At 52.6% G+C, this 70,441-nt stretch overlaps 1 protein-coding gene across 1 annotated transcript; it reads left to right on the top strand.

The window, feature by feature from the left end:
- Positions 1–10,472: 10,472 nt before the first annotated feature.
- HS1BP3 (HCLS1 binding protein 3) lies at positions 10,473–46,376 on the top strand. The gene is made up of 7 exons (XM_068974064.1): positions 10,473–10,504; positions 17,099–17,264; positions 21,918–22,125; positions 23,657–23,867; positions 37,599–37,759; positions 39,052–39,187; positions 45,350–46,376. The coding sequence occupies exons 1-7, from the start codon at positions 10,473–10,475 to the stop codon at positions 45,615–45,617; spliced, it is 1,182 nt and encodes a 393-aa protein (XP_068830165.1). The 3' UTR covers positions 45,618–46,376.
- The last annotated feature ends 24,065 nt before the right edge of the window (positions 46,377–70,441 follow it).

Below are 70,441 nucleotides of genomic sequence, written 5' to 3'. Positions count from 1 at the left end.
CCTGAATATATGGTGCACTGTTAGGTGGTTCAAAGTAAAGTGATGGGGGACTTCCCTGGCGGTCCAGTGGCTAAGTATTTGCCTTGCAGTGCAGAGGACACCAGTCTGATCCCTGGTTGGGGAACTAGGGTCTTACATGCAGCAGAGCAGCTAACCCAAGTGCCACAACTAAGCCCTGATGCTGGCAAAAATAAAAAAAGTAAACTGATGGGAAGCGGGACCTGGGGGTCTTTTTGACCAGCAGTGGCCACATTGAAGCAGAGCCCAGAAAGGAGAGAGGCAGAAGGAAGCTTGGGTCATGCCTGGCTCCCTCTCCTTCCTCTCAAATAATGATGGTAACCAACGGTTACCGTTAACTAAATGATAATTATGGTTCTCCAAGTACCAGCTGCTACTGCTAAGTCACTTCAGTCCTGTCCGACTCTTTGTGACCCCATGAACTGTAGCCCACCAGGCTTCTCTGTCCATGGGATTCTCCAGGCAAGAATACTGGAGTGGGTTGCCATTTCCTTCTCCGCCAAGTACCAGGCATGTTGCTAACTGCTTAAATGACCTCATGGCACTTACCTCTCACCAGTGCTCTGTCCTGTGAGGTGCGTGCGTGCATGCTCAATTGCTACAGTGTATCCAACTCTTTGCAACCCCATGGACTGTAGCCCACCAGGCTCTTCTGTCTACGGGATTTCCCAAGCAAGAATACTGGAGTGGGTTCCCATTTCCTTCTGCAGGGGATCTTCTCGACCCAGGGGTCAAACCTGCATCCCCTGTGTCTCCCGCATTACAGGCGGATTCTTTACCCACTGAGCCACCTGGAAAGCCCGTCAGACATTAAGGTACCCATTTTACCAACAGAGAAAGTTGAGTCACAGAGAAATGTAACACCTTCCGCAGGTAACCTGGTGAATGGCAGAGCCTGGAGTCATCCTGTCTGTACCCAACCCTTGGCTGCTCACAGCGGCGATGGGATTGTAGGGGTGTGACCTGCAATACTCTGCTCAGCTCTAGTGGAGAGGCAGAGGGTCCTGCCTTGCCCTGCAAGCTCTTTGGAAAATTCTTGGCAGAAAAAAACTCTCAGGTCCAGGTGAGGCTTATGAAAGCATCGTCTTGAGGACTCCCTCCTGCCTCTGGCATCAGCTGGGAGCTCGCCAACCGAACATAGTCTGTCATCGGCAGCAGCAGGGCCTGCCCGTGGCTGGAGAAGCCACAGAGCTCAGAGCAGGACGAGCCGGTAGGAGCATGTGGTCTGACAGCTAAGTTTACATGAAGTGACCTGTCAGCCAGCCAGGCCCACAGCGAGGGCTTGACTTGGACCAGGTCTCCCATGCCCTGTTCAGGGCTTCCCTGGGAGCCATGACTGAGCATCCATCTGGAGTGAAGACGGCTCCCTCCCTGAGGACAGGGGAACGTGACACCAGGAGTTCCTGGCCCCCCACCAGGCCTTCTGCTGAGTGGGTGGCTGGCCTCCTGGGGCCCACAGGGACAGGCCAATCCCGGGCTCACTTGGGGCTTCCTCCAGGGTCACAGGGGCCTTTGGTAGGTGGGCCAGGCAGGTGGGAGTGCTCTCTCCTGGCCTGGAGGCGTTGTGCCCTACCTGCTGCGCGGCACACTTTGAAGGTGGCCTCCTAGTCCTCCATGGTATCCAGCAGTCAGAGGGCAGCTGGTTCAGGAAACTTAGAGACAGCTGGGAGAAAACCAGGGGCTGCAAGTTCCAACTTCTGTTCTTTATTAGTCTGAAGGCCACCCGCCAGTGTCCCAAGAACTCCAGACTTCAGCTGTTACCTCCTCAGAGAGCGGAGGTGAGACTGGCTCCAACAGGGGGAGGACAGAGAGGCAGCCTGGTTGGGGGCTGGGTGTTTCTTAGCTGGGGTGGGGAGAAGCGGTCCCCACACACTCACCCCCAGATCCTTGCCTTGGCGAGCACCTGGCCACCCACCTGTCCTCTGCAGAAGCTATTTGCTTCCTCTGGCCACCACGTTTCTGACTCAGGTCCTAGAATTCAAGGATTTGAAAGAATTTGCTGTTGTTGATCAGTAGCTAAGTTGTATCTGACTCTTTATGACCCCATGACTGAAGCACGCCAGGCTTCCCTGTCCTTCATTATCTCCCAGAGTTTGCTCAGATTCATGTTCCTTGAGTTGGTGATGCCATCCAACCATCTCATCCTCTGTCGTCCCTTTCTCCTCCTGCCGTCAGTCTTTCCCAGCATCAGGATGTTTCCCAACGAATCAGTTCTTTGCATCAGGTGGCCAAAGTATTGGAGCTTCAGCTTCAGTATCAGTCCTTCCAATGAATATTCAGGACTGATTTCCTTTAGGATTGACTGGTTGGATCTCCTTGCTGTCCAAGGGACTCTCAAGAGTCTTCTCTAGCACCACAATTCATGTTGATGTATGGCAAAACCAATACAATATTGTAAAGTAGTTAGCCTCCAATTAAAATAAATAAATTTAAATTTTTTTAAAAAAAGCATCAGTTCTTTGGTGCTCAGGCTTCTTTATGGTTCAACTCTCACATTCATACATGACTGCTGGAAAAAAACCCATAGCTTTGACTATATGAACCTTTATCAGCAAAGTAATGTCTCTAGTTTTTAATATGCTGTCTAGGTTTGTCATAGCCTTCCTTCCAAGAGCAAGCGTCTTAATTTTGTGCATGCAATCATCATCTGCAGTGATTTTGGAGCCCAAGAAAATAAAATCCGCCACTGTTTCCACTTTTTCCCCTTCAATTTACCATGAAGTGATGGGTCCGGATGCCATAATTTTAATTTGTTTGAATGTTGAATTTTAAGCCAAGTTTTTCATTCTCCTCTTTCACTTTCATCAAGAGGCTCTTTAGTTCCTCTTCCTGGGTGGTGTGATCTGCATATCTGAGGTTGTTGATATTTCTCTCAGCAATCTTGATTCCAGCTTGTGATTCATTCAGCCTGGCATTTCACATGATGTACTCTGCATATAAATTAAATAAGCAGAGTGACAATATACAACCTTTACATAGTTCTTTCCTAGTTTTGAACCAGTCAGTTGTTCCATGTCCAGTTCTAACTGTTGCTTCTTGACCTGCATACTGGTTTCTCAGGAGACAGGTAAGGTGATTTGGTATTCCCATCTCTAAGAAATTTCCACAGTTTGTCATGATCCACACAGTCAAAGACTTTAGCATAGTCAAATAAGCAGTAGTAGATGTTTTTCTGAAATTTCCATGCTTTCTCTATGATCCAACAAAAGTTGGCAATTTGATCTCTGGTTACTGTGCCTTTTCTAAACCTAGCTTGTACATTTGGAAGTTCTCAGTTCATGTACTGTTGAAGGCTAACTTGAAAGATCTTGAGCATTGCCTTGCTAGCATGTGAAATGAGTACAATTGTGCGGTAGTTTGAACATTCTTTGGCACTGCCCTTCTTTGGGATTGAAATAAAAACTGACCTTTTCCAGTCCTGTGGCCTCTGCTGAGTTTTCCAAATTTGCTGACATATTGAGTGCAGCACTTTCACAGCATCATCTTTTAGGATTTGAAGTAGCTCAGAGGGGATTCCATCACCTCCACTAGCTTTTTTCATAGTAATGGTTCCTAAGGCCCACTTGACTTTACACTCCAGGATGTCTAAAAGAATATTTGGGATTCTTTGGGCCAACTTTTCATATGATGCCTGACTCTTCACAAACTGCTACCAAGGCTCTGTTTGCGTACCTGCAGAACGGGAGCTCCCTCCTGGTCCCAGGTAGTCTCCTGACAGCTCTGAAGGTGAGGCAGTCTGTACCTGGTGCCTGTGAGAGCCACTACACCTCTCCAAGGCACCTCTGCTGACAGAAGTTCATGAGTCACCTGGGAACGTGAACTGGCACACTAGGGTTGATGCCACTTGGGAAGTCAGTCTTGGATTCTACCAGCTGGAGCCACTGGAAATTGGACCCGCTCTGCTGCAGCCTGGAGCCCCTGATGACAAGACAAGAGAAGGTTCCTTGCCCTGCGCCTTGCATTGTCCATGCAGGGCAGCCAAGTCCCCAAGGAGGGAAAAGGATCAGCACCCTGGCATTTGGCATCACAGCTGCCAGGGAAGGGGGGGCCCCTCTGTGAGCCTGTGTCTTTGCTCTCTGTGTGTCTTGGAAGGTCCCAGCCCAGCTCTGCCCTGGGTACCCTGGAGGAGAGGAAGAGGATGGTTGAGGGCTCAGCCCCTGCCCTGCCCATCGTTAGGGGTTGTGGGCCCTTGCAGCCCTGCAGTATATTGGAAGTAAAACAGATGCCCCCCTGGGCTATAACGTTGATGGTTCCCGAGAGTCAAGAGACCAGAATTCAAATCTGGCCTCTAACCTCGGACCCCAAGTCCCTTGGCTCTTCCTGGCTTTTGATCCCAACTCTGATAACGATCCCCAGTGAGGCTAATAATCAAACGTCCACCAAGGGTCCACCTGTGAGAGGTGGGAAGCTGGTGAGGATGGGGGCCAGTGCTAAGGACCAAGGCAGGGGCCAGCCCCCCGGTTTGGAATGTATTCAGAGCTGGAGAGGGTTAGCTTTGAGGAGGCAGCATCAGCCTGGGGCTGTGTCCCCAAAGAAGGTGTCCCTGGGAGGGCTGGGGATGGTGACAACCCCAACCACCGCATCCGAGCTGTTGCTTCCTGTTCAGCCAGAGATGTGCTGTAGCCACCTCCCCCCGGAAAGACCAGGGGTGGGGCTGTGCATGTGGGACGATCCCCACAGGCCTCTAGCTCAGCCCCGTCTGATGCCCAGGTCTGGGCTTCCTCCGGCTGCAATTCATTTCCCATGCTCCATGCAAGTCTTGTCTGCCCCCAGGTTACCCCAGGCAACAGCTCTGGCATCCACACCGGGGTGGGCTGCAGCCCGTCGCCAGCCACTGGCGTGGCCCCACCCTTGAGTGAGGGGAGGAGTTGGGCTGAGAAGAAGGGAGTGGAATAGTTTCTTTTCTAGAAGTTTCACAAGGGTTTCTCAGGGCCCTTCCTTTGGGGTTGGGACAAATGGCAGCGGGCTGGTGGATACTGCCACCTGCTGGTCACTGGTTATAACAGCACCACAGTGTGGCTGAACCCCATCCTGCTCAGATTTACAAAGGCCAGTCTGGGAGAAGACTCGGGAAGCTCTGCACGGGGACCCTGAGGTTGAACCAGCTTACCTGGAGCTCTAAGGTATCCTGGGAGTTGAGGGGACAAGGACCACACGTCTCCACTGAGGTCACGAGAGAAACCAGAGGGTGGAGTCATGATAAACACTGGCTTCCAAACCACCTTTATAGTGCCCTAGTTTTGTGACCTTAAGTTAATTAACTTGTTATCCTCCACCTTTCAATGGAGACAGAGATTCCTGCCTGTCAGGTGTACCTAAGGATAAAGGAAACAAAGTAGGTAAGAGCTTTACCTTAGCGCCTGGCTCAGTAAATGCTGGCTTTTACAGCTTTTACTGGTTAAGCTGTAAAGTCAACTGGATAAGTCAGTCCTGGTTTAACCCGTCCAAAGACTGATCAAACCTGTCCATCCAGTCTCTTCTATGTGGTCTTCCAGGCATTTCCCCTCTGTCGACTTGCCCATCTTGTGAACATTAATAGTCTGAAGCTATGCCTCCATTAGATTTTCTTGGAGACCTTTGTCGACACATGAGATTGAAACAAAACAAACTCCTTTTACAATAAAAACTGGTGACACTTAGAATGTGCAGTGATTCGGAATGCCGGGTCCTCCAATTTGACAGGTAGGAGCCCCGGGTTTTCTAGTCTAGTCACATAATGAACAGAACCAACCTGTCTTCTTTGCCTGGGAAAATAGGGGTTAACAGAAGTCAAGAACAGGCTTGGAGGACCCAGAAGATGTGTCCCAAAGTCTAGAATGTGAGATCTTGCAGACACTCCAGAGGATGAGGACCCTGGGACCAGAATGTTTCATGTTCCAATAGCAGAGTGTCGAACACCACACAGCTGGCCTGGGGACCTGGTATCCTCACCTTGGACGGCCTGTCTCAGGTTCTCTGGTCCATGTGGCAAACACATCTGTGAGATCTTCAGGAGGCTGGGCTCGAAGGCTGCAAAGTGTTGAGGCTGCCTACAAAACTGGGGAGTTGGCCTTAGGCCACGGCAGCCCCTTTGTTTCCCACTTTCCTAGATAGCTGATCCACTTCTGAATAATACCTTAATCTAGGGCAGAGCCCCAGCTGTCCTGTCCTCCCAGTCATTTTTTTCTGGCTTGGATAAAGAGTTGGAGAGCTCTAGTCAAAGTGCTTCGGGGAAGGCAATGGCACCCCACTCCAGTACTGTTGCCTGGAAAATCCCATGGACGGAGGAGCCTGGTGGGCTGCAGTCCATGGGGTCCCGAAGAGTTGGACACGGCTGAGCGACTTCACTTTCACTTTTCACTTTCATCCATTGGAGAAGGAAATGGCAGCCCACTCCAGTCTTCTTGCCTGGAGAATCCCAGGGACAAGGGAGCCTGGTAGGCTGCCCTCTATGGGGTCACACACAGTCGGACACGACTGAAGCAACTTAGCAACAGCAGCAGCAGTCAAAGTGCTAATCCTGATCGCTGAGGACACAAAGAGTTAGAAAAATACAGGGTGACAACATCAAAATCCCCAAAGTCACCAGCAAATCATTGCAAATTAAAACAATACCATTTTTATTTACTTCTCAGGTTAGTAAAACTGAAGAACGTAAAATGCATTCTTGGTGAAAGGAGATACAAGTAGGCATTCTAATATATACCCTTGGTGGGAATGCAAGTTCAGGGAAATTTCCCAAGAGCACTGTGACAGCAGCAACACTTTTTAAAATTTTATATATTTATTTATTTTATTTGGCTGCACCAGGTCTTACTTGAGGTATGCAAGATCTAGATCCCTGATCAGGGATGGAACCCCGGGTCCCTTGCATTGGGAGCATGGAATCTTGGCTACTAGACCATCAGGGAAGTTCCAGACAGACGCAACACTTTAAGGCAGGAAATTCTTTACCTCAGTACAGGAAAGGTACAAAGAGCTTTCTCGGAGCAAGGTAAACCCTCTCCATAGAAGAGACTGGATGGACAGGTTTGATCAGTCTTTGGATGGGTTAAACCAGGACTGACTTAATCAGAAAGCTGTAAAAGCCAGCATTTACTGAGCCAGGCGCTATGGTAAAGCTCTTACCTACTTTGTTTCCTTTGTTTTCCTTTACCCATATACATACAGAGTTTGCATGTATATGGGCAGAATTATGTCACAAAGCATCTTCTGACTGCGGTTCCTTAGCAGCATGCATGCTGTACCTGTCTAGCCTTTACGGTTGTTGTTCGGTCACTCAGTCGTGTCCGACTGTTTGTGACCCCATGGACTGCAGCCTCTATGGTAGTAAAAGGCAAACAGGAATGACTGGCTTTCGGCTAGCTCACCTACAGGGTCTGCCATACATCTCCTCTCATTTCAGTCACAGGTGAGCTCATTTAAGTAACAGCAGTGCTATGGATTAAAGATTTCCATCATGCCCATTTCACCAATGAGAAAACCAAGGCTCAAAGAGACAAAACCAACTTTTTCATGTCCTGAGTCTGGCACCGCCTCCTCTTGGAAGAGCTCCTGTATGCTCCAACCCCTGGATGAGTTGGCTATGTGCCCTTCTCTACGCTTTGTGGGCCTGCACTTGCATTGGCATCTCCAAGGGTCCCTGACTGGTGTGTGAGCCCTGCCTGGGAGGCCTGTGTCTTCTGCATCCTCTGGGCCTGGTGTAAAGTCCCAGCCCCAGAGCGGTGCCCAGGAGCATTTGCTGAGGGGCAGATGAGGTGGTGGCCTTGCTCGACTTGGGGTCCCCAGCTCCCTGCTGGAGTGCTAAAGCATCACTATAGAGAACAGAGACAAATCAGCAGGTCCTCAGAAGTCCCACCCCACCAGAAACCAGGGCAAGGTTGACCAGAGCTCAGATAAGACTCCTTGTGGGCTGTGGTGCCTCTGACTTATCCCACTGGCCCTGAGGTGCAGCGACTTCCCTGGGGCAGGGTGTGACTGAGGCCTGGAGCGTTCCTCCCCGGGCAGTGGGAAGGGGGACTGTCAGATTCCCTGCAATGTGGTTTGCGTTACTGCGGCTTCAGCCATGGAAAGGGCTCCTTGAGTCAGGCAGGAAACAGAAAATATCAGATTTAGATTCCACATTCCATGCATTGTATGCAATTATCCGCTGGAGCCACAGAGGGGCGTGTGGGACCCACAGAGGCAGAAAATGGGATTGCTCTCCGGATGGCCTCACTCTTTCATGGGGAACCAGTGGTTCTCGGCAGGCGCCAGGTGTGCCAAGTCCCCCCTCAGTGCACACTAGGGAAGCCTGGAGCCAGGGATGAGGTTCATTTGCCTGCAAGGCACAGGTGACCGACATGCCACCAGCTCCGCTGGGGGTGCAGGGTCCCATTCTTTGTAGCTCCCACCTGTGCTTGCCCTGGGACGTGTGTGCTTCAAGTCTGCACCCTCCGCAGGCTCAGCATGACTCTCAGCTCCAACAGTTTTGTGACCTCGCCTGTTAGGATCTCCAGCTGTGGACCCAAAGGCGGCCATGGGAGCCAGGACAGGGACACCCATCACCCACCAAGCTGTGGCTCCCCGAAGACCCTCAGTGGACAAAGGGGAGTAAGCAGACAGTAGGAAGGAGCTAGAACCTTGAAGAGAGGACAGGAAAGGGGAAGCTGGAGGCAGCAAGTCCACAGACGGAGCCCTGGGCCATGGTGTCCTTGCCATCAATAGCTCAGGAGCCTCCACAGGCCCCCAAACAGAGGCCCAGTCCAGTAGATAGCTGTTGAATGAATGAATGAAAAGGTCATGAGGGAGAGAGGAGAGTGGCTTTGTGAGGAACTCTGACTAGTAGCAAAAGCAGAGAGACCTGTCATTTTAGTTGCTCAACGTTAGAGCAACAGAGGCTTCCCAGGTGGCACTAGTGGTAAGGAACCCACCTACCGATGCAGGAGGCAAAAGAGACATGGGTTCCATCCCTGTGTCGCGAAGATCCCCTGGAGTAGAAAAAGGCAACCCATTCCAGTATTCTTGCCTGGAAAATCCCACGGACAGAGGAGCCTGGTGGGTTACAGCCCATGGGGTCACAAAGAGTCGGACCCGACTGAAGTAACTTAGCACTTAGCAACACAAACACTCACACGGCTCTAATGTCACTGTGAGCCAGGCCCTGAGCCAAGTGTTTTACAGGTAGTTGCAAAGAGCTGGGACACTGGTGATTAGAGTTCCAGGGTGGTGCAGGAGGGGTGGGAGGCTGGCATTTTGGGAGAATGCAGTCCAGCAGAAGCATTCTTAGAGCTGGGGTCAGGGAGCAGTATGGGGAAAGGCGTATCATTAGGAAAGGAGGAAAGGAGGGGATCGTGCCTGGAGAGCAGGGAGTGGGGGTAATTTTAGCAGCTCTCTGAGACGGAAACTTTGGGAGACAGAGACCCTCTTCTTGACCAAACTGTAGGCTCCTCTGAGCCCTCTTCTCAACTGGGCCTTTGACCTTGGTGCCTGCCCTGTCTCTGGCCTGCCCAGCCCAGTCTCAGCAAGAATCCTGCTAAGTCAGTTGAGAAAGGCTCTCTCCCTTTGATATCTGATCACCCTTGGTATCTGATCAAGTTCCTCCCCTCCCACCCGTTTGTGTCTTCTAAGCCGCTAGCCTGTCTTCAGGCTAGGATTCGGCAAGGATCCTCACCGTTGGCTACCTGTACCTCCATCACTGACCTCCCCCTGCCCCTGGCTCCAGTCCCACTGTCCTTGCTTTATTCGGGGCTGAGCCTGAACTCTCCCCATTGGGAAAGTCTTGACTCCTGTTGCAACAGCCTTGAATAAAGTCTTCCTTACAGTTTTAACAAGGTTCAGAACATTTCTTTAGTGAGGAAGGAGAAACCCAGTTCTCAGAAGCTTTTGCTGGGAAGGGCCTGTTGGCCTCTTTAAGGAAAGCCCCTGGAAGTCCTCCGGGGTGGGGGGGTGGGGTGTCAGACTGCTGTTTCTTTAGATCACCCCGCACAGAGTGTTTCGTTTTGTTTGATGGGTTCTCTGACCTCGTTTGACGCTGGAAACATCTCTCAGAGCATCCTTGGGACCCTGTGCACGGTTGGGTTGTTTCCCCAAAACTCTCCCCAAGGAAGCAGAACCGAATGATTTATCATCCGGAAGCGGGACGCTTGGGGCACTCCTAAAAGTGAACGGGGCGCTGTCTCTAACAACGCCGGGCCATCAGACCCAAATCAGGACGCGCGCGCCTCGGGATGGCTCGGGACGGGAGCGCGCTCGGCGCGGCCGGGGCCTCCAGCAGCGCCGACCCGCGCACGGTCCTCAGCCCTGAATCTCCGCCCAGAATTCCAGAAAGGCCTGGAAAATCACGGCCGCGTCCGGCCGAGCGCCGCGGCCACTAGGCGGCGGGCCAGGCAGGAGCCCGAGCCCGAGCCCGAGCCCGGGCGGGCGGGGCAGGGACGCGGCGACGCCGGCGCCCGCGGTCGCGTGATCGCACGCCCCGCCCGGAGCCCCTCGCCGTCATGCAGTCCCCGGCGGTGCTCGTCACCTCCAGGTGAGCCAGACCCCGCGCCCCGGCCGCATCTCGGGCTGCGTAGAGTCCGGAGGGCCCGGAGCCGCGGCCCTAGGTGTCCCGGGCGGAGGAGGCGGCGGGTCCTGAGGATCCCGCCCGGCGCCCAGCGTCCCCAGCGCCGCTGGCCGTGGACCTGGGCTCAGCCGCTCCCCGGCCCTGCGGGAGAGGCCGCCCGCCTCCCTTCCCGGTTTTACAGATGGGGAAACTGTGGTCCCTAGAGGGTAACGAACTCATCCAAGACTAGTGGAAGGCCTGGATTGGCCGATCCTGCACGGTGGTCAAAGAGGGGGTTCTCCTCACCCCTTTCCCGCTGACCTGCCTTCCTTTCTTTTCCAAGATCTAGTTATGCATCCTGGCAGCGCTGACTGTGTGCCAGGTCCGGGGCACGGCACTGGGGACGGGGTGAATCAGACCAGTTTCGGCCGGTCAGGAGAAACGGGCGGAGGACAGCTGTTGAGCCGGGGTGGGGGCGGGTGGGGCGCGGCTTTAGGTTGCCATGGGAACATGGTGATTTCACCTTCCTAAACCTGCTCCATCCATAGTCTCCTGGGCTGGTCCACTGCAATACCCCTCTTTCAGGAACTCAAGAGAAGTCTTGTAGTCAGTCTTGACTCCTCTTTCTTGCTCTAATGGCCTACATCTAATCATCAGCAACCCCTGAAAGCTCAATCTTCAAAACAGACCTAGAACCCAAACATTTCCAAGCTCTTCTGCCAGCATCAGCTCTCACGTGGATGACTGCCAGAGTCTCCTGAATAATCTCCTCACTGCACCCTGCTCCCCTCCCTTCTGCTCAGCACAGCGGCCAAAGGACCTTTAGGCTTTAGGTTGCCATGGGAACACAGGCTTCTGCGAGGTGGGGGTGCGTGAAGCCGGGTCCTCCAGGGGAAGGGAAGGGGACAGGTGGCAGCTGCCTAACAGGTAGCCCAGGAAAAGTGCAGTTACCGAAGAGGCCTCCAGAGGGTCCCTGACCCAGGCCTGGGGGATTCAGTACGAGAGGGATGCTGAAGGCTGCGATGGGCGTGGTTTTACCGTCTCCCCCTTAGTCACATCTGTCAAGTGACTCACTGCAAGTGTTTCCACACACTCTACCCTTGTTCCCCCTACACAAAGTCTTAGGCTAAGACATCAGTCTCTTACATAAATGAATGTAAAATTTTTCCGGCTGTAATTTGAACATCCTTGTGGCTTCAGGTCTGGAAAAGTATGATTCTTTAAGGTTCTGATGTCAGAACCTGCTTGGTCTCCTCTCCGTGGTGGCTGGTCGTGTCCTTGCTGGCAGAAGAGGTTTCCCTCGTGCCACGTGAATCACCTCCTCTCGCTGAGCCTGTTCCCTTTTGTGCGGATAGGAGGTTTGAGGTTGGCAGGTGTGAGCAGGGCCAGCGGCAGACCAGTGGGGGTGTGAGCTTGGTGCTGGGAGCCTGGGAAGGGAGTGAGGGGGCTTCCCTCTCTGCCCCACCTGAACAGGGCTTCTTAACAAATGCAGGTGCTAGTGGTGAAGGCCAGGCGAGCAGTTCTAGGATAGTGAACCGCACACAGTCCCTCCTGTGAGCTTTCGTGGGGCAGATGGGTAAATGTATAGTGCGCCAGGGATGATAAATGGTATAAAGGAAAATAAAGTGGTAGGGAAATGGGGTGCTAGGAGGAGTGAATGCTGTTTTATATGGTGTGGTCCAGGAGTGTCTTTCTGATAGAGAGTAGCAGCTGGGTAGATCCCTGACAAGTGAAAGAGAAATCTTAAGAAACAGGGTACCAGGCAGGGGGGACAGCAGGAACCAATATCCTGGGGCAGAGAGATGTTTGTGCATCAGCCAGGAGGCCAGTGTGACTGCAGTGCAGTGAGCCAGCAGAGAGGTGGGTGATGTGGTGCAGAGTTTTACCACATCTGGGGGCTTGGAGGCAGGGGACAGTCAGGACAGGCTCCCCAGGCTGGAGTGAGGCTCTGGGCATGGTGGGACCTGCTTTGGAGTCCAGAAAGGTCCTTTGGCCGCTGTGCTGAGCAGAAGGGAGGGGAGCAGGGTGCAGTGAGGAGACTATTCAGGAGACTCTGGCAGTCATCCACGTGAGAGCTGATGCTGGCAGAAGAGCTTGGAAATGTTTGGGTTCTAGGTCTGTTTTGAAGATTGAGCTTTCAGGGGTTGCTGATGATTAGATGTAGGCCATTAGAGCAAGAAAGAGGAGTCAAGACTGACTACAAGACTTCTCTTGAGTTCCTGAAAGAGGGGTATTGCAGTGGACCAGCCCAGGAGACTATGGATGGAGCAGGTTTAGGAAGGTGAAATCACCATTGGTCTGGACATGTTCGTTAAGAAGCTTTCTGACAGCCAAGTGAAGACGTCGGGCAGGCAGCTGGGAGGAGTGTGGTGGCTTTGAGGGGAGAGTCCGGATCAGAGAGGAATGAGGAACCACTGGCCCATAGGTGGGATTTAAAACCTTGAACATATTTGAGCTCTTTGGGGAAGGTGAGTGAGAGAAGAGGTCTAAGGTGGGCACTTGGGGCAGAATTGCGGACCATCCAGGGAAGCTGAGTAGGAGTGGCCAGGGAGGTTGGAGAACTGAGAGAGAGAGAGAGCAGGGGTCCCAGAGCCTCGAGGAGCAGAGAGGGGCCATCAGATACCTTGGGAGTAAGAGGAGAGGGAGAGTTAGCCTTTGGACATCATCAAAGAGATCCAACCAGTCCATCCTAAAGCAGATCAGTCCTGAATATTCGTTGGAAGGACTGATGCTGAAGCTGAAACTCCAAAACTTTGGCCACCTGATGTGAAGAACTGACTCATTGGAAAAGACCCTGATGCTGGGAAAGATTGAAGGCTGGAGGAGAAGGGGACGACAGAGGATGAGATGGTTAGATGGCATCACTGACTCAATGGACATGAGTTTGAGTAAGCTTCAGGAGTTGGTGATAGACAAGGAAGCCTGTGGTGCTGCAGTCCATGGGATCACAAAGAGTTGGACACGACTGGGAAGGCACATCACAGTTCAGGAAGTTTGGTCTGGGGTATAGGTGGGCAGACTACACCCATGGGCCAAAGCCTGCCCCCCACTCACTTTTTAAATCAAGTTTATGCACCAACCTAGACAGCAAAGCAGAGATATTACTTTGCCAACAAATGTCCGTCTAGTCAAGGCTATGGTTTTTCCAGTGGTCATGTATGGATGTGAGAGTTGGACTATAAAGAAGGCTGAGCACCAAAGAATTGATGCTTTTGAACTGTGGTGTTGGTGAAGAGAGTCCCTTGGAGAAGAGAGTCCCTTGAGAGTCCCTTGGACTGCAAGGAGATCCAACCAGTCCATCCTAAAGGAGATCAGTCTTAGGTGTTCATTGGAGGGACTGATGTTGAAGCTGAAACTGCAGTGCTTTGACCACCTGATGCGGTGGTCTAAGTATTTGAAAAGACCTTGATGCTGGGAAAGATTGAGGGCAGGAGGAGAAGGGGATGACAGAGGATGAGATGGTTGGATGGCATCACCGACTCAATGGACATGGATTTGGGTGGACTCCGGGAGTTAGTGATGGACAGGGAGGCCTGGTGTGCTGCAGTTCATGGGGTCGCAAAGAGTCGGACACGACTGAATGACTGAACTGAACTGAACTGAACTGAATGTACTGTCTGTGGCCGCTTGGGTATGGTGGTAATGGAGACCCTGTGGCCTGCAAAACCTAAAATATTTGCTATCTGGCCCTTCACAAAAAAGTGTCCCTGGGGCCCTGAGGAGAATGGGACACAGAGTGGATTAGGCTCAGGGGCATGAGAGTCCCCTGGGGGGCTTGTTAACGTGAGGATTAATTCAGCAGAGCCTGGATCTGCCTTTTGTCACAAGCTCCCATGTAGGGCTCATGCGGCGAGGACCACACTTGGAGAACCCCCTAAACTGAGCTCAAGCTGGGCTTGCCCGGCCGAGCACCGCAGGTTGCCGGTTGTGGCCATGAATTTCCAGTGGGACCAGTCAACACGTCTAACCACAGTGCAGGAGACTTGGGGTTCGTTCCTGGGGTCAGGAAGATCCCCTGGAGAAGGGAGTGGCAACCCCCTCCAGTATTCCTGCCCGGAGAATCCCATGGACAGAGGAGCCTAGCGGGCTACAGTCCATGGGGGTCACAAGGAGTCGGACACAACTGAGCCACTAACGCTTTAGTCAGCGTGTCTGTGCGTTTATCCCAGTGGCCTGCCACTGCCGGACTCTGGTGCCCAGGACCTGGAGAACTGGCGGGTTTAGGGAAACAGGCTGAGTCTGTGATCCCAGCCGTGGGGCAGGACCTCTCAACTGGGGTGGCATGACAAGACGAGCGGTACAATGGAAATGGAGGGGGGTGTCCACAGATAGAAGCCCTGGAGAACCTGTCGGGTGTGGTGTTCCGAAACGGAGCAGTAAGCGGGACTGTTAGGAGGTGCGGGTCAGCGGGAAGGCGGCGGGCAGCCTGCAGTGAACCCTGGCTCTGCCTCTGACCCACTGAGCCCAAGTACAGGTGACTCCCTTTTTGTGTCTGCTTCCCTGTAGCTCAAACGGTAAAGAATCTGCCTGCAATGCAGGAGACCAGGGTTCAATCCCTGGGTTGGGAAGATCCTCTGGAGAAGGAAATGGCAATCTACTCCAGTATTCTTGCCTGGAGAATCCCATGGACAGAGGAGCCTGGCAGGCTGCAGCCCATGGGGTTGCAAAAAGTCAGACACGACTGAGCAACTAACACACTCCCTGACTTTGGGCTTCCCTGATAGCTCAGCTGGTGAAGAATCTGCCTGCAGTGTGGGAGACCCGGGTTCGATCCCTGGGTTGGGAAGATCCCCCAGAGAAGGGAAAGGCTACCCACTCCAGTATTCTGGCCTGGAGAATTCCATGGACTGTATGGTCCATGGGGTCACAAAGAGTCGGACATGACTGAGTGATCAGAACACTCCATGACTTGAAGCGGGTCTCAGCAGTGGTGTCCCTCTGTAGGGCTGCGCGAGCACCTTGGACAGGCGAGGTCCCCACAGCAGAGCCTGCGGGGGTGCCTCTTGCCTTTCGTCCCCTCTGCCGTCCTGTGCCCGTCACACTGTCTCGCAGGGACACCACACACAGCGCCAGGAGTGGAGGGTCTTAGCGCCCGGTGGGAAGGCCAGGACACTCATCTGGACATTGGCGAAAGGAAAGGAGGGCTGATCATTTGTTTTTCCAAGTGGCACATGAATGCTGAACTTACTTAACACTCACCCGAAGGGAGGTTCGCCCGGGCCTTTCTCAGTGATTCGTGCTTTCACTTTCTTTCACTGTACCAGCAGTCCCCAGCCTTTTTGGCACCAGGCACCAGGTTTTGTGGAAGACAGTTTTCCCGGGGATGCGGGGTGGGGGTGGGTGGGGATCGTTTGGGGGTGATTCGGTCTCATTACATTTATTACATTTGTTATGCTGCCCCCGATCCAACAGGAGGCAGAGCTCAGGCAGTAATGTGTGAACACAGCTGTAAACACAGTTGAAGCTTTCCTTGATTGCAGGCTGCTCACCTCCTGTTGTGCGGGCAGGTCTCTAACCTGGACCAGTAACCATCTGTGGTCCAGGGTTGGGGACCCCTGCCTTCCACCCTGTGAAAATGTTCGTGGGTGTAGAGGTTGCTACATTTGGTAGTAAGTGGCTGTGTGGTGGGTTGTCCTCCCAGCTGGTGACAAATGGCATCGTGGTATGGTGTCACTTGCCCAGTGTGGAAAGGGGGGGACCTGTGTGGAAGGAGTGCAGGGGGCAGGGTGTCACGTGTTGGATTGGGGCAGAGTTCGGGGCAGGGAAGGGCCGTGTCCCAGCTGTCACCCTGGCAGCCCAACCCTTTGGGCCCTCCCCTTTCTTGTCTTCTGAAAGCCCTGCCCTGCAGAGGGTGGGTCTGAACCCTGATAACGGTGTGCCCAGCGCATCCTGTCTTAGGTGTTTGTGTGGGTTATGTTTATGTGCTCAGGTCTCCATGATACCCTCACCCAGAAAGAGGAATACATTTAGCCTTTTTTCTTACCTCAGGGGAAACATTTCATCACTTCTTTGCTCACTGGGCAATTCATTGCATTTGTGTAGCATTTAAAAATTCTCGAAGAGCTGTAACGTTTTGCCAAGTATCCACTCGAAGCCTGTGTTAGTCATTCAGTCGTGTCTGAATCTTTGCAACCCCATGGACGAATGCCTGCCAGACCCCTCTGTCCATGGGATTTCAAAGGCAAGAATACTGGAGTGGGTCGCCATTTCCTTCTCCAGGGCATCTTCCCGATCCAGGGATCAAACTCAGGTCTCCCGCATTGCAGGCAGATTCTTTACCATCAGAGCAAAGAATTTGCTCTTTCCACAGCCCCATCTTCTCTACTGTCACCTGTTTTCTTGCTGAGAACAGGCCTTCGTTCTTGAGGGACCCACCGGCGGGCCCCTGGCCTGGGGAGCCAGGCTTCAGGAGGGGCTGGCATGTAGTGGGGTGGGTAGCCTGGAGTTGGACCCCTGAGGACTTGCCCAGTGGAGCAGCCTTGCACCCATGCCTGCGGGACCCCCTGAGGACTTACCAGCATCTCCCTCGAGAAGCCTGCTGACTTGAACCTGACCTTTCTCTGCCTTCTCTGCTTCTGGCAGGCGAGTTCAGAATGTCCACACGGGCCTGGACCTGAGCGTGCCGCAGCACCAGGAGGTGCGGGGCAAGATGATGTCAGGGCACGTGGAGTACCAGATCCTGGTGGTCACCCGGCTGGCTGCGTTCAAGTCGGCCAAGCACAGGCCCGAGGACATCGTCCAGTTCTTGGTGAGCTAGGGGCTCTGGCAGGGTGCTCCCCAGGGTCCAGAGGTCCAAGGAGACACACACGCCTCCCACTAGGGTTCAGGTAGCAGCAGGGTACAAGCAATGCTCTAGCCAGCCCTCAATTGGAGGATGCCAGAGTGCGTTGGCAGTAAGGACACCAGTGAATCAGATGCTGACCATCTGTGGGGAGACAGATCTGTGAAGAGACGGGAGCCCAGGGGACGGGGGCAGGGGCTGTGGGGGTGTTGAGGGGGGCACCTAAGCCATCCTAGGGGAAGGGTTCAGAGAGAGGTCAGAGCTGACCTGTGGTGTGAAGAGCGGGTGGAGCCATCAGCGTTAGGGCGGATGCGACACTCCCTTGGTCTCTCTCCATCAATGTAGAGCCAGTAAACACCCGCAGCAGTCCCGCACATCTGTCCGTCTAGAGGTGGGCCGCTTGGAACACACGGAGGAGGTGGAGCTGGGGGCGTAGTAGACGCGGTGCGTGTCGTCATGGGTCCCCAGCCCTGGGGGCCAAGCCCACAGCCCCCAGAACCCAGTGGCATCAGGGAGGCGGCACACACACCTCCAGCCTCCTGGCCTCATCAGCCGCCTGCAGCCCCATCCCTCCAGGTACAGGGCTGGCCCACAGCTCCAGCCTCCCTACCCCCCAACCACAGTGGGGGCATCCCTAAACCTGCCAACCCCAGACACGGCGTAAGTGCAGGCGACCTCAGCCCAACCCGCTCCCATGGGAGGCCGAGCCTGTGACACAGTGGAAGGGCCCATCACCTCCGTGTCCTAGGCAGTGATGGCAGCAAGGCACCAGCCACCGTGGAGGCACAAGCGGTGGCAACGGGCACCAGGCCCGCCTCCACCAGGGGCACTGGAGGCTGGAAAGTGCCAGTCTTCTAGTGTGACTAGAGGCAGTGCAGTGCAGTCGCTCAGTCGTGTCCGACTCTCTGTGACCCCATGGACCGCAGCACGCCAGGCCTCCCTGTCCCTCACCAACTCCCGGAGCTCACTCAGACTCACGCCCATCGAGTCCGTGATGCCATCCAGCCATCTCATCCTCGGTCGTCCCCTTCTCCTGCCCCCAATCCCTCCCAGCATCAGAGTCTTTTCCAGTGAGTCAGTTCTTCGCATCAGGTGGCCAAAGTATTGGAGCTTCAGCTTCAGCATCATTCCTTCCAATGAGCACCCAGGACTGATCTCCTTTAGGATGGACTGGTTGGATCTCCTTGCAGTCCAAGGGACTCTCAAGGGTCTTCTCCAACACCACAGTTCAAAAGCATCAGTTCTTCGGCGCTCAGCTTTCTTCACAGTCCAATTCTCACATCCATACGTGACTATTGGAAAAACCATAGCTTTGACCAGATGGACCTTTGTCAGAAAAGTAATGTCTCTGCTTTTTAATATGCTGTCTATGTTTCTCATAGCTTTTCTTTCAAGGAGCAAGAGTCTGAATTTCATGCCCCTAGTAACCATCTGCAGTGCTTTGGGAGCCCAGAAAACCAAAAACTTGTGCTGTGGCGCCACCTGCTGGAAAAAAGAGAAAAGCCTCTCACCTGTTGACTTGTTAGAAATCAAATTTTAAAAAATGAAAAAGCTTTGTCTAAAGAAGAAAGGTGTTTCATGCTTCAAATGTCCCAGCAAAGGAAGAACTCATCAAGCACCGTGAAGAATCACAGTAACACTGGCCCAAAAGAAAATGATGATTCTCTAGAAACCAAATTTAAAGACCCAGAACAGTGCAGCCTAATAGAGAATTCAAAACGACTGTCATGAAGGAGCTCAACAAGCAATAAGAAAACTCAGGGATGAAGTTAATGAGCAGAAGATATACTTTCCCAAAGAGACTGAAACTCTAAAAAGGAACCAAACAGAAATTCTGGATCTGCAGGACCCCAGAAGTGAGATGAAGAATACGTACTTTAGAAAAGGATTAGAAGTAGAGAAGACCATATGGAAGCGAGAATTAGCAAGTTTAAAGATAAAAATCTAGAAATGATACAGTTAGAAGAGGAAAGGGAATTAAGATTCAAAATAACAGAGAGAAAATTCTACAAGAACTATCCAAATCTCTTAGGAAAGGCAACCTTAGGATATTGGGTGTCCCAGAAGCAGGAGAGAGAGAGAAGTGAGCAGAGAGTTTATTTAAAGAAATGATAGTGGAGAACATCTCTCAAACCGGGGAAAGGAATTACGTGTACAAGTCCATGAAGCCAAGAGACTACCCGATTGCCTCAGCGCAAAAAGGTGTTGCTAGTGGTAAAGAATCTGCCTGCTAATGCAGGAGATGCAAGAGATGCAGATTCGATCCCTGGGTCTGGAAGATCCCCTGGAGGAGGAAATGACACCCTACTCCAGTATTCTTGCCTGGAAAATGCCAAGGGCAGAGGAGCCTGGAAGGCTATATAGTCCGTGGGGCTGTAAAGAGTTAGGCATGACTGGGCGACTAACGCTTCACGTGCGAGATTCTAAGAGATAAGTTATAGCACAGTTTTTTTGATTAAGAGACATTCAGCACATCCTGGAAGAGTGTGATTTTTTTCATTTGCTTCTTAAAGAGGCTCTTGGTGAGAACCAAGGTGCAACATGATAGCAGGTAGGAACTGCTTTGTTCCACGGGGTGGTTTGCAGCTTTGTTCCACTGGGTGGGGTCAAATCAGATTTGACCAGTGGAGCTTAGTGCACCCGTGTTTTTCAGAGATGGGAGCAAAGAAGAGATATCTGAGGCCCAAGTCCCTGGGCAAGATGGAGAGGCAGCACTCGGGGGCCCGTGAAAGGCCCAGCCGACACGCTGGGTCCTGGCTGGCCTTCCCAGCCAGGGTGTGTGGGGACACCTCTGACACCTCCATGGTCACACCTGTGCCACTTTCTCCTGACCAGTGATACCTTTGCCCTGTGGGTAGCTGTGTGCAAGGGTGCCCGTGCGGGGAGTTGCCTCTCAAACATTTTGAACCACCTGTGGGAGCCAAGCATGCATTTACACCCTGTGAGATCTGGGGCTGTAACCCAAAACCTGAACTTTCTTTGAAGTTTCATGATTTAGCTTTAAAAAAGAATGAGCATTTTGCTTTCTGTTCCTCAAAAGGAGTGGCAGCCCTTGCTTTGGAGCACTTATGAGTGTGGGCCCGAGATGGGGTGGTACCCTAGGCTGTCCATACTACCAGCGCCCTGGAGACCCACAGCTGACTCCCAGAACCTGGGTCCTGGTGGGCCTGGTAGCCTGGCCTGCATGGAGCAGTCAGGCCTGCAGAGGGCACTCTTCCCCCCAACCTGGTAGAGTCAGGTTTTGGGAACCACCAGGAGTTGGAGCCTGTGTCACTTTTGTGAAAGTATGCTCTTACCTTTCCTTGAAAGCCTTCCTTGAAAGCTGTTCTCAGCAAAGCTCCCGAGTCAAGCTCTGTGGTGACAACTGCAGGCCACAGTCCCCTGTCTCAGATAACTCCCCGCTGGGGTGCCTGAAGTCTCCCAGTGCTCCAGCCACATGCCAGCATCTGGAACTCTCCCAGCCTGAGGGCTCTGATGCCCATGCTCGACAGCCAGGGCTGTGTGCTCCAACAGAGCTGAGCGACCGGAATGCTGGGTGTCCCTTGTCTGAATGCATCCAGACTCCCCACAGCCCATCAGCCACGGCAGCGTTTCAGTGTGTGCTGGGCGCACAGCCCTGGTCTGGGAGCAGAAGTGGGAATATCTGTGTTCATCCCTAATGCTCCCAAGGAATTGAGGGGACAGGCCCAATGTGTGGGGAGAGCACAGAGGAGTCCAGGACAAGGGAGGACACTGGGCTGTTGTGGGGTGTGGCGTGGAGAGGATGACTTCTCTGAGTGCCTGCATTGGCTTCCACAGACCACAGTGATGGCGCCGACCCCCAGTCCTACAGCTGCTCCCTTAACTGGAAACCTGGAGCCTCAGGGACAGAGACCACCCTGGATGTCCCCGTACAGAGTAAACACACAGCAAGAGCTTGATGAGTGGAGAAGCCCTTAGCTGTAGCGGGAGTTCCGGGGAGAGGCCGAGAGGCGGTAGCAGTCACCCCCCAGCTCTGCAGAAAGCCGAGTGACCCGGGGTGACTGTGACAGCTGAGGACCACCTTCTAACAACCAGGAGGAGCCCCGGCCTGCCTCCCTGAGGTTCCGGTGTGCAGAGGGGTCCTGGCTGACCCCAGGACCAGAAACCAGCCTTGCCATATCTATTCTCCACCATCTAAGCACTGTAAGGACCGGCTTTGTCGAAGGCTCTTGCTAGTTCACAGGAGAATGACCCAGAGAAAAGGTGACTCGTTGCTGGAAGAGGACCTAACAGCTGGCCAGACCGTGAGGTCACCCTGCTAATGCACAGAAGCCCAGAATGGAGGTGTAGGTCATAGTCACCTGCGGACCAAGTCCCTGTATCAAGTGTCTCTACCCAGACCAGTGACAGGGCCCTGAATCCACCACGATTGCATCCTTCCTTTGGGCCACTGGGACTTCAGGGCTTGTGCCCAGTGTTGATCAGGAGGCTTAGGGCTTGGGGCAGAGGGTCGGGTGGGAGGCACCTGCATCTGGTCCCGGAGGAGGTCCACCGAGGAGCCCGGCCCTCGTGGGGATCTCTGTTGCGGTTGAGGGGCAGGGTGCAGCCCTCTCTGTTTTCCCTCTTCCCTCAGGAAACCACCTGCTCCTCTCATTCCAGGTCTCCAAAAAGTACAGCGACATTGAGGAGTTTTACCAGAAACTTTGCAGTCGTTACCCGACAGCCAGCCTGCCCCCACTCCCCAGGAAGGTCCTGTTTGTTGGGGAGGGTGACATCCGGGAGCGGAGGGCCCTGTTCGACGAGATTCTGCGCTGCATCTCCAAGGATGCCGAGCTGGCAGGCAGCCCAGAGCTGCTGGAATTCTTAGGTACCTGAGGCCCTGTCCCAAATCCCTCCAGGCCCCTGGCCCAGAACTAGGCCTCGCTGCCCTGGCTGGGGGGGGGGGCGGGGGAGGGGGGGTCCACAGCACCCTGTGCAGCCCAGAGACCTCGGCCAGGCTGTTGAGGCATGTGGACCTCATTCACTGCCATGCTTGGGCCGGGGTCGTGGTGGTGGGTGGAAGGGGCCTGGGACCCAGCCCTGGAGGACGGACTGCTTGGGTGCTGGACAGGGCTCACCCAGGGGCCTTCCCCATAGTCTGACCCCTCCCGTTCCCCTCCTGGCCAGCCCCCTCCAGAGCTCCCCTTCACACGTACACACACAGACGCACGTGCACATGCACACACACACACACACTTATGGAGAAGCAGGATCAGGTGGTCTGAGAGAGGCATAGCCTCTCTGTGCCTCGGTTTCCTTATCTCTAAAATGAAGCTACAATTAGGATCTCTCACATGAGATTTTTGCAATATTTAAATGATTTATACCTATCAAACGGCAACCCACTCCAGTATTCTTGCCGTAAAATTCCATGAACAGAGGAGCTTGGTGGGCTACAGTCCACAGGGTCGCAAAGAGTTGGATGCAACTCAGTAACTGAGCATATCTGTAAAAATGTTCTTCGTGTGATGCTTACCCCATGAAACGGAAGGGTCGTGAGATTTTGCAAGGGATTTTACATTTGTCTTAATAAAATAACAAAGCATAACGTAATATGACATAATCAATACCACTTAGTTCCACATGTCATATCAGTGTACATGTTATATCCTGTGTGCCAGGCACTCTGTGGCATGCTGATGGGTTCTTTACCCACAGGGTGATATATCTTAGAAGTTCACTGCTTTCAAAAATACGCTGTTCAGTAACTGGATCGAGTTAAACAAGCATTCTAAACCCATGCTTCTCAAACCATCGGTGGGGGAAGGGCTAACTATTTTTATTCCCAATCTGTCGCAGACAAGCATTCCAAGGTGCTATGGAAGTTTCTGGATCTTGTTCCCCGTTTCTGTAGTTGCCTCATTGTGGACACCCGCCGGTGGACCACGCTTTGAGAAGTGCTTACGTAAGCCAGTTTGTGGTGACGCCATCCCAGTTTGTTCTGGAATCTTCTACCTGCTCACTGTGCCTCATGGAGTTCATAGTCCAGACCCTCGGAGCAGGTCTCATCAGTGGTTGGCTAGGCAGAGCTCCCCGACGTGCCCCACCACATGGACGTCGTTTCCGGAGCTATTCTGTGAGGACCCCAGACACTGTCTGGTCTCCCATTAGCCTGTGGACTGTAGTCTGTAGTCCTGACAGGCCCCGGGCTACAGAGGTTGAGGAACTGCTGTCTCTCTTCTGAGGCTCCCGCTTGTAACTTCAGCACCCCACGCTTTGCTGATCTCCCCCTCTACACTCACCCACACAGACCTGCCATCCTAGTCCCAGGACGCATCAGGAGGCCTCCAGCCCTGGGTGCTGGTGCAGGAGCTTGAGTGCCAGGAGTTGCCAGGCACCATCTCTGTCTCCCTCCACAGGCACCAGGTCCCCCGGGGCCGCGGATGTCGGCAGCAGGGATGTCTCAGTACTGGACACAGATAGCCACGCAGGGGACGAGGATGCTTTGGACTTCTTCCAGCAGCAGGATCAAGTGGAAGATGAGGGACTCCCCACGCTGGGCCATCAGGACGGGGATGCAGAGAAATCCTCAGAGGAGGAGGAGGCCCTGGACCCTCTGGGCATCATGCGGTACGTCTCCCCTTCTGGGTGGGGCGCCCACCATCTGGCTTGCTCCGGGCTCCTCCCTCCCTCCTGGGGGTCAGAGAAAACCCATCTCCCTAGATCATCGCTGAGTACTCAGGGAGACTGGCTCTCTGTTCATCCTCAACATCTCCTGGGTCTTTGGGGCTGGGCCCAGGTATTGCCTGCCCCTCCCTGGTCACAGGGTGGGCCCCCAGCATTCTACAGAGGCCTGGGAGGCTGCCACCCCAACCCTGACACTTCAGCAGCCCAGGCATCCTGAACCCAGCCCAGGAGGCCTGGGTTCTCTGTCCAGTTCATCATGGAGCCTGTGACTTGCTTCGTGTGGCCGGGGCTCCACTGCCCTGAAGGTGGGGCTGTTTACCTTGACCCTGCCTCCAGGTAAGGCTGGAGGGGACTGATGACCCCTAAGGTGCTGAGAGTGATGGAAGGAGGTAGAGTAAGCCCTGTGTAGACTATGGTTCCCTCTGTGTGCACATGCGTGAACACAGGTGCACACGCACGTGCACTGGGGAAGAAGAGACAGCTAGCTGCGGTCTTGAAGGCCCCTTGGTGTCCTGATTTTGGCACCCTCCTGTTCCATCTCCTTTCCTGGCCCTCTGACTGCCTTCAGCTAATCAGTGAGCTGCCCGTGAGTCCCCATGGTGAGCCCCCTGAGGTGGGGGAGGGGCTGCAGGCTAGATGAGACTAGAGAGCAAGACTTCAGCTTCCCAGGCCCCTCCAGCAGGCACCGGCTGAGGCGGTGGGCAGGACCTCCCAACCAGAAGGAGACAGGGGAGCCAGACAGACTCAGCACCATCACCGCCTCCCCCAGCACCCTCACTTCTTGGCTGAAATGAGCAAGAAGCAAGGTGGGAACTGTTGGTTTTGAGCACCTACTATGCACCAGGTGGTGTACCGTGCCCTTTGTCTCCCGGATCTCACTGACAGCTCGCCCCGCAAGCAGGCGTTGTCACGTCGCTTGACACATTAAAGAGACTGGTGTCTGCAGGGGCCGGATGCCTTGCCCGTGGTCAGGGGACTGGGGAACAGTGGTGCTGGGATGCAAATGGAGCTCGGAATCCTGTCCGAGACCTCGGAGCCAACTGCCTGGGCTGGAGTCCTGGCAGTTTATCCCTCTCCGCCAGTTTTCTGCAGCGGAAGCACAGGGTAGTGATGGCAACCAGTCTCTTGGGGCTCTCACGTAGTATAAGTGGCTTAGATGTCACGGCCCCGTCTTTCTGCCTCTCCGCCTCCGCAGAGTTGGACTGCAGACCCAGGGTGACGTTGTCTCTACCCGTCTGGCAAGTCCTGTTCCAGAAAGAAATTAGAGCCGAAAAGAGATGAGGCAGAGGCAAGTTCAACTTGAACAGCATGAAAAGTGTGGTCCGGAGAGCTCTGCCCACTGCCGGCAGGGCTTCCTCTCCTGTGTGATGGTGAGGGTGGGTGCATGGGGACATGTGGTCACAGGGTCACTGTGAGGCCAGCCTAGCGGGGCCAAGGAGCCAGACTTGAGAAAGATCCCAGGTGCTCAGGGAGATGGGAGACAAGAGCCAGAGGCCCTGCAGCTCCTTGGTGCCCAGGAGTCAGGCTCCTCCCAGCCCCTCATGCTGGCCTTGACCTGGGAGGAGGTCAGTGTCCCTGAGGGAACGACAGTGAGATCATGTTGGGAGAAGTTCATTATCAGCCTTGGGCAGCCCGAGGGCCGTGTTGGGCTGTATTTGTTTGAACTCATCCTGTCTGTTGTTCTGAGTAACTGCATATTACTCGCCCTCAGACTGAGATCGGCTTGCGTGGTTTGTGCCAGCCTTTGGCTGAAGGATGTGCTTAGCAAAGCTGCTCCGTTTTTGGGTAGGAAAATGCTCTTTGGGGTTGGCAAGGGCTGCCTTTAATTTCCTGCTTTTACTTCAGTAGCAGATTGTCGGGCAAGGTACTGACTGTCACCCCCACTTCGGCCCCCCAGTGCCATCCCCAGCTCTGCACTCAGGGGCCTCCTTCCTGAATCCGAGGAGAGCTGAGCACCTGAAAGAAATCCCGGAGTCTTTTGACCTTCTGTCAGTCTTTTCTTAAGCAATGTGATAATAGTCAGTGCTATTGCCTCCATTGGGAATAATAACAACTAGCTTTTTTTTGGAGAATGTATTAAATGCCAGGAATTGATTAGCCTTTACATGGATAGATATTTTCTATTTTTTTTTAAAGGTCATGACTCACCACATTGCTTTCTGGATCCGTTGTGGATCTGGCTTGGGAAATGGTGCCCTAGGAAGCTGGCCCTGGCATCAGGCCCATTCTGTGTATGAAGAGCCTGATATTTGGGGTCTGGTGATTCATTCACATTCATTCAGCCCCAAATGGCAGAGTTAGGACTTGATGCCACCTCCCTGCCTTGGCCCTCGATCCAGTCTTCCAGCAGAGCCCTAGGATTATACCCCCCTTTCGCAGATGGGAACATAGAGGACAGAGCTGAGAGGGCGCTTGGCCAGAGCCTTAGGTGTGGCAGAGCCCTGCCTTGAAGTCAGGCCTCTCCTGGGCCCCCCAGGTGGGCCTGTTAACCCTCTTGGTGCAGTGCGGCCCACCCCACCCTGCGGTGAGGAACACTCTGATCTTTGCAGGAGTGATATGCTCTGCGTGCTCATTTCTCCATCCTGTGCTCTCAGTTCCTCTGTGGATGCAGCATCTCTGCTTTCCCAGCCACCGACCCTGAGCGCCCATCTGGGCCAGGCTCTGGCGCTCCGTTTCCAGGTGTCGGCCCTTCCTGCCATGGCCACTGTGGGGCGCTGTTGCTCCACTGCAGGGCTGCTGGGAGGGTGCGCGCCATGGCACAAAGCCTGGTTTTCCTTTGTCTGTTAAACCTGGTTTTGATTAGGGAAAGAGGCATTACTAGACCATTAGAAAGTGCCTCAAGATAGAAAAAAAACCTCACCACCCAGCCACTCTCCTGTTTGCAGATTTTTTTTTTGCATCCCTGTCCCAGGCTGATCCACATAACTGCAAACATAGCACACATGCCTTTTATACTCTGCTTTTTCACTTAATGTCATCACCATCACTTTCCATGTGGAACACAGTTTTCATATTTAACTTTCTGTTTTAGGGATTTCACAGTTCTAAGAAAGGTGGAGTTCTCCCATAATAGTTCTCCCTTTGGCTGGAAATACTCTGCTAGGAACATTTTTAACTGTAACTCAAATAATATGCAATTAGCGTAGAAAAATTAAAAGCACATTTAAAAGCCCTTTTGTCATGAAGGTATATGCTCCTGGTTCAGTTCAGTTCAGTCTCTCAGTCATGTCCGACTCCTTGCAACCCCATGAACCGCAGCATGCCAGGCCTCCCTGTCCGTCACCAACTCCCGGAGTTTACCCAAACTCATGTCCATCGAGTTGGTGATGCCATCCAGCCATCTCATCCTCTGTCATCCCCTTCTCTTCCGGCCCTCAATCTTTCCCAGCATCAGGGTCTTTTCAAATGAATCAGCTCTCCGTATCAGGTGGCCGAAGTATTGGAGTTTCAGCTTCAGCATCAGTCCCTCTAATGAACACCCAGGACTGATCTCCTTTAGGATGGACTGATTGGACCTCCTTGCAGTCCAAGGGACTCTCAAGAGTCTTCTCCAACATCACAGTTCAAAAGCATCAATTCTTTGGTGCTCAGCTTTCTTTATAGTCCAACTCTCACATCCATACATGACTACTGGGAAAAAACATAGCCTTGACTAGACAGACCTTTGTTGGCAAAGTAATCTCTCTGCTTTTTAATATGCTGTCTAGGTGGGTCATAACTTTCCTTCCAAGGAGCAAGCATCTTTTAATTTCATGGCTACAATCACCATCCGCAGTGATTTTGGACCCCCAAAAAATAAAGTCAGCCACTGTTTCCACTGTTTCCCCATCTATTTGCCATGAAGTGTTTGTTTCTCTGCCACTCTTGCCTTTCCACACAAACATTTTTAGTTGGCACATTCCTACTAACATATAAAAGGTTTTCAGAATTTTCTATGAAAAGAATTCATTTTCAGTTCAGTACAGTTCAGTCACTCAGTCGTGTCCGACTCTTTGCGACCCCATGAATTGCAGCTTGTCAGGTCTCTTTGTCATGGGTGGGATCGGCCCAGGGAGTCCCTCAAGTCCTACATGACCTTGTCATGGGTGGGATCTCCCGTGCTGGCTCCTGGCAATCTCTGGTTCCTCTGCCTTTTCTAAACCCAGCTTGAACATCTGAAAGTTCACGCTTCACATATTGCTGAACCCTGGCTTGGAGAATTTTGAGCATTACTTTACTAGTGTGTGAGATGAGTGTAATTGTGCAGCAGTTTGAGCATTCTTTGGCATTGCATTTCTTTGGGATTGGAATGAAAACTGACCTTTTCCAGTCCTGTGGCCACTGCTGAGTTTTCCAAATTTGCTGGCGTATTGAGTGCAACACTTGCACAGCATCATCTTTCAGGATTTGAAATAGCTCAACTGGAATTCCATCACCTCCACTAGCTTTGTTCATAGTGATGCTTAAGGCCCACCTGACCTCACATTCCAGGATGTCTGGCTCTAGGTGAGTGATCACACCTTCGTGATTATCTTGGTCGTGAAGATCTTTTTTGTACAGTTCTTCTGTGTATTCTTGCCACCTCTTCTTAATATCTTGTGCTTCTGTTAGGTCCATACCATTTCTGTCCTTTATTGAGCCCATTCTTGCATGAAATGTTCCCTTGGCATCTCTAATTTTCTTGAAGAGATCTCTAGTCTTTCCTATTCTCTTGTTTTCCTCTGTTTCTTTGCAATGATCACTGAAGAAGGCTTTCCTATCTCTCCTTGCTATTCTTTGGAACTCTCCATTCAAATGGGTATATCTTTCCTTTTCTCCTTTGCTTTTTGCTTCTCTTCTTTTCACAGCTATTTGTAAGGCCTCCTCAGACAGCCATTTTGCCTTTTTGCCTTTCTTTTTCTTAGGGATGCTCTTGCACCCTGCCTCCTATACAATGTCACGAACCTCATATTGTATTAACAAAATGGGATTGTGTTAATGTGCACCATTCCATAATTTGCTTTTTTTTTCCAGCTAGGTCTTTCCGTATCAATAAATAGACTTCTACCTTCCTAACTTGATGCTAGTGCATCAGACTAATGTGCTATAAATGGCATTGGGGACATTGTGGTGTTTTCTGTAGGTTTTTACAGTTACGGGCAATGATGAACTTGTTCGTGTATGGAGTGTTTATTCTGTTCAGCTTTTCCCCCAGCTGCCTGCCCCAGAGCAAGGTCCCAAGCTCTGTGAGGGGTCTTGGTTGTGCCTCTCCAGTGAAGGGGTCTTTAGGGATTTAATTTCCCCTGTGTTGGGATATCCTCTCTGCTTTTCCAAAGCCTGCTCATCTGCAAGACCCGCTGCCCCCTGCTCTTCCCCCAGTGCTCAGGGAACTCCCCTCCCTGCCCCAGGTCCCTGAGAACCCTCAGCTTCCCGAGAGACAGGCTGGTTCCTGCATGAACATGCTGTCCTGTGAGACTGGGCTTCCCGCTGTCCGGGCTTGTCTGCTCAGAGGATGGGGAGCAAGCACCCAGGCCCTGGGCCACGGCCTCGAGTGGTGAGGCTGGACATTTCTTTGGGATGTGAATCATGTGTTTTGTCCTAATTATTTATCCAAATGTTGTTTTATCTTTCGTAAAATGACCATATGCGTTTTAGCATAAAAATGTCTTGCTTCCTATATTTGGATGAAGTTTCTGCTCTGGGATGATTGTGTGGTTTTTGAACGCTTCTGGCACATTGCCAGGTACCTCCAGATCTGCTAACCAAGGTGTATTCATCCAACCACCCTCCCCACCCCCCAGTTTTATTAGGGGCTTCCCTGGTGGCTCAGATGGTAAAGAATCTGCCTGCAGTGCAGGAGACCTGGGTTCAATCCCTGGGTCAGGAAGATCCCCTCGAAAAGAGAAATGGTAACCCATTCTAGTATTCTTGCCTGGAGATTTCCGTGGACAGGGGAGCCTGATGGGCTGCAGTCCATGGGGTTGCAAGAGTCAGACACAACTGAATGACCAACAGCACCAGCTTTATTGAGATGAAGTTGCCCTGTGGCTTTGTGTAAGGTTAAGGGGTACAATGCTGATACACCTACAATGCGAAATGATCACCATGCTAAGGTCAGCTGACACCTATCGCCTCACCTAACTATTAATACTTTTTCCAAGATTTAGAAGTGAGGCAGCCCCTAAGGACAGGAGCGTGGCCACTTCTCCTTGGAGGCCTCTTTCTAAATAGTGCATCTTTCACCCTTGGGCTTAGGGCCCTGTAGTATTCCAGCCCCGCCTAGGATAGCAGAGCCCAGCTGGGAATTCTCCACCACCCTGGAGCTGGTTAGAAATGCAGGTTCACAGGCCCCCCCTGGAACCTGGGTGGAGCCCTAGAACTTGTGTTTTCACAAGCTCCTGACGTGCTCTGCAGGCAAATTCACGTCTGAGGGGCCCCCAAAACTGAGCCTAACAAAAGTCTTGGAGAAGCAGGAGGGCACACAGCAGAGAGCAGCCCCGCCAGCCGCCAGGCTCTGCTGCCTTCGGAGGCTTCCAGGAGGCAGGCTCAGGGAGGCCTTCCTGTTACTCTCAGCCCCCGGGTTTCCCTCTATGGTCACCTGCTAGAGGTCCATTCTTCCTGATCACTGCTGGGGCTGTGGCCCAGGGCTGGTAGCATCTCACTGTACCTCCACAGACAGCACTTACCCTTGATCTGTCCTGGGACCAAACAGTGAGGGTGCAGGGGGCACAGCGGGCACCCTCGGCTCACCCTAGAGCCATCACGGTGATTGCAGTAACAGCTGCCTTTGGGGTGACCACAGCACCCCCCACCCCCACCCAGGCATGCTGCACCAGCTGTGTTTCTCCATCCGCAGCAGTGCAGAGTCGCCGGAATGAATACTGTCAGGGGCAACACAGGAAACAGCACCTTCCACTTCTTTCATTGAGTAGGAGATGCTTTGGGGCAACAGAAATTGCATACAGAATCCTGATGGATAAAATACATGGAGTCGAATTGGCCCAGGTTGGGACAGGAGTAGCAGGCTCTGGATCTCTGTCCCCTCAGCCTCGGCCCACCTCTCTGGTGGCCGTGGGCACTTCTGCAGGAGGTCAGGGCCCCTGAGTGTGGTTTGAAAGCCACTTCAGAAGCTGGAAAACCTAGAGTGTACGGTCACTCTAGAGCAGGGTTGGAGGCTGACCGTCCTAGGTTCAAGTTCCAGCTCTGTCAGTTAGCAGCCGGTGGACACTGGGCAGGTTGCTGGACTTCCCAGAGCCTCCAGTTTCTTTCTTTGTGAATTAGAGGTAAAGTCCAGGCCCAGTGGCTGTAAAGATAAAACGGGATGAAATACAGGAAATTTCCTTTGTATGATATTATCACTACTTCCAGTTTCCTTTCCTCTGAAGAAGCCAGAAGCCTTTGGGTATTTAAACAATTAAAATGAAAAAGGCAGCTTTTCCACTTCCCGTTGTTATGTAAATATCAGCCCTGGGAGTTGTGCTCACAAAGGCCTTCTCCTCCGTATCTTTGTTGTTGTTGAGTCGCTAAGTCCTGTCCCACTCTTTGTGACCCCATGGACTGCAGCACGCCAGGCCTCCCTGTCCCTCACCATCTCCCAGAGTTTCCCCAAGTTCATATCCATTGAATCAGTGATGCCATCCAACCATCTCATCCTCTGTCTCCCTCTTCTCCTTCTGCCTTCAATCTTTCCCAGCACCAGGGTCTTCTTTTCCAATGAGTTGGCTCTTCACATCAGGTAGCCACAGTATTGGAGCTTCAGCTTCAGCATCAGTCCTTCCAGTGTATATACAGGATTGATTTCCAGCATCTTTGTGGTTGCAACAGAGGAACCTTTCCAAAATTACGCAGTCTGGGGCACCATCCAGGCAGGAGCCTCGGCCTCCTGCCTACTGGCCAGGACTCACCCTGCCACTGCCTACTGAGCCCTAACCTGTGCTGGGAGCCAACTTTCCCCGGTCCATTTTATCTCCATGGTGGGTGATGTGGGGGTGGGTATTCTCCACTTCAGGGACTGCCAGCATCCACTGGTCATACCAGCATCTGGAGTGTTGTGGGGGGTGTTTGAATAAACAGAGACCATCCATATGAGAATCAGCAGAGGCCGCTTATTCATGGTGGGCTGTAGCAAGGGAGGAGTTCAGCCACCCTTTTACAGAGACTCATAGACAGGTGGGGAGTGGGAGAGATGGCTGGTGGCAAACGGGAAGACTCTAGTCTGCCCTATTGGAGGCTGTTGACATGGGGAAACCAGAGGCCTAACTGGAAGTGGGGTGTCCTGTACGATTGGTCAGTTGAGCATATTCGGCTTTGTCGTGGGCCTAGAAAGTGATCAGCAGGGTAAAGACTAGGAAAAGAAGGAAAGAAAGTGAAGTCTCTCAGCCGTGTCCCACTCTTTGTGACCCCCATGGACTGTAGCCTGCCAGGCTCCTCAGTCCATGGAATTTTCCAGGCAAGAGTACTGGAGAGGGTTGCCATCTTCCTGATCGAGGGATCGAACCCATGTCTCCTGCACTGCAGGGAGAAGCTTTATTGTCTGAGCCACCAGGGAAGCCCTGGGAAAGACTGGAGAAGACGGCAGCTGTTAATCACCCGGCCACTGGGGTCACTCGCTGCAGAGGTTGGAGTGAGACTTCCTGGGCCAGTTGCTGCAGGCTGGGGGCTGAGTTCTGTCTTGTATCTGGATTCAGTCTCTTAGGGCCGTTGTGGGGGTGACCAGCGAAGGGTGCTTTGCTTTCGAGCAATGGGGTGGCAGAGCCAGGCTGCCCTAGTTTCTTGGTGGTGCTGCTGCTGGGCCAGGTGAGGGGCAGCGTTTGAGCCCTGTGCAGAGAGAGAGAAATGGCATCCCCCATGAGTGAGAAGAGAGAGAGGTCTCTGAGGTCCTGAGCCCTCTGAGGGCTGCTGAGAGGGTGACTCTGGGAAAACAGCAAATGATGGGCGTCCAGAGTAGCCACATGATCCAGCCAGCTTACTTCTTCAGGCCCAGGGTGAAGTCTGCTGGGTTGAAACACAGTGTGAGCTAGACGTCCTCCTGTGATCATAGGCCTCTGCTTTGCCCAGCAAGATGGCATCCGGGCTCCACTTTGCAGTTTCTGGAGCATTCCTTATTCCCACCAGACAGATAAGGAAACATTCAGAGAGTGAAATGACCAACCTGGGGTCACACACAGGTTCTGAATCCCTTCCCAGGCGTCCTCTCTCAGGAACGATCAGAAGCCCCCTCCGCCTCTCCCAGCCCTGACTTCCCTTCAAACCCTCCTCCTCCTCCCTCCATGTACCTGCCATCCAGCTGTTGGGCACTTGGACCTGCCAAGCCCTTCCCACCTCAGTGTTATCACAGGGCTCTTGCCTATCCCTCTGTCCACTGTGTCCCTGAACCCCTGTCCCAGCGAGGCCCACGTGGGTCCATAGCCTCAATGCCTTTCCTCCAGGATTTTCACGGTGATCCAATCACTGGGGAAGCCCATTGCCCAGTGCTGCTGAGGATAACATTGTCCTGGAATGAACCTCACAGGTTCATTTATTGGCACGCTGAGAATTTTCTCTAATTGAAAAAAATAAATAAATAAATTTAAGATGAAAAGTGCCTTATTTTGAAGCAGGAAATTTACATGCTTGGAAAAGAGGTCGATTTCTGTGTGTGGTTTAGCATCACCCTGACTTTGAAAGTTAACAGTCATGTTGTGTGTGATCCTTTGCTTAGAGGTACCCGCCATCTTCCGTTTAGTCTAAGAGATGCCTCTGTCACTTGGTACCCACGGGTCCTGGGGCTCTTGGTTCCCCCCAGGGGTCTACCACGGGGGCAGGTGCGCCCAGGAACAGTGACACAAGCCCCCTGGGTGGCCGGAGGGGAGGACGCGCTGGTGTCAATCACTGTCACAGGGCCGCCTGAGCCCCGTGGAGCAGGGCTGTTCCTCGGCCTGTTAGAGCTGTCAACCGTTGCACCTGCCACCTCTCATTCAAGCTCAGGATGCGGCCTGGCCAGCACATCTGTCTTCGATCAGGCACACACGGCAGGAAAGCTGACATCTGTCTGTGCACACACAAGTGTATTGCAGGAACACGCTTCCACATGCCTGTACCGTCCAGGGACTGCCCCCAACCACCACCACCACCTCCCACAACCCTCCCAGGGTCAGGAGCTGCTGTTCTGTCCACTGCAGACCCCTCTGTTTGATGCTCAGCTGCCCCATCCCCGGTGACTGGTCTGATCTACCTGCCTTCCTTTAGAGGACAGAGAGGGCGGTGGGGGGAAACCCTTTATGGCCAGCGACGGGCTCAGCAGAGCTGGGTGGTGTGTCCTGTGGACAGATGGGTGGATGCAGGTGGAGCTGAGAGGGGAATGGAGGGCGTGCCAGGACCGTGGCCCATGTGTGCAGCCTCAGTTTATGCTCATACGACCTGTGAGCGAGGGGCAGGAACAGGCTTGGAGTCGGAGTGACACCTTATGTGAAACACCCATCCTATCGTTGAATCAGAATTGAGCACCATCCTCACTTGTCCCTTCTACCCTCAGGTCACTTCGGCTGTCCACATTTACCAGCAGTTTGCCTGCTGACATTCTCCCTGCTTTTGTCTGCCCCATTTGGGGCCTGATCATTTCTCCCTAGACCAGGAGCAGAGCTTCCACGGGGGACCCGATCTTGCCTGAGTCACACCTGCCGGAGCCCCTCCCAGATTGAGGGCCTCTCTGCCTGTGTCAGTCTTCTGCTCTTAGCCCCCGAGATCTCAGCTCACCCCTCTGCCACCTCCTCTCAGAAGTCCTCGGGCTGGGTTGACTCCTTCCTCTGGGCTCCGGCTGTCCAGTTGCCCCATGTGGTGATGACAGGTATGTGTCTGTGACTCTGCTCGGCTCTGAGCTTCCAAGCACAGCGCCAAGTCTCTTGTCTCCGTGCTCTCATCACCCAGCACAGGTTCTTGCCCTTGGGAGGCACTTACTGAGCACTGGGCCATAGAAGGCACTGGGAGTGAAAGGATGAGCTCCCTACAGAAGGGCAAGGGGCTGCTGGAGAGACCAGCTGGGGTGCCTGAGAGGAGGAGCCATGGGACAGAGAGTCTCTGTCTGCTGGCATCCCTTCTCTCTTCCCTCCCATTCCCCGCTCCCGGCGGGAGGACATAGAAATAAGTCTGAATTAGAGGTGTACTCTCACCTTGTCCATCCACCTATTTGTTTGTCCATCTGTCCATCCTTCCGCCACCCCTCCATTCATCCATCCCTTCATCTAATATTTATTGAGCATCTCCTCTGTACCAGGCACACTACTGAACACCTAGGTACTGACTCTGGGGCCAGCCAGGACAGGACCCGGGGCTTTCACCTGTCAGAGCTCCATGTCCCTTCCTATTCTTTGTCTCCTCCGGGGATGGCCCGGGTGGAACGGGGTGGGGCTCAGATGGTGCCTGACAGAGCAGCCCCACGTGCCATTACGAGTCTCCTTATTTCAATTCAAGACAACAGAAGATTAAAAAATGTCTCCAGGGAGAAAAACAGGAACAGTTTGAGAGGAAAACTTAGGTGATGGGAAAGCCAGGCCTCATTTGTGCTCTCCAAACCAGAAGTAGGTGCAGGAAGGGAAGTCATCGCCATCTCTGCGCGGCTTCTCCCGCGATAATCAATCATGTCTGTTTACTCTCTTCCTTTGTTCTTCAGACCCTCCTGCCTCTCTGGGCTCCCTCTGGTTTCTAGTCAGTGGGAAGCTCCCAGCTCTTGCCCTGGGGGCCCGTCTGCTGGGGAGGCTGCGAACATGAGGTCTCAGAGCTGGTGGTTCAGAGTGAGATGGATCTGCGGATGGTGGCTGTGGAGTGGCCGAGCCCGACCCTGCCTCCTTGGGGGCTGCACCCCAGCTGGGGGGATGCTAAGGGATCTCCGCACTTCACTGCTGCAGCCTCTGCTGAATCCAGGAGTAGGGCCAAGAAAAGGGCGGCTGCAATGGGTAATTGAGGGTCAGCCATGGAGCAAAGCCTGGTCCAGTGGCTCCCGAATACAGCTGGTCACTAGAGCCCACAGGGACACAAGCAGTGCCCAAGGCCTGCCGCTGGGGTTCTGACTCAGTGGGTCTCGGCTGGCTGTGACCGTCTCCGGCTGGCCTGCCCTGAAGGCCAGGGCCTCCCTGGTGCTCACTTCTCAGGAGTCATTCGTGCTCCCCTGGCTCTGCCGGGAGTGTGAAACAGAAGAGAAAAGCATCCCAGGAAGAGTAGGATACCCCGACTCCTTAAGGTGAGTGAGGAAGTGGAGATGAGGTTTCTGGAGGAGCCCAGGCCCCTTTCACCTCACCTAGCATCACGGACAGGGCCCGGGGCTGGCCTCGTGGCAAAGGCATGGCCTGAGGCTGGAGCCTGTCTGCCTTGTGTCTGGGATGAAGAAAGAGCAGAGACTGGGTGTGGCTGGTGAGTCTCTGGCCTTCCCTGCTGTGTAGCTTTGAGCAGACATCCAGCTTCTCTGAACCACTGTTTCTTCATCTACACACAGAAACCTTCTCACTGGGGTCTCGGCCCTGAGCGTGGAGGTGTGTGGGTCCTGCGGCCTCAAGCAGGTACATTCCACCTTTCCCAGCTTCTCCCCGTCTCTGCCAGGACTCCCAAATTCTCCCAGACATCTAAATCCAGACCATGGGAATGGCCGCCTCTGAACGCCCTGCCTTCCAGCACCCAGGGCCGCCCTGCTGCTATTTTTATCTGCTGCTGGTTAATCTGTACCCTTGTTTACGGTGCTATCAGCGCAGTTCAACCGCATAGTTATCACCAGCATGAACCCAGACGGTGACCCCGGTCCAGTGGAACTCCCCTGCAGGCAGATTGGCCCACGGAAATCCCACTTCCAGTTAAAAGCTTATTTCTGTTCTTTGCAGGAACCTTAAAATGGCTAATTTAGGCGTCACCAACAGGGACTGGATCATCTTGTTAAAATAAAACCAAGTTTGTTTATTTACTGGCAGAATAACTTCCAGTGACGTGTGTAGGTCTGCAGCTTTTGGGTCCCTGAAGGTTGACGTGTCCACCCAAGCAGGAAGTAAAGCCCTCCCAGGGCCCAGAAACTTCCCTCGAGCCCCCTCCTGGTTTCCCGCAGCAGTGTCCAGCCCAGAGCAGGACCTCGGCCAGCCGATGCATGAGACATAAAAGGACCTGAGGGGTGCAGAGCCGATTGGGGTTCTGAGGAGCCAGAGGGGTTTGCTGCAGGAGGGGGTGGAGTGTTGCTCAGTGGAACTGAAATGTTTTCTAGAATAATGGAGGTTGCACGAAAGAGGTGGATTTGTGCGGGGAAAACAGCACTGACCAAGGCTGCCTTCTGTTCTCCCCTGGGCCCAGGCCCTAAGGTTGGTAGCCTCCTGTGTACTCAGCCCCGTGTCCGAGTGTCTGTGCAGTGATTCTGAGTTTGGCTCCAGGGAGTGCGAGGTTGGGCGCCCCGCACAGAGGCCATGTACTTTGACCTGTGACCCGTCCTGCTGGCCCTTCCGGGCTGGGAGTTGTCTGCAGCTGGTAGTGCAGTCCAGATGCTCCCCCGATCTCTGCATGCATCTCCACCGCGGCCGCTCCCTGGGCACGAGACTGTGCTGCTTCCACGGCAGCGTCTCACCCTCTCACTGTCAGGTTCTTGGCAAGGTCCTTCTTGACCCAAGCGCCAGCCTGCCCCGTGCCTGTATGGGTCTGACTAGGGTGCCCCTGGGCCAGCAGGGCTCTTGTGAGAGGTCCCTACCTCAAGTTCTGTCTGTGATTCTCCAGCTCCAAGAAGCCCAAGAAACGTCCCGAAGTGGCCGTGAAGCCCAAAGCCGCGCCCCGGCTCACCATCTTTGATGAGGAGGTTGATCCTGATGAGGGTCTCTTCGGCCCGGGCAGGAAGCCCTCTCCCCGGGGCCACGCAGAGGACTCACCCCCCGGGGACCGTAAGTAGATCCCCAGGGTGTCCCTTCTCTCTCAGTGTCTCCCAGGTGACCCACCAACCTCTGTGAAGGGCGTCAGGCCCACTACATGTGAGCAGGATGCCAGTCTTGACACGATACAGATTCAGCTGGTGGGGATTTTCTGCTGGAGAAATCTAGTCTTGCACCTTGTGTCCCCACAGCCCAGAACATTCCAGGGCTGTGTTAATGCTAGTCATCCCTCGGAAGCAAAGGGTAGTTTTCTTTGTTGCTTTGAAAAGTGTGGATTGTGACTGGTGTAAAATTATCTTTATTACCTCCACAGCCAGATGTGGGCATCAGATAGAGCGGGGGTGCTGGGACTCTGCATGGCTTGGATTGTAACAAGAGACTCCGTGTCCCCTGCAGAGACCCCATGAGAGGGTCCAGTGTGGAGCTGGAGCTGGGAAGGCCTGGCACTTCTGCACTCACCCCTGGGTCTGACCTGTCCCCCCAGCTCCCAGGTCTGTGTCCAGGGCAGGGAGTTGATGTCACCCATTAATTCAGTTGATACCGGGCACCTGGTGAGAGCCAGGCTCTGTGTGGGGGCCCAGGAACGCCTGAAGAGAGACACAGTCCCGGCCTCGGGGTCTCTCATGGGATAGACAGGACATCTCCTGACCATTACGAGGTGGGCTCAGCCTATAACAGGTCCGAGCAGAATGTCAGTGCCCGTGGGGACCCCCAGGCTGAGGGGCTTCTTGAGTAAGGGATGGATAGAGGAACTGGATCCCAAGGGGTTGGCGGAGTTTGCCACGGCTGCTGACAAAGCCGATTCCAGGCAAAGAGGCTGCAGTCGCCTGTCACGAAGGGCAGCGCTGAGCATTGAGACTGGGAGGGGATGGGGAGCAGACCTCGACTTCCAGAGCTGGTGGTTGGCACTCAGTGAGTGCTTGTAGAAAGACCGGGCCAAGCCCTGGGGGCTGAGCTAAGAGATGGAGGGGTGCTTGGGCAGCCGGGGGCAGTGAGCTGAGGAGTCAGGTTCTTCCTCAAAGCAGTGAGGAGGCCCTGAGGGCTTGAAACCAGGGAGGTGCCTCCACGTGGCTTTTGGCCCAGCATGCAGGGAGGTGGGGTCGGGGCCAGGCACACAGGTGCACCCGGCCCCCACAAGTGCCTGGTTCTTCTACACTCTGCCCTGCAGACCAAAGGGGCAACCTTACTCCCTTTCTCTCGGCTGGGCCAGGAGGTTGGGCCAGACAGTCTCCACCCTGCACCCCCCGGCTGCCGAGGACAGGCTAGCATGTCCTCTGACCACTCTGCCGCTCCCTCCTCTGCAGCCCTGAAGCTGTTTGACGATCCTGACCTCGGTGGAGCTGTCCCCCTGGGTGACCCCTTACTGCTGCCAGCTGCTCCCCAAAGTGGCGGAGCCACACCCCGTGAAGGCCACAGGGAGGCCTCCGAGGAGCTGTTCAGGTACCGCTTGTCTCCAGTGATGCTTCCCCAGGTCGGGGTGTGTACCACGGAACCACAGACTCTTCCCCGGGTGGTAGCACTTGAGCATCCTTGGGCTCTGAGGGAGGGAATCCTGACCCATCAAAGGTGAGAGCCCAGGACTTCCCTGGTGGCCCGGTGGCTAAGACTCCAAGCTCCCAATGCAAGGAACCGAGGTTTGTTCCCTGGTTAGGGAGCTAGATCTCACATGCTGCAACTAAGACCTGATGCAGCTAAATAAATAAATAATTTTTTTTAAAAAGCTGGGAGCCTGTGGATGAGAGCTGATTGATTGGGAGGCAGTGAAGGGGATTCAGTGGAAAGGCTGGAGGGAGGGGTCAAGGGAGTGTTAGCCGCTTAGCAAGTTCTAGAAAGAACTTCATTTATGCAAGCAGTTTATATAAAAAATAATTAAATTATGTAATTCCAAGAGCAAGTATAACTGGCATAAATAGGTTTGAAAACAAAAATGACTCGTGGTAGCATACAGCTCACCCGCAGGGAACAAAGTCCTGATGTGCTGGACAGCAGCAGGGGCCCGTCAGCAGATTTTACAGTGGGGAACGTGTTAGTCACTCAGTCATTTCCAACTGTTTGCGACCCCATGGACTGTAGCCTGCCAGGCTCCTCTGTCCATGGGATTCTCCAGGCAGGAATACTGGAGTGGGTTGCCATTTCCTTCTCCGGGGGATCTTACAGAAGGGAGAATGAGACTTAATCCGTTAGAGGGAGGTTGATTGACAAAATGTGCAAGACTGATTGCCACAGGGTACATGCTGTGCCTCAGACAAGTGTGCCAGGCTCTTGACGTGTTATCTTACTTGATCCTCATAAGAGCATCCTCTCCCCACCCCCATCCCCCACCCCCCCACGTAGGTGCTATTATCTCCTTTTTACAGAAAGTGCAGGGTGGGAGAGGTAACTGGCCCAAGGCCATAGGTCCCAAGTAACAGGATGAGGAACCGGGTCAGCCTGCCTGAGTCCGGTCCTCCCACCTTGCCGGGACCCTGAGCGCTCGGAGGAGGAGAGGCTGGCAGACTGCCTGCCACCTCGGGCCCAGCAGGCTCTCCCTGGGCTCATGGGGCTGCCTTCTCAGCACCCTCGGCACCGTGTGTCCCTGCCTCCCATCGTCATGTCATCCACGTCCCCGGGATGCAGACTGAGCCTGGCGATTACAGGACGCCGAGCCATCTCTTTCCAGGAACAGTTACGTGGCGCCGGCCGGAGGTCCCGGGAGACTGTCATCCACACCCTCGTTAGCAGCCATGGGCTGTTAGCCCCCCTGAGTGCCCGCCGGGCCTGAGTCACTGCGACGGCTCCTTGTCATTACACGTCCCTGAGGCCCCGGGCAGCTGTTCGCTCTCCTCCTTGCGTCCTCGCCGCGGACGTCCTGGCAGTGGTCCTCCCTGGGAGAAACTGGGACTGTTGTTCTGCGTTTCGGCTGACTCTGAGGCCCAGGGAAGGTCAGCCCTGGGAGCCTCTGCTGTCCTGAGGATGCAGCGTGTCCTACAGGGGCAGAGCCAGTGGGACCTTTGGGCCTCGTTTGTATCAATATTAAATCCGTTACACATACACCCCAGTGTGACCTCAGCACAAACACACACACAGACACATACCCCACACAGTGCGACCTCAGCATACAGACACACACACACACACATACATACATCCCAGTGTGACCTCAGCATGCACACACCCACACACACATCCCTGTGTGACCTCAGCACAAACAGACACATACCACAGTGTGACCTCAGCACACAGACACACACACACAGACACACATACATCCCAGTGTGAAATCAGCGTGCACACACCCACACACATCCCAGTGTGACCTCAGCACACAGACACACACACACACCGCAGTGCAACCTCAGCACACAGACACAGACACACACACACACATCCCAGTGTGACCTCAGCACAAAGACACAGACACACACCGCAGTGCAACCTCAGCACACAGACACAGACACACACACACACATCCCAGTGTGACCTCAGCACAAACACACAGACACACACCGCAGTGTGACCTCAGCACATAAACACAGACACACATATATCCCAGTGTGACCTCAGCGTGCACACACACACACACACACACATCCCAGTGTGACCTCAGCATGCACACACACAGACACATACCGCAGTGTGATCTCAGCACACAAATACACAGACACACAAACATCCCAGTGTGACCTCAGCATGCACACACACACACACACCCCACAGTGCAACCTCAGCACACAGACACACGTACACACACACACATCCCAATGTAATCTCAGCATGCACACAGACACACACACCCCCGCAGTGTGACCTCAGCACACAGAGACATGCATGCACACACACACATCCCAGTGTGACCTCAGCATGCACATAGACACACACCCACACCCCGCAGTGCGACCTCAGCACACAGACACATGCATGCACACACACACAGACCCCAATGTGACCTCAGCGTACATGCGCACGCGCGCGCGTACACGCACACACCCCCCAGTACGACCTCAGCCTGCACAAACACACACACAGACACACCAGAGTGAGACCTCACCACACAGACACACACACACTTTCAGACCGCATTCTGCAGACTGCTGGGTTGGGGGTGTTGAAAGGTATCACCTTCAAAGGCTTCCTGTGGCAGAGGGCTGGGGCAACACCAGGGTTAAGCAGGGCTTTCTGCACCTGTACTGTGTGGGCACACGTGGCTCGAGGGGAAGACCACATGGCATTTCACGTTCCAGTTGGTCCCTGGGACCCTCTCGTGAGTAATGCCTCCTACATCCCCCAGGCCACTCTGGGAGTCACTGCTTTAGAGAATGTGAGTCCGTGGCCCTGCCTTCACTCCGTCAGACATCTGGTGAAGAAGGAATTACCCTCTTGAGAGCAGGAACCATATTTCTTTTTTCTTTGTGTGCGTCCTGGGACTCTCCAGGTGGTGATCAGGTGTCTTTATGATGAATTTTCTCATATTCTTTCATCCTCCAATGCTTTCCTCACCCGTTCATTCCACAGCTGGCATCAGCCCTCCCAAGCAATATTGGTGTGGGGAGCATTTGTATAGGGTTTGGAGTCTGAGACACCCCCATTCCTTCTTGCCATGGGGCCCCAGCTTTGGTATTCAGTCGAGCTCTGTCCTCTGCAGGGACCTGGGGAGGAGGAGTGGGCCAGGGGTCTTCAGACCTCTCTCCAGCCCCTCAGTGGTTGGCCTCATGCCTTCAGGGCCTGGAAGAGAGGGGAGCTGAACCTTGCATCAGTGGGAGCTGTTTCTAGCCATGACTCAGGGAACCGAGGCTTCCCTGATGGCTCAGTGGTAAAGAAACTGCCTGCAGTGAGGGAGATCTGGGTTCAATCCTTGGGTCAGGAAGATCCCCTGGAGAAGGAAATGGCAACCCACTCCAGTATTCTTCCCTGGAAAATCCCATGGACGAGGAGCCTGGTGGGTTACAGTCCATGGGGTCACAAAGAGTTGGACATGACTGAGTGATTAACACTTTCACTTTCAGGGAGCCCAGCTGGAAATGGGGTGCTTGGTGAGGGGTGCTGGGTGGCCACCTGGATCCCCAGTGCAGCTGCCCCACCTCCCAACTCAGCAAATCCAGCTTCTGGTTAGCTATAGAGCATCACTGCTATGCCAAGCAGTGTAAATCCTGAATTCTGATGCAAGCTTTTAGCTGCCACTCTGTTTCCTTGTTTGAAAGTAGTTCAGCCTCTCAGAGCTTTTCCTGGGCACCCAGCCTCCAGTGGAGGACATGGAATGAGCCAGCACCTGTCCAGGGGAGCTTGAGGAAGGGCAGCCACTTGGAGGGAGCTGGGACAGCTGAGCTGAGCTCGCCAGGAGCAGCCTGTCTCCCAGTAATGCCTTCAGGGATTGCCTGGAAGTCACTCCTTCAAGGCCTGGCATGGGCCAGTCGCTCTGGGTCTGAAGGACCCCTTTTTGCTCACTTCTCTGCCCTCCATAGGAAGCTCTGCACTCTCCTGGTCATGGGAGGTTGACCCGGGAAGCAGGCAGGTGACAGCTCCTTCAGTAGCTGGTACCTGGCAGTCAGCCCCTCCCAGATAGGGCACCTCCACCCTTATGCAGGCCTCTGTCAGGTCCTGTGTGGCCAGGAGTTGTTCTGACCAGAGGCCCCGCCCCTCTGCTCCTGCCTTTACACGGCCCAGCAGGTGTCTGAGCTGGATCCAGTTCATAGGTGGGGAGATGTAGGGCCAGGCAGGGGGGAGTGGCAGGATGAGGAAGATAACTGCACTCTGCCTGTTGGACTGTGTCTTGCTTATGGAATTACAGCCCTGTGGGGGTGATGCTGCTTGTTCCCATTTGGCAGATGGGGAACCAAAGCTTGGAGAGGCCATGTGGCCTGTGTGAGGCCCCCTGGTCTCCTGCCTCGAGTGCCTGTGCCCTCCCTCGTTCCCAGCTGGCTGTGGGCCCCCGGCTGGGCCCTTCACCTTCCTGTGCCCCTGGTTTTCACATCTGCAAAATGGAGCTATTATCTGCTACCAGACAGTGTCTCGGGATTGTTGTTGTTCAATTGCTGAGTCGTATTTGCTCCTTTGCTGCCTTTGTGGACAGCAGCATGGCCGGCTCCCGGTCCTTCACTGTCTCCCAGAGTTTGCTCGGATTCCTGTCCATTGAGTCATCTAACCACTGATGCTATTGATGTTGTCTAACCATCAGAAAAGTTATGACCAACCTAGATAGCATATTCAAAAGAAGAGACATTACTTTGCCAACAAAGGTGCGTCTAGTCAAGGCTGTGGTTTTTCCTGTGGTCATGTATGAATGTGAGAGTTGGACTGTGAAGAAAGCTGAGTGCCGAAGAATTGATGCTTTTGAACTGTGGTGTTGGAGAAGACTCTTGAGAGTCCCTTGGACTGCAAGGAGGTCCATTCAGTCCATCCTAAAGGAGATCAGTCCTGGGTGTTCGTTGGAAGGACTGATGCTAAAGCTGAAACTCCAATACTTTGTCCACCTCATGTGAAGAGTTAACTCATTGGAAAAGACCCTGATGCTGAGAGGGATTGGGGGCAGGAGGAGAAGGGGATGACAGAGGATGAGATGGCTGGATGGCATCACCGACTCGACGGACATGAGTTTGAGTAGACTCCGGGAGTTGGTGATGGACAGGGAGGCCTGGCGTGCTGCGATTCTTGGGGTCACAAAGAGTCAGACATGACTGAGCGACTGAACTGAACTGAACCGAACCATATCATCCTCTGCTGCCCTCTTCTCCTTTTGCCTTCAATCTTTCCCAGCATCAGGGTATTTGATTACTAGATGAATTAATGGATGGGAGATGGCTGTGATGTGTGGTAGCGCTGAGAGCAGGCACTCCCTTGTACAGAGTGCAGAGCAGGGTGACTTTCTTTCCAGCCGTTCAGGACTTGGGCTGGTTCCGTGTGACTGTCACCCTGCCTTGACCTTCAGTCCCACTCACTGATGGGCTGTCCAGTCCAGGGCGTGGCCAGCTCCAGCCCTCCAGGGTAGGGGGTGGCCTGTCCAGCGCACAGGTGGCCCACCGGGTGACACCATGGGCAGGCAGACCCCACCCCACCACTGCTCAGAGCCCCTCATTCATTCTTTCTCTTGCCAAACTTGGGTCTGGATGAGAGCTCAGCTCCTGACGTCAGCGCTTCTGGTTCCAACTTGGGCCCCATCACATGCTGTCACCTCAGGCAGATGGCTCAGCTTCCTGGGACTTGAGCATCCACCTCTGCTGGGCAAAGATGGGGCTGAACATCCCCAGGGGTCATCAGGGGATGAAACAAGCTCCTTGGCCCAGAGCAGGAGCTCCGAATGTGGCAGCTATTAACTTCTTGAGGGGCTGAAGGAAAAGTCACCTGAGGAAGCTGGCTTGTCTAGGGTGGGGTCCCCCGAGAAGCCATTCTGCAGAGGATGCTGAGGGGCCAGCTCTCCTTATCCCAGGCTGTGGGGCTACACGGAAGGAGAGGCCTGCCCTTCCGTTCCTCCCCAGGGGCGGGGCGGGACGGGCGGGAGGGCCAGGCTGGGGGGGTGGCGTGTGGCAGGAGGGAGGGGGGACAGTGCCCTGTGGGGCCCTGCAGTGGCCGGGGAGCCTTGTTCCTATTGCAGCAGGCTCTGCCCAAGGACTTCTCCCTCTGCTTCTCTAGAGTTGAAGAGGACTTGGACCAGATTCTGAACCTGGGGGCTGAGCCCAAACCTCAGCCCAAACCCCGGCCCAAGCCCAAGCCTCCAGTGGCTGCCAAGCCAGCGCTGCCCAGAAAGCCAGCCATGCCCCCCAGAGCGGGTCCACCTGAGGCTGCGGCCACACAGCAGCGGAAGCAGCAGCAGCAGATCCAAGCCATGGATGAGATGGACATCTTGCAGTACATCCGGGACCATGACGCGCCTGGCCAGGCTGCCCCCAGCCTCTTCTGAGCAACCCCCAGCCCCCAGGCTGTTCCTGGGCCAACAGACCCTCTCCCATAGAGGGGCACCTGGTGAGGAGCAGGCTTTGCCCGGCAGGGCCAGAACCAACCTATTCCCAAGGGAGGGAGGGTGGAAGCCCAGATCAGAGGACCCCTGTACTGCCTTCTTCCTTGTTCTCAGGGCCTGCGGGGTCATAGAACCTGCACAATGCAGAGACCAAGGTCACCAGAGGAACTGGAGCCTCAGTTGTCTCAGACGCGTGGATGGGAGGGGGCGACACGGGGGAGGCTTGTTCACCAGGAGCCCAAACCCCCAGGATATCATGGGACTGTGGTGGAGGGGCAGGGAGGCTCCGCTCAGGGCAGGGAAACTTTTCTGCCCACTTGTGCCCACCGAGTCTGGCAGCCCTAGCATGGGAGGGGGGTGCCCTGGCCAACTTGGGGTTGGGATAGGAGTCTGCACGCCAAGGCACCTGCAATTTCCGGTCAGCACAGCTCCCGGAGGCCTGCAGGCCATGGGAAGGTCCCCAGGAGAGCGATGCTGAGTGGGGGCCTGGAAGGGCCTGGCTGGGATGGCTGGCCCTGAGCCGCCTCTGCTTACCAGTGCGCTGAGCAGGGTGCCTTCCTTCCCGTGTGCCAAAGCTCGAGGGAGACATCAGGTCTGGCTCTGCCCCCGGAGTGTGGACGGCCTGACAAATCTCTCCGTCTCCTCCCCCTTCCTTTCCTAGGGCAGGCCTGCCCAGACCACAGCCTTCTTGGGCCTCCAGCCGTAGAACCAGTGTCCGCCCTCGTGGCGTCTAGCAGAGTGGGCCCCACGTCCTCCGGGTCCACCAGCGGCCCAGCTGCCCCTCCCTTTCACTGCAGGCCTGGGCTGGCTGCTCTCGGGCTGCTCTTGAAGGCTCTCTCTGTCCAGCGGTGGATTTGTCTGTCAGGCCTCCCCCCGTCCTCGGGGTCTGGACTTGCTCTCTGGCCTTCCCGCCGTGGGAGCCCCTTCCCAGAAGCAGGAGCCCTGGGCCCGGCAGAACCAGTCAGTGCCTTAGACCTCTCCCCGAGGCCCACGCCCCAGAACAGGGGTCAGGGCATGCTGCGGCGCTCAGGAAATCCTCCGTGAATGAGTGATGCTTAATGGAGAAAAGAATGCCTTTTTTGATATATTCTTCACTTTCAGAGTTAGTTTTTAACGAAACACAGGTTTTTAAGGAAATGCAACCATTCTTGTCCCTGGGGTTGTGCTGTTTGACAAGAGGATTGGAAGGTGGGGTTTGGGGGTAGGACCCCAGGCCCTTCCTGATCGGGACCAACAGCCAACCCTGAGGGAGTCCCCCCACCGACCAGGGCTGGTGTTAGTCTCTGTCTGTAGCACCCACCGCCCTGTGCCAGGACCCACAGGCAGGTGGGAACACTCAATCTGTCCTGTGTCTCATGCACCCTCGTGAAAAGGCCATCGGCTCCCCCAACGTGTGCCAGGGTGAGAGGAAACAGGTGGCTCTGGGGGCCCCCTCTCCCTGCCTTACCTTGTCCCAAGGGTGCTCTCCCCGGGGACCCCCAGCACGTGTCACTCCTCTTCCCTCTCACTGCCAGGCCTTCACACCCCCAACCCTCAAGCACAGGTGGACACCCCCACCCTGCCCTGGGGTCTGCACCTGTCTGACTGCAGGAGGGCCCCCAAAGGAAGGCACAGTGAGGGGCCGCCTCAGGCTCTTTCCCCTCCCTGTTCTCTCCTCTGGGCCTATCCCTCCCTGGCCCCCTCCCCTCCACTGCACCCCACTCCCCCATGTGACATAGGAACAGAGGATGTTGCTGGCAGGAGCCCAGGGCGGGGAGCGCTGGTCCTCCAGTGGGGGTCACAGGCAGAACCCACCACTCTGAGGTGGCTTTGTCCACTGTGAGCCTGGCCTCCTCCCAGGGGGCCGGCCGCTGGGACCCCCTCAACAGAGATGCGTGCCTCAGGATACTGATGCTCTGTGACCTACCAGCCAACCCAGGACCCGGTCATCCAATAAAAAGTCCATGTCGAGGCTCATCCCCTGTTTGTTAGTGGCGATCTTTTCTGTGCCCGGGCTGACGGAAGACCATGTGGGGGCTGTCGTTACAACAGTGGGCTCAACAAGGGGAGCTGCCCCAGAAGGACCTGGGGTATGTAGAGGCTTCCAGGCTGCTGCTGGACAGGGAGGGGCCAGGCAGAGCGAGGATCCCCATGTATAAACGTAGGCAGAGGGGCCAGAGCCCCAGGCCGGGTGAGGTCATCAGTCAGTAACTGCTCAGCCAACACTGGCTTGGAAAGAGGACTTTTCCCTTCTCCAGAGCTCATACCCTCTCAGTGTGGGGACTGGTCTGGGCTTGACCAGGCCGTTCTGAGGCGCTTTCGGCTCTAACACCAGACACCCTGCCAAATACACATATTCCTCCATATCCAGACCTGCCCTGGACTCTGCTCTCCTCCTGGAGTCAGATTCTGACATGCCATTTTCTGCCCGGGATCCAGAGGTTCTGAGCAGACAACTCTCTGGAGACCTAGAAATGGGTCCCCAGGAGCCAGGGAGCTCCACGCAGGGCAATCCATGAGCCCAGCTGCCCTCCCCCAACTACTTGGCTTGGGATCTTGGAGCTAAGCTCTGAGTGGGGATGTCGTGGTTCCGAGGGACCAGCAGAGGGGCTGTTCTGAGAAGGACTGCAGAGCCCACAAGCCTGCAGTGGAGAGCTCACCATAGAAGGAAAGGGAACACCATGGAGGGCAGCGTTTGTTTGTTTAGAAGCCATGTGAGCCCTGTAGACAGGATGTACCGGCTGCTGCGGGGGCCCCCCACTCCTGTCCCCCATTGTTCCTCTCAGGAAGCTGGGAACTCCAGCCTGTTCTTCTGGAAAGTCCCCATCGTAATGCCTGACCCCGCCGGGCCAGGAGTCAAGCTCCACGGGGGCAAGACAGACTCCGGTAACACCCTGGAGCCCACCTCCGTGTGCCCTGGGGTGGCCCCAAGGCTTGAGCTCTCCCACGAGACTCAGAGGAGCCAGCAGAAGTCCAGGTGCCTCTCAGGGCTCCGTGGCCCTCGTGCCCAATGGCCAGTTTGGTGATGTTGATACACTCCATGCGGTGGCTTCAGCCTTCGGTGTTAGGCTTTGTCTCCAGGGAAACCTTGTGTGAAAGTCACGCTCGGCTCTCCAGTTCACCAGCTGCCCAGCGGAGCATCACCTGCGAACAAGAGAAGGGAAGCAGAACTGCCTTCTGGCCACTGGCCCTGGCTGGACAACAGGCGCCTCCCAGCACTGCTGCGTCTCTCTGTGGGCTGACAGCCACCCAGAGCAGACGTGGTCAACGCCCAGAGCCCCCTTGAGTGATTGACCTCTTGGTGTTAAGTTATGGATGGTGCTGTTCATTGCAAACTGTGATCGCTCCAAACCCTTCCCTGAGGCCTCACAGTTGGGGCCAGCTGACCAAAGGGCCAGGTTTCGTGGGCCTGGAGGGATTTAGACGTTCAGCTCAGCTATATGATATCCCCTCGCCACGCAGAGCTGAGTGAAGAAACTTTCTTGGGCCAGGTAGACTGTAATGTCCTATTTGTGTCTGGTCACTCCAGTTCATCCCAGAGGGCCCCCTGCCCAGGACGAGATGGGTGTAGTGGACGTGACAGGGTGGTCAGAGGCACTGACAAGCCTCAGCTCAGCCTTGCCTCCAGCCGCGGGCACCGACGTGGACGTCCAGGCATCTTGCTGTGTATGCTGTGGTGAAGGGGACCCAGGTGTACAGCCTGGTGCGTACACCATGGAACACAGTGCTCATGCCTCTGCTCTGGTTTAACACAGCTCTGGCCCCCAGTGAGAGTCAAGGGGGTTCATTTCTCAGGTCGCACTCAAGGTAGAGCTGCACTTCTGGAGCGGGGATTATGGGCTCAGCACATAGCCTCGGTAAGCAAGAATTCCTGGTGACAACTTTCAGAGGTGCCGATGCTTCTTTGCTAATTCAGCAAATGTTTGTAGCAGCAGCCTCCAAATTCCTTTTTAAGGAAAGCTGGGTTAGCTTTCTCCAGTGCAGCTAGCCAGTCACATCTGTTTTTTCACATGCCAAGTTTCATCCAAAAACACTAAGCATTTAACGGCACCTACTGTGTGCAGGCACTGTGACCTGTGGCACCTGGGGAATCAGGTGGGTTGAGGGACGGGGGAGATGCAGGTCAGCCCTTCCAGTCTAGAAGCTCCCCATCATGCTGGGCACCAGTCAGTTTGGTGAATAAGCAAATGCAGAAAGCGAGAAAAGTGCACGAAACGATGCAGCATGAAGCAGAAGGAGGCAAAGACTGTGGAGACCTTGGTGCTCCAGGGACGCAGGGCAAGAGAGATCAGGGTGGCCCAGCCAGTAAACGTTTCCTGCAGTACCTGTTCCAGGCACGGTGGAGGATGCAAAAAGGGGAAAACATGAGCCATCAAAGGCAAATCCACCATGAGCCACGTTGAGCCGTAGGTTCTGTTCTGTTCTCTAGGCCACCTGCCCAAACAGCAGACACAACTGCAACTCGCTTCCTCCCATGCAGCCCTCTTTGCCCACCCCCCACCCCCTGCTGGTCCAGCACATGCCGTTTTACATGCCACATGACCCCAGTCCTTGGTCCCTGTGTTCATTTCCTAGGGTGGCTGTGGCCGGTACCACCAACTGGGTAGCTTTAAACAGCAGCAATTTATTCCCTCTCAGTTCTGGAGGCCAGAAGTCTAAAATCAAGATGTTGGCAGGGCCATGCTATCTAGGGAGAATCCTTCCTTGCTTCTTCCAGCTTCTGGAGGTTGCTGGCAATCCTTGGCTTGTAGCTCCATCATTGCAGTCCCTGTCTTCACATGGCCTCCTCCCTGTGTGTCTCTTCACATCATGGTCTCCTCCGCATCCTGTCTGTGTCTGTGTCCAAATTTTCCCTGTACTTGTAAGTCAGTCACCGGTGGATAAGGATTCGGTGGATCAGGACCACCGAATCCAGCATTACCTCATTTCCCCTTAGTTACCTCTGCAAAGACCCCATTTCCAAATAAGTTCGCATTCACAAGGTTCCGTGTGGATAGGAGTTTTAAGGGGAACACTCTTCCACCCATTTCAGTCCCAAAGGGTCTGGTACCTTTCAGGAGGCTGAGTTACCTGAGTGCAGAAGTGAGGACATTCTTATCTCCTGTATCAGCTTCCAGGCTTATGGGGTCCTATCTGGTACCCTGTGGGCTTGAAGCCTTTATATTACACCAAATTTGGGGAAATCTCCCCACCACTAACAACAGTCCTGGGTCTGTGTACATCGCTTGTGTCCAGTGGTGGGAGCAGGATGCACTGAGGATGTGACTTGTGGAGCCCAGGGCCTGACCCCCTGGGCCATCATGCTCCTCCTCCAGGGCAATGGCAGGCCCCCAGTGGGTCTGATGACCTCTTCTCTGAGTGGATGCCTTTCAGGAGTGAGCTGAGACAGGCAGCGTCCCACCTTGTCCTGTCCAGGCCGGGGCCTCTGTGATGGCCCTGTTGGCGCTGCATTTCAGCAGTGCCCAGTATCACTCCCACCCCTCTCCCACCTCCCACTCTGTCTGAGGAGGGGATGGGTGGGTCAGGGAGGGAGCCGGAAGGGAGGAACCTCTGTTGCACACGTTCCTGGTGCCAGGGTTAGATTTCTTTCATTTGTGGCTGCCACCAGAAATGTCGAAAGTTGTTCACATCTTAGCAAGAATGACTCTAGAGCACCGTGTGAGACAACATGGAGACGGAGCAGCGCTCAGAGCCGTCGTCCTGGCTCACCACGGGCTGGGACTTGCTCCCCGGGGGGTCGCCCGGCTCTGAGGGCCTTTCCTGGGGACCCGCTGTGGCTCCTGCTTGGAGCCCTGGCTCCAGAGCCTCCTGATGGCTTTCCTGGGCGTCTGCCCTCCCCTCAGCACCCATCACCCTCCCTCTGGGCCCCTGAGGAAGATGGAAGAGTCTCGACAAAGCAGGTAGCTGGACCAGTTTCCAGAGCCTGAGAGCTGCTGCTGGCCAACTCGCGGGCGCCCGAGGGGTCTGCCTCGGCCTCGGTTTCTCAAGCTGGTTTTCTTCCCTTGACAAGGTTGCTCTTAGCTTTTCCACGTGTATGTTTCCGTTTTTCCTTTCGGTCTAATAGCCACTTGGCTCATTTCTCCCTAAGAAGGGTTCTCAGTCCCAGAAGACAATTTTTTTCCTGAGTCTAACAGCTAGTTTATTTTTTAAAACTTTTTATTTTGTATTGGGGTTAATATTCTGATAGTTTCAGGTGAACAGCAAAGGGACTCAGCTATACATATACATGCATCCATTCTCCCCCAAATTCCCTTCCCATCCAGGCTGCCACATAATATTGAGCAGAGCTCCCTGTGCTATACAGTAGGTCTTTGTTGGTTATCCATTTTAAATACAGCAGTGTGTACATGTCCATCCCAGACTCCCTAGCTATCCCTCCTCCCAACATTCCTGCCTGCAGCCATAAGCTCAGAACAGCTAACTTCCTATCCACCTGTCTCTCGGACCACCAGGAGCAGCGGAGGCTCAACTCGACCTCTGGCCTGAGGGCCTCCTTCTCCTGCCTGAGGCTCTAATGAAGCTCGGTCAGGTTGCATGGGTGACCCTAGGGTGGGCATAGGATTGGAACCCTGGCCTCACAGACTATATAAAATCTACAGACATGAGGATGGAAAATGTTGCATCGATGGGGGAGAAGTTTGGCAGGTTTTTAAAAAGCTGAGCATAGATTTACAACAAAGCCCATCATCCCCCCTTCTAGGAATATACCCAAAGAGAAAGGGAAATATAACGTCCACACAAAGACTTGTGCACAAATACAGCAGCTTTGTTCATCATGGCCAGAGTGGAACCACTCAAAGTCCATCAGCTAGTGAATGGATAAATGAAATATGGAACAGGCACACAATGGAATATTACTCAGCAACAAAAAGGAATGACATGCTACAACACGGATCAACCTCAGTAACATTACACTGAGGTAAAGAAGTCATGCTCAAAAGACCATATATTGCATGAGAAATTTCCAGATGACAAATCTATAGAAACAGAAAGAAGATTAGTAGTTGCCTTTGACTGGGGGTTGAAACGGTGGCCAATGGACACAAAGGATCTTTTTGGGGGCTGGGGAGGGGATTGGGAAATGTTTAAAATTGGTTTGTTGTAATAGTTACACAATTTTCTAAATTAATTGAAATCCTATAATTGTACACTCTAAGGGAGTGAATTTTAAATTATACCAGTAATTTCTACTTCAGTAAAACCATTAAGAAAATTAAGGACTGGAAAATGAAACAAACAAGAAAAAAAAATCCATGGGCAGCAGAGGGCAGTGGCTGAAAGTGTGGGCCAGCTCCTGGTTCTTCAGCCACCTCGCTGTGTGGTACTGGGTCAGTTAGTTACTCTCTCTGTGCCTCAGTTTCTTCACCTGTAAAATGGGGATAATAACTGGACCTGCTTCATTAGGGTAGTTTTAGGGAGAAAGTTAATATCTGTGAACTTCTTTGATCAGTGGCTTAGACGGTAAAGTGTCTGCCTACAATATGGGAGACCCGGGTTCAATCCCTGGGTCGGGAAGATCTCCTGGAGAAGGAAATGGCAACCCACTCCAGTATTCTTGCCTGGAGAATCCCATAGATGGAGGAACCTGGTAGGCTACAGTCCATGGGGTTGCAAAGAGTTGGACACGACTGAGCAACTTCACTTTTCACTTTGATCAGTACACATTTTATGTGAACTGATAGTCAAAATTACATTGAGTTGTTGGTTGTTTTTTGTGCTATAAGGAATTCAGAATGAGAGCCAGACCTTTGGGTAGAAAGGGACGCCATCGGGGGCTTCTGTATTAGGATGGGTGTAGGAGAGAGGAGAGGCTGGGTCAATCTATGGCAACCTCTCAGCTTCTCTGAACCACTATCTGCCTAGAGGGCTGAGACAGTCTCCTCCTGCTGTCTCACAGGGTAGGGATCATGAGAGAACCACACGCAAAACTATTTGTTGTTGTTGTTGTTCAGTTGCTAAGTCGTGTCTGATTCTTTGCGACACTGTGAATTACAGCACGCCAGGCTTCCGCGTTCTTTACTCTCTCCTGGAGTTTGCTCAAACTCATGTCCGTTGAGTCGGTGATGTCATCAGAGACCCACTAAGGGGCCCTGGTGCTGAGGTGCCTTGTGTCTGCAGGCTCTGGGAGGTAAGCAGGAGCCTAGATCTGAATGGGCCTTGGAAGGCCAAGGAAGCACAGTAAATGGAACATGCTGGAAGTGAGCTGCTAGAAGATGTCATTCCGATGCAGAGTCCTAATAACCCCAGGAGCTCATCCCTACAACCCCCACACTCCAGACCTGGTGCAGCCCTCCCGTCACCACGGAGACAAGGAAATAAACACCACACTTCCCTCTCCCGCCCCCGACCTATTGTTCAGAGCAACTGGCGGGGCAGGACTAGAAAGGGAAGGTCAAGGAGAGTTTTCTGGCAGCCTTGTGGCCTGATTGGACTGTGAGGAGGGCGTGAGGGGCCTCAGCACTCACACCCCTTCCTCTTTTCGCCTGGAGCCTGCGCCGCCAACTTCCTCATCATCCCTGGTTCACTCAGGGCAACCGTTGGGCAGAGGGTGTTCAGCAACCCTTTTGAAAAGCCATGCCCGCAAAGGCTTACACATAGATGTCCATGGCAGCAGTTACTCAAAACAACCCCACCCACAACCAACAGAAACAACCCAAATATCCATCACAAGGCAATATAGATTTAGCAGGTACATCCATACAGTGTAATGTGTGTGCGTGCCTGCCAAGTCGCTTTAGTTGTGTCCAACTCTTTGTGACCCTATGGACTGTAGTCCGCCAGGCTCCTCTGTCCGTGGGATTCTCCAGGCAAGAATACTGGAGTGGGTTGCCATGCCCTCCTCCAAGGGATCTTCCTGACCCAGGGATCGAACCCAAGTCTCTTTTATCTCTTGCACTGGCACAGGAGTTCTTTACCACTAGCACCACCTGGGAAGCCCCCTACGGTACAACACTACTCAGCAATGGGGAAGAGACTACTAGTAGATATAATATAATGATGCAGATGGACCTCAAAACATGGGACTCTGCATTTTCTGTTCAATTTTACTGTTTTTATAACATATAAATATAAAAATAGATTTTTGTTTTTTAAAAAAAGAGCCACGGTGAGAAAGTTCTTTAGTCCAGAAGACACTCAGCAGTCTCGGAGACCAGCTCTGTCTCCCCAGACCATGCCCTACTTTTAGTGAGCTTCGCCACAGCCTCCAGGTGCCTTGGGCTCCAGCTGAGGCTCAGTGAACATTTGGTGGTGGAAGGGGCTTGTGGTTCAGCAGATGTGCAAAATAGAGGGAAGAAGCTGGGGGCACGTGATGAAGGGGAGGCCCTGCCCCCAGAGTCCTCTGAGGAAATGAGAGGCCCAAATCCTCGAGGCCTGGAAGCCCTGGGTGCTGACTGGCATAGTTCATCAAAGGCTATCTCTCCTCCTCCAACTTTCCTTTTTCTTTCCTGTAGCCCTATGTTGTCTGGGGCAGGCAGATGTGGAGAACTTATTACAAGGCAGTTCACCACCTTTCGGAGGTAGGTGAGATGGCCTGAGCAAATCCGTGGATTCCCTCCCCTTGTGGAATGAGGCTGAGGGCCTAAGGATCAGAAAAACACGCCCAGGCTGCTCCCAAGGGCCTCATCAAGCCCCAGGGGCTTGGACTGCAAGGGCCTTGATGAGAATGAGCCTTCCTGGGAGAAGACCTAGTGGTCCACCTGGACCCCCGGAGCAGTTTTCAGGTCTCAGTGCTGCCAGAGGTGCCCACCAGCTCTCCCTTCGGGTTGGAAAATGCACGGAACCTTGTTTGCTGGGGTCAAGGAAGTGCTTTGGCAGAGTTCTCAAGGGCCAGAGGAGAAGACTGCTTACCCAGCCTCTCATAGAGCAGTAGGTAGGTCCTGGGGGTGGGGTGGCTCTTCCTGCTGCAGGCTTTGATCAGAGAGGGGTAGGTGTGTGCTGTCCCATGGTCACATGAGCATGGACACGCTGCATGGTTACAGGCCAGCAGCTTTACACACAGCACCTCATTTTCCCTTAATCTAAGCTGAAAGCGTTATTATTACTAATTAGTGAGAAGCAGTCCGGCTGATGCACCTGCCTGTTCTTGAAGTCATTTTTTCTCTTGACATTGGTGCCTTTGGGCTCAGCTTGAGGAGGACCCCTTTAGACCTGAGGCTCAAAGGTTCCACGTTTAGTTGAGGGAGAAGAGTAAAGCGTGTGTATGTGTGTGTATGTGTGTGTGTTAGTCACTTGCAACCCTGTGGACTGCAGCCCACCAGGCTCCTCTGTCCATGGACTTCTCCAGGCAAGAATACTGGAGTGGGTTGCCATGCCCTCCTCCAGGGATCTTCCTGACCCAGGGATCAAACCCTGGTCTCTTGTATTGCAGGCAGATTCTGAGCCACCAGGGAAGGGCAACAGAGACTGAATCCAAGAGTGGAGTCTCCAGGCTCATGTGGAGAACAGGACAGCAGACCAAGAGTTAAAAAAGACAGAGCTGGGGCTTAAACTTTCCATCCAGCACCCCAAGCCGACCCCTTCCTCTCCTCCCCCACTGGGGCTTCATCTTCATCTGCCACTCAGAGGTAATCCTTCCTGGGCCTGGTCTTAGGAGGGACTTACTTCACTGATAATTATTTCTGTTTTTTCCATGAACATTAATCTGCTCAAGTTTTTCTAATTTTTTTCAAGTTAATTTTGATCCTTTATATTTTCCTAGAATATTGTATACTTCATCCAGATTTCACATACATAACATACTCTCTTTTAACTCTAAAAATTATCATCATGTTTGTGGTTATGGTCCAATTTTCATTTCTAGTGGTGTTCTCTCTCTTTTTCTAATTGGTTATATTCATCTGAAATTTATCCTTTTCATTTTTTTCAGAGAACCAGTCTTGGGTTTTAAAGATCTGCTTTACTACTTTTTTCCCCATCTAATTCGTTCATTTCTATTTTAGCTTTATCTTTTTCTCCTTTTAGTTTTTTTCGTCACATTTTATTTTCCTTTTTTGTTGTTAATTTTTAAAACAAGGCTACAAAATTTCCTCTGTCAGAGTTTTGGCTCCATCCCATGGATTTTATCACATAATGTTCTTGTTTTCATTAATTTCCAAGAAGTTTTTATGTGTAGTTTTTATTTCCTATTTAAAACTGAAAAGCTATTTTAAATACTAGTAGTGTTGGTATGTTTGTACTTTTGTTTCCAAGGTTTTAGCACAATTTTTATTATCTCTTTGTAATTCATTTCTAGCCTTATTGCATTATGGCCTCAGAATGCAAATCTGTATGACTGCGACTTTCTGCAGTTCAAAAATCTTTCTTGGGACTTCCAGTCCAATGGTTAAGTCTCTGTGCTTCCAATGCAGGGGATGAGAGTTCCATCCCTGGTCAGGGAAATAAGATTCCACATGCCATGTAGCACAGCCACAAAAAAAAAGTCATTTTTGGGATCTAGATTGTAGCCACATTTCAAATGTTCTGTAGATATTTTAATATATATATATATATATTCTATTTGTAGAACATATATACATATATATAAACTTGAAAGTATGGATTACATTTCTTAGAATTCCGTATCCATGTTTCCTCTGGGTGCACTCAGCCCTGAGGCGGGGATTGTAACCATCCCGCTGTCAGGATGGCTTTCTCCAGTCCTCCTGGGAACTGGTCAGCGTCAGCAGTGGTTGAGGCACAATGTTGGTTGTGGCCTCAGAGAGATGCTGAGGGCTCCCGTGAGGAGATGACCTCACGTTAACCGAAGGAGCTCATGGTCCTAGGCTCACCTGGCTCTTGTCTCAGGACTTATGCTCCAAGCCTGCTTTTTTACTGTGTGTGTGGTTCGAGCCATTGTCTTCACAGAGGTCCCTGGCCTCAGAAGCATGGGTATCAGGGTGGGCACTGATAGTATTCCCCTTCAACCAGGAGGGAAAACAGCCAAGGGTTCAGCCCGCAAGCTTTCCATGCCAAGTTGCCAGGCTCCACCTGCCATGGAACAGGTGCCCTGGAACACCTGTGTCTCTTGGATGGCAGTTGGTTCTCTCTGGGCTCCTGCCAATCAGGCCAGCAAGAACTGGTGATTTGTTTTTCCTGTGGTCAGACAAGTCCCAACATAGTTCTTTTCAGCAAGCCTGACCTCTCAGACTCCCGAAAAACAGGTGCTTTTCAAGACTTCAGCATTTATGCAATTCATTCCTGCCCCTTTATGGTCAGGACCAAATGAGAGTACTAGGGAGGAGCTGCTGCTGCTGCTAAGTCACTTCAGTCGTCTCCGACTCTGTGCAACCCCATAGACGGTAGCCCACCAGGCTCCGCAGTCCCTGGGATTCTCCAGGCAAGAAGACGGGAGTGGGTTGCCATTTCCTTCTCCACTAGGAGAGACACTGCCTATGTGGGGCCATGGGGCTAAGGTTCAGAGAACTCCTCAAAAAAGCTCTAGATTTGAAGGATGGGGAACTTCATGGGATTGCAGAGGGCAAGAGGTGGGTAGTGGAGGGTGTGGCCAAGACTGAAGAGTGGTTTTCCTTGGGGGAGCAGTGGGTGAGAGAAGGAGACAGGCAGCCTGGACAGGGTGGGGAGATGAGCCAATAAGAGAGTACTTTGTGGAAGACTGAAAGCTTTCTCTTAATGAGTGTAGGCTTTCCTTTTGGGGTGATGAAATGTTCTGGAAGTAGATGGTGTAATAATTATACAGCATTGTGAAAGTATTAAATACCGCAGAATGGTACACTTTAAAACGGTTCAAGTGGTAAACTTTATGTCGTGTATATTTTAATACAGACACACATACGTGTTTCTAGGACCTGATGGAGGAACAAGCCCAGTGAGGAAGGTAGCCTTGCCCTGCCTGGCCATGAGGCCCAGGAGTCATCTGATGATGGGGGCCAGGGGGGTGATGTGAAATCTGGAGGGCTATGGAGGATGGAAGCTGTAAAGCCAGTAAAGACAGAGGGAGGCAGCATGTTTTTACAGCCGATGCTGAATCCTGGTAAGAAAGGCCATTGGGAGTATAGGCCTCCCAGGTTTTGTGTGTTTGCTTGTTTCCTGGGAATGCTAAGGGCTGGGACTTGTCTTTCTTGGCTGCATCTAAACTGAAGACAGGCTCTCCCCTGGTTTGGCAGGAAACATTTGAAACTATTTCCAAGACATCTGTTTCATTTTCCTTGGCAACAAAAGGCATCCTGAGAGATAGACCCAGGCTTGCAACTGGGAGCATCCGTAGTTCTTTCTCCTTTTCTCCCATGGGAGTTTCAGTGGACGTTCCCAAGCTCGTGTTTAGAGAGGGTCAGACCAAAGGACGCTGAGCTACAGAGAATCTAGTGTTAGGGGAGAGAAATGAGCAAATGAGGGCAGGCAGCACAAGCAGGTGAGGCCTCAGAAGATCCTGAGAATCTGGAGTCTGGGAGCAGACTCCCCCTTGGAGTGGGGGAAGTGAGGAGACCCCTCTTCTCTGTGACCTTCTTAACTTCTGAAATGGAGAAATTAGGGAAGTAGTCTAGGAGAACAGCAGGGGTTTTGGCATCAGACTAGCTGGGCTTGAATCCAGCTTGTTTGCTCTCTATGTGACCTTGACTTTACTCTCTGTGTTCATGTCTGTATAAGGGAGAAGTAATATCTACATCACAGGTTGGTTGTTGGGATTAATTGAGGCGATGCAGAGTGGAGCACACTGGAGGGTCTAGAAAAATGCTTCCAAATCCTCCAGAGAACTGGGCTGGAGAGTCATCTCTGTGCCCAGTCTCCCAAATGAACACGAGGGGCCTGGAACTGACCATTACTTTTATGACTGAAAACTCCCGATCCAGGGCTGTCCCTGGGGATTGTTTAAAAGGAGGGTGGCTTGTACATGAGCTGAGAGAAGCAGAGTGCAGGATATTGACTGAAAAGCTGAGAGTCAAACAGCTGAATGACCACTGAGGGCAGTAGGCTGCCTCTCAGACCATTCCCAAGACAACAAAACCCAGTCCCACTCTGGACCAGGTTCCCAGGGAACAGAGATAGAAAAGATGGTCCCAGCTACATTCCTGCCTTCTAGCACCCTCTCTGAGTTTCTCGGAGCTGTAAAGCCTGATGAATCATTTAAATATTGAAACATCAACAAGGCCGATGGTAGTCAATTCTCATGAAGACAGTCTGCAGGTCCCACCCATTTAGGAAGTTTTGCACTTTTCAAGGGCAACTGCCTTGGAAGGCCCTCTAGGGAGCAGTGTATTCAGCTCCTACTGAGTCGCCAGGACCCTTCCACCCAGCAAACCCAGCAAGCCCACCTTGAACCACATACCACTGTTTCCATTTTAGGAAGATAAAACTATTTCTCTGAGGAGGTTGCATGGCTGGGAAGTGGCTAAGCCGGAGTTGGAACCTACCTCGGTGCTGCCATGTAGACTTGGGTTCCCATTAACACCCAGCCTACAGATTGGGCCAAGCATGGTGACTTCACAGTTTTTTTTAAAAAAAACAGCTTTATTGAGATATAATTCACACACTGTACAATTTGCCCATTTAAAGAGTACAATTCAGTGGTTTTTGTCACATTCACAAAGTGGCTCAATCACCACCACAATCTATTTTAGAACATTTTCTTCATCTAAGAAACCCGCAACCCTTAGCTGATTCCCCCAGCTCCTTCAGCCCTAAGCAATCATTAATCCATTTTCTTTCTTGATATTTGGCTATTCTGGGCTTTTAATACAAGTGGGATGAATGTATATCACCTTTTATTTCTTGCTTCTTGCAACTAGCATGCTGTTTTCAATTCTCAGCAGGTTATAGCATATATCAGTACTTCACTCATTTTAATGGCCAAATAATATTCCATTGTGTGATTAGACCACATTTCATCTCCCATTTACCAGTTAATGGACATTGAGTTGTTTCTACCTTTTGGCTATTCTGAATAATGAAATTGAAAAGTGAAAGTGAAAGTTGCTCAATCATGTCTGACACTTTGCAGCTCCGTGAACTATCTGGTCCATTAACTTCTCCAGGCCAAAATACTGGAGTAGGTAGCCTTTTCCTTCTCCAGGGGATCTTCCCAACCCAGGAACAGAATGCAGGTCTCCTGCATTGTAGGTGGATTCTTTATCAACTGTGCCATCAGGGAAGCCCATTCTGAATAATGTTATGAATATTCATGTACAAGTTTTTATGCAGACATATGCTTTTATTTCTCTTGGGTATGTACCTTGGGAGTATACTTCTTTGGTTAGATACTTCTTTTGGGAGTAGAATTGCTGGATCATTGGATAGTTCCATATTTAATTTTTTGAGGAACTACCAAGTCTGTTTTCCAAAGTAGACACACCATTTTACAATCTCACCGGTGGTATATGAAGGGTCTGATTTCTCCATAGCCTCCCCAATATTTATTAATATGTCTTTTTGCTTCTAGCAAATGCTGGAATATGAAGTGATACCTCATTATAGCTTTGAGTTATATTTTGCTGATGACTAATGACACCAAGCATCTTTTCATGTGATTATTAATCATTTCATATCTTCTTTCAATACATATCTATTCAGATCACTTGCCCATTTTTATGGTTACATTTTTTATTATCAAATTCTAAGATTTCTTTATGTATTCTAGATACAAGCCCATTACTAGATATATGATTTGCAAATATTTTCTTTCATTTTGTAGGCTAACTTTTCCTTGATGATGTCCTTTGAAGCATAAAAATGTTAAATTTTAAGAAATCCAACTTATCTAGCTCCTCTTTGGCAGTTTATGCTTTTGGTGTCACAGACTTTCAAATTTTTTAAAGCAATATTTAATACAGAGAAATACACCCATAACAAAATAGCAAGCGGTATTGATTCTTTTTCTGTTTTTTTCAAGCTCACACTTTTAAAGAATGCTTATTTATTATACTCCATTCCAAAAATAATATGATGCCAGAACTTCTCTGGTGGCACAGTAGATAAGAATCCACTGCCAATGCAGGGGACATGGGTTTGATCCCTGATCCAGGAAGATCCCACATGCTGTGGAGCAACCGAGCCTGTGTGCTACAACTTCTGAGCCTGTGCTCTGGAAGCCTTGAGCCACAACTGCTGGGCCCGCATGCTGTGACTATCGAAGTCTGCGCTCTCTAGGGCCCGCGAGCCACACCTGATGAGACCCCGAGCCGCAGCCACTGAAGCCTGTGTGCCTAGAGGCTATGCTCCACAGCAAGAGGGCCCGCCCATGAGACGCCCATGCGCCGCAGCTAGAGAAAGCCCACATGCCGCAACAAAACCCAGGGCGGCCAAAAATAAATGTTAACAAATAAAGCAGTGTGTATACATGTAAAAAAAAATGTATGCCACTTAATGAAAATTCAAATGATACAAAAAGTGTACCATAAATTAAAAATTCTAGGCAAAAGGAAACTGTATATCTGCAATGAAGCCAAGGAGAAAGTCAGTGTTGAATTATATACAGTAGAGCTTCCTAGTGACCAAAGCAAAGAGAACTGTGATTATTTATACGAGTCACAGGCCCAAGAGATTGAAAACTATGTCTGTATCTTAGGGGAGGCATTGCGTTTCCTGGCACAGAGGCCTAGGGCTCTCTTAAAGGGAGGATATGTTTGGGTTTATTGGCTAGAAGAGAGCACAAGTATAACGTCCCTGATAAGCTATCTCTTCCCAGCCCAAGTCCCTTCCCTTTCTGTTTCCAGATCCACATCTCTTCCTCTGACAGCTTTCCCACGCATGAAACTGTCCCTGTTGTAGTCATCTTTTAAAAACCCAAGTATGAGAATCTCACTTCCCTTCTTGAAATCCTTCAGTAGCTCCTGATTGCCTTCAGGATAAAGCTCAAATTCTTTAACATGACTTATGTGATAGGATATGATTTAACCCCAGCATATAAGAGTCATGAATTGTGAACCCTTCCCCATTCTGGGTCTCAGCTTATCAGTGCCTCCACCCTGAAGCCCCCACTCAGACCAACATTCTCTTAGTTTACTCATACTTCACGAGTGTATGCTTTATTTCCCAAGATGACAGTAGATTAAAAGCACCAAATCTAAAACAGTGTACAAGAGTTGTTACAGGTGGGACATAGATTTTCAGTTTATCAACAGTGGAAGAGACTGATAAATTATAGAAGGCAAATTTACATACACAGTAAACTGACTAATCTAAAGCCATTTAATGCAGGCACAAATATTTCTGCTCATCCAACAGCCCTGAAGATTAGCCTATTATATAAAAAGTTGGAATTTGGACCCTTTGCAATGATAAAGTTAATGATAAATTCTTTTCAGGGTACTCTGTTGTAAGAAGGCATGAGGATATGGTGTTGTTCAGAATGATTTTCTTTTTATATACATTTTAAAAATACTTTTTCTTGAATTAATAAATTATTAGTTATAAAGAAAACTTGGTTCTCCAAAACAAAGCCCTCTCCTGAGTTTTACTAACTGAAGTTTGATTACAGAGGGAAAGGACAAGCACCCTCTAATTCTCTGAACCAATTTTTTTGTAAAAATAAAGTTTTCAGAAGTGCAAGAGAGCTGAATGTTCATTAGAGAAAATGCAGATAGACTAAAGAAAAGAAAATTACCCATAATCTCACTTTCCAAAGGTAATCACTGATAACATTTTGAAAAATTTTCTTCTATATTTTTGCTGGATACATATGTATCCTTTTTTGTTTTTTTACAAAAATAACATCTTATCGACAGTCTTGTGACCTTGTTTCTGTGAATCACAGGGACTTTAATGTAATAAGTATAACTGGCAGCGTCATCCGAATGAGTGCAATCTGTGCTGTCATCCGCCTGTCTGTGCTTTATGTCACTGTTAGATGTTTGGGTTTCTTTCTGGTTTTTCTCCTCTTCCTCTGATTCTGGGAGTGGGGTGATTTTGAGGCTGAGGCTGGAACCATTCTCTTCAGTGTACTGGTCTCTCTGTGACTTGAAAGCTTGATGCATCTGCTGGTAGGACCATTGCGACTGGTAATAATGGTGCTTTGTGGCTTAATGAGAACAGGGCTCTATTAATCCCTCTTTGTCTGACCTCAGCCAACCTCGCTCTCAGTAGAAGCTGGATTCTTGGGCCCTTGGGACCCTATTGAGCTGTTGTCATAGTGATCGGTGCTGGGGGGCAGGGTCACTGGGCCAATGTCCCTAACCAGACCATCTCTGTCTTAATGACACACATAGGTCACGGCTGTTCAATCCCAAACCCAGAGAGAGACACAATCAACCCCGCTGCAATGCCAGCATTTGTCCTGACTGTCCCGAGGCCTGGGGACTCTGAAGGCTTTCAGGGGCCTGGCAGAGCTCCCCCCGCACCCCAGGAGGACAGCTCAGCTGGTCTGCCCACAGAGCCAGGGCTGCTCTGCTGTCACCCACAGACCAGGGTGGGTGGCACCCACTCCCAAACAAAGGCCCAAGCCTCTGCTTCTGAAGGGAATCCTCACAGTGCAGAGAAGGCCCCGCATAACCCAACCAGACAGTGAAGCTTCTCGTTACCTGATGTCAGGGCCGAAGACTCTCAGAGACTATTGGGTCCACCTCCCCTTGGTACAGATGGGGGAACTGAAGCCCAAGGACCAGATCTGATGCCAAACCATTCAGCAAGTCAGGAGCACTGTCTCAACCAGGCAGTGCCCACCTCTAGCTCTGAAAAGGAACCCTGGAATCCCTTCTTAGATAATTAATATTTTTATAGTACGTTTTTAAGGTCTGATCTTTTTTTTTTAAGTTTCTTTTTATTATTACCGAAGTAGTTGGGTACGAATACATACCCAATGTATTCATTCTTACCCATGAATACATTTTTCTTGAGAAAATAAAAAATAAAATGGGGCATTGCAGAGGAGGCACAAAGCCTCATTTGGTCTCTTGCCTCCAGCCCCAGTTCTACCCCCTGAGACAGAGTCCTGGGTTAGTAGGCATCCAAATCTGATTTTAAATTACCCAAATCTCATTTACTTGACTTGGGTGGCCAGGACAGCTGGGGGGATCCAGACCCATGTCCCCAACTGGGCATGAATCCAGGTGGCTCGCAGTGGCTGGCAGGACTGCCCACACAGGATGCACTTCCTTGGCCCCAGGGCGGCAGCGAGTGTGCCACATGCTGGCACCGTGGTGTCCTCACTCGGCCCTGGGCTGTGACAGCTCCTCCATCTTCTTGCCCTGCTTCCTGCTTCAGAATCCCGACAGCCTCTGCTACTGGCCTGGACTGGGTGCCAGAAGTCTAAGCTGAAAAATAGAAAGTTTTCCACCAGCATTTAGCAATCTCGCCAGCAGGCTGCTCATCCCAGGGGACAGAGCTCAGACTTTGGGTTCCTGTGTCTGTCTCAGATTTCCACCCTCTACCCTTTCCCGTCAATCCCCACCCCCCACCCAACCTCCCCAGCATCAGTCCCCTCCCTCCCAGGCGTTCAGGACCTCCTGCCAGGGAGAAGCTCAGCTGACCCTCTCAGTGCCCCCTGGATAAGGAAGAAGAAGTTTAAAAGAAGAATTTAAATTGCACAGAGATATATTCAAAGACATTGGGGACATCCCCAGTGACTCAGCGGTGAAGAATCCGCCGGCAATGCAGGAGATGAGGGTTCAGTCCCTGGGTCAGGAAGATCTCGTGGAGGAGGAAATGGCAACCCACTCCAGTATTCTTGCCTGGAGAATCCCATGGACAGAGGAGCCTGGTGGGCTACAGTCCATGGGGTCTCAAAGAGTCGGACACGACTGAAGCCACTCAACACAAACGCACATACTCAAAAAGTTAGACTCATATGAGAGAAATTGCAACACTGAAGACAAGTTCAGGGTGGAAGGAGGCCTTCCTGGCATACCTACCTCACACCAAGTGGGGGGACCTTGGAGGTCCCCATTTTTGTCTCCTTAACCACCTGGGGCTGAGCCTTGCTCCAGGCATCGAGGCAATGAAGCCACTGATAAGGAGGGTGCCAGCACCTCTAGCCACACGTGGAAAAGATAGCAAGAATGAAAACACCACCAAGTTTACGGGGTGGAAAACAGAAAGCCTCTCTCTTCCCTTGAATTCTCTCAGTCCAAGTCCTTGAGAACCTACCACAGTGCTTACTGTTTAGATTTCTAAATGCGTGAGTGCATGCCAAGTCACTTCAGTTGTGTCCGACTCTTTGCAACCCCATGAGCAGTAGCCCACCAGGCTCCTCTGTCCATGGGATTCTCCAGGCAAGAATACTGGAGTGGGGTGCCGTTTCCTTTTCCAGGGGATCTTCGCGACTCAAGGCTCAAAACCATGTCTCATAGAATCAAATCCAGTAGTTTCCAGGAATTTTTTAAATAAATTTAAAAAAATATATTGCTTTATCTGCCTGTGTCAGGTCTTAGTTGCAGGAACCAGACTTAGTTGCTCAGCTGCATGTGCGACCTTAGCTCCTCAACCAGGGATTGCATCCTCATCCCCTGCATTGCAAGGTGGATTCTTAACCCCTGGACCATTAGGGAGGTCCTCAGGAATTTTTGTTTTAATCAATGAAAATCTTTATTTTTTTTTCTCAAGCGAAAAAATCTTGCCCATAAAAAAAATCAGTCAGAGAAGTTTCCTCCAGGCAAAGTATTTTGCTTGGCAAAAGTGCTCTCATGTCTGGGGGGATCCTTAATGTTCCCATAGTCCAGTTTTGATTACCACTCATCAGAATCAACTTCCTCCTCTTGCAGCTGAGAAAATGGAGAAAAGACACTCAGGGCCTCGCTGGAGCTCCCAGCAAAGCAGCGGCAGATCCAGCACTCAAAACACCAGCATAAGACCTTCCTCAGCCTGAAGGAAGGAAAGTAATGTGGACAAAATCCGAGCTTAGGAGGACCCTTCACTAGTCCAAGGGTGCTGGAGAAGGGCTGGGGGAGGAGGGGTAGGGAGAGATGACGTTGCTGTGGTTACCCTGGCCCAGGAAGTGACCCTTTGCTCCAGACTCCTAGAACCGATGCTTATTTCCTGCTGGACTGGGGAAAATGGCCAGGGATAAGGCCGAGGGCCTCGTGCTGCCTGTGGCCTGTGAATCCCATGTTTCTAGGCCACACCATGAACATGGGGGGAGACCAGGGGCCCTGGGATGGGCAATGAGGCACCTCTGAGTGTCATGTTCTCGAAGCTCTTCTGGGCTTCCCCCTTCAGGTGGGATTAGCAGTGATGCAGGCTCAGCCACTTTCTATGGCTATGAGGGGGGCCCTTAGCTGGACCCCAGACACACGCAAGTGGCCCAAATCCCACCCAGGGTCCATCCAGTTTGCTGAGGTTCCTGGTGGCTGCCTCTGGTCTACGATAAACAGTCGCCAGAGGGGTACCTTGAGGGCCTAGGCAGGGAGCACAGTGATCAACGGACACAATGGAGGGGAGAAAGAGGAAGACCAGACCACTTTGCCTGTGTCTGGGCCACAGGGAGGAGGGAGATTGAGGCAAGCTCTCAGAGGAGCGGAGGCCCTGAAGGATGACTAGGAGTTTTCCAGGAGGAGAATGAGAGGGAAGAGGGGAAGGAGAGGAGAGAGACTGGGCATTCCAAGATGACAAAGCAGAGAGTTTCAAAACATATGAGGGCCAGGACAGGAACAGGGAGAATCCACTATGGCCAGAGAGGGGATTCGAGGAGTGTTGCGGGATGGAGAGGAAAGTCAAGAACTGTGGACGTTTAGGTCTCATCAAACCCCCGGAGCCCTGGGTTTGGTGGGAGTGCTTTGGGGCCCTGACGCACTGGATAGGGAAGACCTGGGTCACTTCCTCTTCTACTTTTTACTGTGGACCTCCACGCAGGAAAAGCTCTGAACTGAGATCCCAGTGATTAAAAACACAACCCTAGGTATCAGTTGCAAGCCATGCTAGAAGCTCCCGTCGATTAGTCCAGGGCTCTTCCTCCTGGCCACTGTTTCCAGGTGGCCGCTCAGAGGACTCAGGGCCCCGCCTCCTCACCTGGCCGAGCCCTGGAGGCTGGGCAAGATGAACAGAGGCTACCATCGCCCCACCCACCCTCCCTGCACAGCAGGGTCATGCGGAAGTGGCTTCAGCTGCTCCTCCCTTTGCTTTGAATCTGGTGTGCCTGTTGTCTCATTTGCATTTATGTCACAGAAGTCAGCGGGAACCAAAAAATAGATACAGGAGAGAAAACAGTCACGCTGGGAAGGTTAACAGTACAGAGCAGATCAGGATTCTTTGGTTGGATCAGTTGCCAGACACAGGCTGCGGATGTGATCCCTGGCTGTTACAGGCCCTGCGAGGCAAAGCTCAAATCCCACCTCCTCCAGGCAGCCCTCCTGGTGTGATGTGGGAACAACCCGCTCTTACTGGACCTACCTGCATGAGTAATTGTAATGATGATGAGGATGGTTCTGCGTGATGTGGAACTCCAGAGCTGTCACTGGCTCATGGGGCACTTTTGTGAAAATTAGAAAAAGGCACCCCTTTCTCTGGAAGTGTACAGCTCTGTCCCAGGGTGAGTGACCCCCTACTTGCTCTCTCAGTCACTGCCTTACTGCAAAGCACAGCCACAGGTGTCTGCCTGAAAAGTCGATGGCCAGTATGATCTCTACCTCAAGGGTGGGAAACTAAGGCTCATTATGCTGTGCAAAGGGTCGTGCTGGGGTCCACTGCTGTCCTGGGGAAGCCCCATTCCCAGCAGCTATGGACAGCCAGGCCCAGCCAGTGCCCCAGGTCTTATATACATATACATATTTATTTATTTATTTGTCTGTACTGGGTCTTAGTTGCAGCATACAGGATCTTTTTCAGTTATAGCAACTCTTAGTTGCAAAATGTGGAATCCAGTTCCCCAACCCAGGCCCCTTGCATTGGGAGTGAGGAATATTAGCCATTGGACTAACAGGGAAGTACTCCCCCGTCCCCCAGCCTTGTTGATCCAAGTGCCGAGCCAGAGACCAGCCTCTGCCGCCAAGCACCATGGCCACATAGGAAGCGCCTTGAAAAGCATGGCTCTCAGCTGACCCAGCCCTGCCTAGGGAAGAAGCTCCGCAGGGTCATCAAGGCTTCCAGGCAGGAAGCCCACACCAGCTGCCTCCTAGTCACCATCTGCGTTCAGCAAGCGTTGGTGCCACCACCTGTTCTTTTCTGGCCCATTTACCTCTCCAGGGTTTCCTCTGTACACAGACCTCCTTAGATACACATAGATCTGAGCACGGAGCATCCTCCCAAATCATCTCATTGAGCTTTTGCACGCCTTGGCACTCACTCTTCTCCCTTGCCTCCATGGCAGACATCACTGATTAATCATGGCTCTTTACCTTTTAAGCCTGTGCTGAATCTCTGAACCCTCCTCAACACAGTGCTCTAGGCAGTCACAACAGAGCTATTGGAGTTTGTAGATAAGAGGCAACTATTTTAGCCCCCTCTGATGTGCTGAGTGCCCAGGATTTGAGATGAGTCAGAGGGGTCCAGTGAAGGTTCCATCTAGTGAAGGTGTCAGACAACCAATGAGTGAAATGCCTGTGTGTTTAATGGTGACAAGTTGGCAAAGAAAAAGCAAGAGAGAGACAGGAAGTGTTCCAGAGAGGGTCACCGTTCAGACCAGGTAGCCAGGAAAGGCCCTGTCAGTAACAGACCATTGACTGAACCTGCAGAAAGTGATGGAGAAAGCCCTGTGGAAAGAACTGGGAAAAGAACTTCCTAGATGGAGGGCCAGCATCTGTGAAGCCCGGGCAGGCGTGAGGCTAGTGTGCTAGAGAAGGGGCAGGAGCCCTGGGGTGGGAGGAGAGAGGGCCAAAGGGTGGAGCATGGTGGGCTGAAGCCTGAGAGCTGCAGAATGAGATGGGAGATGCCGAGGTTGGATGCGGGGGTCAGATGCTGTAGAGCGTCACTTGTCAGTGTGAAGACTTGGGGTGTGTTATTACTGGCTTATGGGTTGAGTTGTGCCCCCACAGAAGATAGTCTACATCCTAACCCCCAGATCCCCAGAACCTGTGGATGTGACCTTATTTGGAAATGGGGTCTTTACAGAGATAATTAAGTATTTTGAGATAAGATCGTTCAAGATTACCTAAGGGGGCTCTACATTCAATGTCTCCTTTTAAGAGACCTGAGGACAGACACAGAGGTGAAGACCATGGGAACACAGAGGTGGAGACTGGAGTGATGCTGTCACAAGCCAAGGAACACCAGGAGCCACAGAAGTGGGAAAGGAGGTCTCCCCTGGAGCCTCCAGAGGGAGTGTGGCTTCTGTGCCAAGATTCTGCTGCCCTTGGACCATGTGAGGCTCCAAGGGGCCAGATGGCAGCAGGCTGCATGTGTGGCCCGGCAGAAGTCTGACAATAGACACTCTGGCCTTAAATCGTGGGGCAGCTTCTGGTTCTCGGGGCTCCCAGATTCTGAGTGGCTGTGGCTCTCTGGGGGCCAGTGGCCACCGTCACCTTTGAGGCTCTCTGTAACCTGGTGGTGGGTGGCTTCAAGCCAGACTCGGCCCTTTTTCCATCAAGCAGGAGAGAGTGTGCCACAGGAGGGCTGTGTCTTGTCCTGGGAAGATGACGAAGCTTTCTCTTCCCTTGGCAGCTCCCTTGGAGGGAGGGATTGGTGGCATCGCACGGACTCAGGGACAGATGGAGATGTCTCTCTTCAGTGGCGGGGGCGGGCTTGAATTCTGCCCCCTGCATTGGGAGAACAGTAAACTATCAGAGCCTGACTGATTGGCTCCAGGCCTCCGGCATGACCATCCTGCCTCGGGCTCGCCCCTGCTAGGAGCTGCCACGCTTGCCAGCTCTCTGGCTCTCTGTCACAGGTTGAGCATGGTATCCTGCAGGAAGGCGGAGGGATTCATATAGGAGCATCCTCAGAATGGCTGAGACCATGATAGCCTCTGATGCCTTCTCCTCATTCATTCCTTC

The sequence above is a fragment of the Capricornis sumatraensis genome, chromosome 1 (genome assembly GCF_032405125.1).
Source record: "Capricornis sumatraensis isolate serow.1 chromosome 1, serow.2, whole genome shotgun sequence".
Classification (NCBI taxonomy): Eukaryota; Metazoa; Chordata; class Mammalia; order Artiodactyla; family Bovidae; genus Capricornis; species Capricornis sumatraensis.
The sequence above is the reverse complement of the archived record's forward strand: the minus strand, read 5'-3'. Positions and strand labels throughout refer to the sequence as shown.

Bases quoted from the DNA above. Each gene is read 5' to 3' on its own strand.
- HS1BP3 (XM_068974064.1), top strand. From the start codon at position 10,473: ATGCAGTCCCCGGCGGTGCTCGTCACCTCCAG. The intron at 22,126-23,656 runs GTACCTGAGGCC...CTCCCTCCACAG, and splicing joins AGAGCTGCTGGAATTCTTAG to GCACCAGGTCCCCCGGGGCC. The intron at 37,760-39,051 runs GTAAGTAGATCC...CCTCCTCTGCAG, and splicing joins GGACTCACCCCCCGGGGACC to CCCTGAAGCTGTTTGACGAT.